This window comes from Pocillopora verrucosa, chromosome 6, assembly GCF_036669915.1.
Source record: "Pocillopora verrucosa isolate sample1 chromosome 6, ASM3666991v2, whole genome shotgun sequence".
NCBI lineage: Eukaryota > Metazoa > Cnidaria > Anthozoa > Scleractinia > Pocilloporidae > Pocillopora > Pocillopora verrucosa.
The window spans coordinates 14,622,044-14,682,991 of record NC_089317.1 but is presented as its reverse complement, the minus strand read 5'-3'; the positions used below and the strand labels follow the sequence as shown (position 1 = coordinate 14,682,991).

At 35.7% G+C, this 60,948-nt stretch overlaps 2 protein-coding genes, 2 long non-coding RNA genes and 1 pseudogene across 4 annotated transcripts; 2 read left to right on the top strand and 3 right to left on the bottom strand.

Annotated features, from left to right (window-relative positions):
- The first annotated feature begins 565 nt into the window (after positions 1-565).
- Positions 566-49,366, top strand: LOC131773568 (structural maintenance of chromosomes protein 4). The gene is made up of 37 exons (XM_059089516.2): positions 566-745; positions 892-1,083; positions 2,761-2,937; positions 6,915-7,079; positions 8,674-8,801; positions 9,618-9,715; positions 10,251-10,293; positions 11,080-11,164; positions 11,263-11,328; positions 14,287-14,364; positions 14,532-14,577; positions 15,010-15,050; positions 16,615-16,671; positions 17,095-17,216; positions 17,536-17,644; positions 19,095-19,156; positions 19,380-19,449; positions 20,309-20,470; positions 20,999-21,039; positions 21,710-21,842; positions 22,492-22,546; positions 23,023-23,150; positions 24,370-24,474; positions 24,741-24,867; positions 29,608-29,659; positions 29,987-30,038; positions 30,878-30,963; positions 31,330-31,411; positions 33,010-33,072; positions 38,312-38,485; positions 38,634-38,747; positions 38,954-39,031; positions 39,352-39,507; positions 44,510-44,586; positions 47,314-47,392; positions 48,217-48,321; positions 48,837-49,366. Exons 1-37 carry the CDS (start codon positions 569-571, stop codon positions 48,981-48,983), a joined length of 3,732 nt encoding a protein of 1,243 aa, XP_058945499.2. The 5' UTR covers positions 566-568; the 3' UTR covers positions 48,984-49,366.
- LOC131773572 (uncharacterized) lies at positions 6,053-14,513 on the bottom strand. Its single transcript, XR_009339353.2, has 3 exons — positions 11,571-14,513; positions 8,648-8,689; positions 6,053-7,065 (listed from the first exon to the last, which is right to left on the bottom strand). It is a non-coding gene; the product is annotated as an uncharacterized lncRNA (long non-coding RNA).
- On the top strand, positions 25,729-27,394 carry LOC136281604 (piggyBac transposable element-derived protein 1-like; annotated as a pseudogene).
- LOC136281720 (uncharacterized) lies at positions 34,201-38,713 on the bottom strand. The gene is made up of 3 exons (XR_010717929.1): positions 38,540-38,713; positions 36,826-37,029; positions 34,201-34,299 (listed from the first exon to the last, which is right to left on the bottom strand). It is a non-coding gene; the product is annotated as an uncharacterized lncRNA (long non-coding RNA).
- A 150-nt stretch (positions 49,367-49,516) lies between the features above and the next one.
- Positions 49,517-55,978, bottom strand: LOC131773570 (motile sperm domain-containing protein 1-like). Its single transcript, XM_059089517.2, has 7 exons — positions 55,906-55,978; positions 55,494-55,695; positions 55,265-55,340; positions 53,668-53,812; positions 50,986-51,073; positions 50,670-50,831; positions 49,517-50,330 (listed from the first exon to the last, which is right to left on the bottom strand). Exons 2-7 carry the CDS (start codon positions 55,642-55,644, stop codon positions 50,299-50,301), a joined length of 654 nt encoding a protein of 217 aa, XP_058945500.2. The 5' UTR covers positions 55,645-55,695; positions 55,906-55,978; the 3' UTR covers positions 49,517-50,298.
- Positions 55,979-60,948: the final 4,970 nt, after the last annotated feature.

Genomic DNA, 60,948 nt, shown 5'->3' with positions numbered 1-60,948 from the left:
GACGAACGCCTCCGCTATAACGTTACCCGAGCTTGTCAATAGTAGCCGATGATTTCCAGCGTCCATGGTTCGGCCGGATATGTTTTCTTGCCTGTTTGACCGTGAGACCTCTGAGTACAGCTTTACAGAATTGTTTCAACGCCGGGGGTTTTAAACATCGTGCGCAGCCATGGAGGACTTTCCTGGTAAGTAACTGTGTTTTCTTCCTTATTCTTTTTTAACAAGGATAAGGCACGGATGTTTCAAGACCCCCTGCGTTGAAACTATTCTGTACCCAGAGTTCTCACGGTCAAATAAGCAAGCAAAAATGTCCGGCCGAACCATAGACGCTGAAAACCATCGGCTACTACTGACAAGCTCTCCAGCTTAAAATAGCTTTCATGAGACCATCGAAAATTATACTCTACAAATTCAGCGCAAATGTTAGGTGTTGTTTGTCCCCGAGTCCCCGCGTGTCCCCGAGTCCCACGTCCCCGTCTCACTTTTGATCACAGCCGGCTGCTTCTGGTTTTTCTCAGCAATGGAACCAGTAAGGAATTATGGGAAACTGTTTTGGCGCCAAAATCGGATGAGCAAGATGGCGGACGTAGTTTATAACGATCAAGCTCCAGAGCGGGGAAATCAGGGAACTGAAAAGGCGACGGAAATATCCGGAAGCAGTACAGCTCGACTAATGATTACAAAAATAGTTAATGAAAACTTTAAGTCTTACGCGGGAACGCAAGAATTGGGGCCATTTCATAAGGTTTGTATAGCCAACCGTGTTTTCTTTGATTGACTAGTTGTCTTCATTTCTGAGGCTGATCATAGTATCCTAATAATAAAACTCTTTTGCCCGAGTAAGGTTAGTTTGTTACTCAGTCATTCTTTTGAAATTCTTTTTTTCCTCAGAATTTCTCTTCCATTGTTGGCCCCAATGGAAGCGGAAAATCGAACGTTATTGATGCGATGTTGTTCGTGTTTGGTTACCGCTCGAAAATGATTCGCACAAAGAAAGTTTCACAACTGATACACAACTCAGAAAACCATCAAAATGTCCAGAGCTGCACAGTTGCCGTTCATTTTCAAAAAATCATTGATATGGTAAGTTGTGTCACTTTGAACGTAAATAGCGTTACTCATTTTCTAACTCTTGTCATAAATATGCATGGTACATTGGTAAGTACTAAAACATGGAACGACCTAAAACCACCTACAACCATCTACAGCCACTCGCAAACTATCTAAAACCATCTAAAACAAGGCATAAATGTCTTAAATAAGGCGAAACGACAACATGTCACGTACATGAAATACAAGAATCGAATAAAAACCTCCACCTCCCCCTGAAATCTTACTATCCCTGGTCCCATGTATAATCAACCATCTCACGAAATGAAATGTGAGAGCATGCCAATTATATTTTTTATTACCTTAGTAGTAAAAGAGCTAAAGAACTTTACAAAATGAACTATAAAAAGACTATGAACTAGAAAAAGCCAAGTCAAGTCAGTCTTGACCACAAGTTTGTTATTTTATTTTTATTTTTTACTCTTCATAGTCAAGACTGACTTGACTTGGCTTTTTCTACCCTGGGTACCAGCTGATGTTTTGGCTCACGTCTAGAAAAAGTATGAGTAAGAATGATCATTAGAACTATTTCAAGCCAACTGTGCGTACCTTTGGAATCTACATACGAACGCCATCATGCTGGCATTCATACAGCATGCATTTGTATGAGTGGTGCCACTTACGCAATAGGGACTCACATTTTGCTCCAATTACATTTCCATTGCTGAGATTATAAATGGAGAAAAACACTACCTTGGACCATTACGTAGTCAAATGAAACGTGAGCCAAAACGTCTGCTAGTAAAGTTCTTTAGGTCTTACTACTGAGGTAATAAAAAATATGATTGGCATGCTCTCGCAGTTCATTTCGATTATACATGGGACCAGGGAGAGTAAGATTTCAGGGGGAGGTGGAGGTTTTGTTTGATTCTCTTATTTCATGCACATGACATGATGTCGTTTTGCCTTATTTAAGACATTTATGCCTTGTTTTAGTCGGTACATTGCAATTTCTGAAATCACAATTACACAAGCTCAAGCTAAAGAGTAATTTTTCGATTGTTGTTGGGCTAGTTATATTTTAAAGGGTCTTACTGGACTTTTAGGGCCAGTTATTTACACAGGGTTTAAGGGTTATATATGATGAAGCAGTCAAGTTTACTCCTGCATTTCTCCTAGATGGAAAATGGTCTATGAGGTTCCTTGGCTCTATATTGTGTTACTGGAGACAGGCTAAATAATTTTGCCCTATGAACCATTGGTTTAAAATCAGTGTCAGACTTATTTGTAGTAAAATCATGTTAATAGGGAGGAAGATTCATCACGATTTGCAAAGTTAAATAGATAAAAGAACTTAAAACTTTTGGTGGCTGGTAAAAACAAAACAGAGTCACATATAAACCCTTTGCTACCCTCTTTTCTACCCAAAGAGCTCAGGAGAAAAAAATTGTCTAGACCAAAGTAGAACCAAGTATAATTAAATGGTAACTTTGTGACATTTTGTGGTTGAGTGATGAAACTTTTGAATATATAAAATCTTGTAAAGTGTACATTTATGAGCATAACTGTCAAAATATGCAGCCCTTACAAAAATACTCTTGTGGATGTAAGATTAAGGAAACAGAAGATCCCAATGTCATGCACCCCCAAACTTTTGAAAAATGTTCAGTTTACAGCTTCAATCATAATTACCTTGTTTTTTATTTACAGCCTGGAGATGATTATGAAGTTATAGAAGGAAGTCAATTTGTTGTGTCTCGCACAGCCCGTAAAGACAATAGTTCGGACTATCATGTTAATGGTCGTAAAGTTCCTTTCAAGGAGGTGGCAAGACTTCTTAAAGATTGTGGAATTGATTTAGATCATAACAGGTTTCTCATTTTGCAGGTTGGTTTGACTTTTAAAACCAATGTTCGTTATGTAGATCCTTACCTACCATTTATCACCTAAAGGTCTTCAAGTGATGAAGAAGTTGTGGTGTGTCATGATTTGTTCTTCTGTCATAAAAGTGTCTTTGTAAATGAGAAAAGTATGATAGTCTGAGTTTAAACCTTCGTCTAAATCATCTCCATCTTGTTCCAGAAAATTCCCCCCTAGTTATTGTAAGTAATTTCTCTTGCACTAAAGTTGAGAGGCTTTTTCCCATTACACCAGAAAGAAGAATTTACCATAGCATCGCCATTACTATCCATATTCCACTGACAGCTGACAATTTTCCACTTTGCTTAGGGTTAGGGTTTACTTTTCATTTGAATCCTGGTGAAGGTTTAACATCAATAGAAAAAAATTTTAAATCTGGAGTGGCAAGATTGACAATCTTTTTATTGTTGATAATTTTACCAGTTTCTTGAATTGATTCATCAGGATTGCTTGGGCCTGTTGAGAAACTCATTTTTTATTCTCTTTTTTAATATCAACATATTTCTTCAAGAGGTAACTTGGTTCCAGGAGGAACAATCCAAAGCTCTCCTCTGACAAAACCACTCTTTGGTCCATCTTTCAGATAGTAGAGTACATGTGTATCTCTATTCACAAGTATTCTATTGATATTGAAGACCCTCAGAGACCAGATTTGACCTGTGACTTGCCTCTGACTACCTTCCAGCTCACCAGGGGTATAGAGGTATCTAACATTCTTTGAGGAGTCGTGCCTCTTCTCCTTCAGGCCAACTAGTCTTGAATAAGTCGTTGAACTCTTTGCATCAACTGACTTGTCTTTGATTGCATCAATAGGTTTCTTTCTTGTCAACCTGGTCACTTCAATATTCAAAGCTAAAACAACTTCTGGAAACCTCTGGTTGATCAGGTTGATCTCTTTCCCTCTTTGAAGTTCATCTCTTGACTTTATTGGAAAGTGAAGAGACACTCACCTAAAGTTTGATTAAGTCGCTTGATGATTCTCTGATCTCTGTGAATGTTTACATTCCTTCTTCTTATCATCATATCATGCTTTGTCATCTCTCTTGTGACATTACCCATGAATTCATGCCTAGGATCACCTTGAAGAACTTTTAAACACCTCAGTGGTCCACAGTTAAAGATTGTCTGAAAAGCCTTTGAGGTGAGAGGTTCAGCAGTCTTGAATCTGCTTGTAACATCAACAACTATCAATGCATACTTGTAGACTTTCTTACCTCTTGGGAGCCTGTTATGAGGAAGGAAAAGAAGATCAGCTTGATGAACCACATTTGGAGATTTGACTTCAAAAGTTGGTTGTGATATGCTTCAGGGCAGGCAACTAAATCTGCTAGATGGCTTGCCTTGTCAGCCAAAGTTATGCATCATCTTTAGAAACTCAGGTTTCTTTAGCCAACTTCTTTGCAGCTGGCAATCCCTTCCAAAAGCCTTTAGACCATAATAAACTCTTGAATAAACTCTTTTGACGAAGTTTTGCCTCTATGTCACTTATCTAGAATATTAAGGCTGTCTCAATGATTGCACAGACTGTTGCTAACTTAATTGCATTCATTGTAAGTAGGCTGAACTTTTATAAGATAGAAAAATCTTTTGTTCTTCAAGATATCTTCTTGTTGCAAATGATGCAGTGATCACGACAGTGAACTTAACAGGGTTCTTAAGATTTGAACTCAGATGTCATAGGTTCCTCAATGAATTTCTTTGCAAACCATACAATTCTAGCAGCCAATCTAGTCAGGGTAGCTGAATTGGTCAATGTATTACAAACAAGCTTATTATCAGACCTTTTATTTGGTTAAAAAAGAAAATAAATAAATCCATTGACTATACTCTTACAGGAAGCCCCAAAGGGGCAGGTGGAAGAGCGGTAAGCTCTTAACTGAAAACAATGATGATGGTTCTGGTTGTAATCCTGCCCCCTTACAGCTTGGATCCTGCAGATCTTTGGATTGCTTTGAACCTCCTTTCTTCTTCTTTTCCTCACTCACTCTTCTGTTGTGTTCAGCAAGTTTTTTGCCACCTGTGACATGCCCTGGGTCTTTACTTAATTTTGTTTTATTTTCATCAGTTGAAGTCAACTGTTGAGCCTTTACAAGGCCCTATCAAAGGTTAGCCCCTACGGGCCCTGACCAAAGGTTACCTGGTGCTTCTTCAGTCTTATAGGCAGATTCATAACTCGAGGCCTGGGCAGATTCATCAACTCAAGGCCTGACATATCTTGTTGGCATTAGAACTGGTGCATCAATATTTGGAACTGGATGGTCAAGAATATTAGATATCAACCCAATCAAATCCTGTTTTCTCAATATTAAATCTCTTTTGACCCCTGGTGGTTTAGCCCCAGCTCTTATAATTCTGGAACCTTTTTTGTTTTCCATTTTTATTTTCAAAAAATTATGTTGCTGGTGCAAGAGACAGTGAGAAGACATTTAATTCCAACATCACTGAAGTGGAGGTGATTGTCAATGGAATCCCAAATAAGGTTTACAGTCAAGGAATAGAGACAAGAGATATGTGGGTAGAGGTCTTCAGAAGATTTGGAAAGGAAAACAGCATAATTAATGCATACGACTTTTATGCAGGAGACAGTTCACTCTTTCCATCCATCTCAGGAGTATGAGGGACAATGATCTTCATGGAAGTGGATTGAGATTGGTGAATAGGGAAGAAGGAATTCAGTTAGCAATTGACAGGAAAGCGTCAGGCTCAGGGAATGTTAAGTGTTACATCTTCATCCTCTCAGATGCTCAGCTCAGCATCATCAACAGAGAGCTTGAAAGCATGACCTATTAATGAGATAACTTCTCATTTACAAAGACACAATTTTGACAGAAGAACAAATCAAGGCACACAAAGACTTCTTTGAAAGAAGATACAACATTGATATTTGCAAAGCCTCGCGCAAATGGTGCAACAAGAAAATCATTCAAGAGAATCGTTCAGGAGAACCATTCAAGATGATAATATTCACACCCCCCCTTCAGAATTCATGAATGAGACAATAGAATATTTGTCACCTGTGAAAAATTCATGTTGCCTTGAAGTCAAGGTTGTCTCCAAAATGGGCAAGAAATTTGTTTTGAAATCAAGGTTAGATTTAATGAGTTGCCTTAAAAATCATGGTGGTTTTCAAAATGTGCCAAAATTCCCCCTTTTCTACTATTATAAGTAAATTTGACCCTATGTCCCCTAAGTTTGACTTGCATCTAATTTGTCCCACCCATTAATCATACATTAAGGTCACAAGAATAAAGGAAATTATGGCCAACTACAAAAGCTCTGGATTGTTAATTAAGTTCTTCTCATTAGCACCTTAGGAAATGTGTTGAAAATAGTATAAAGAATATGCTTACTGATGTTTGGGTGTAAAGGGTTCCTCTTTAATAATTGTATCAGTTAATAATTGGGTGATAGGCAGTCTGCAGTGGGTAAAATGCTGGCCAACTTTGACTTTTGGTTGACTATTGGTTAATTTCTGATTGCCTACCAACCAACAAAGAGCGAATTAACATTACTGGTTATCACTCCTTGGTTGATATACTGACTGTCACCAGTTACCTTTAGTACACATAACTTGATTACTTAAGGACCTTTTGTATTTCAAGCGCTTGGTTTGACACATTGTTTGTTTGTTTCTTTCTTTTTTCCTTCATTCAAAAGTTTTCCTTGCAGAACCAAACTACCCAAAGGCTTCATTAGTTACACTACTGGCCCTAGTTCTTCAAAGGGTGGCTAACACTATCCACTAAGTAAATCTCTATTGGGTTGAAAGCACAGTATGTTATGTTAACACTCAGGCCTTTTTTCCATGGAAATACATGTATCTAAATACATGTTAACAAAGAAAAAAGGGGAGAGACATCAATATTTCAACTTCTGCTTTTAGTGGCTTAAAAACAGTTTTCCTTTATTTGTTTGTTAGTGTGATTATATAATTATTTCATCAGGGAGAAGTTGAACAAATTTCCATGATGAAGCCAAAAGCACAGTCAGAGCATGAAGAAGGAATGCTTGAGTACTTAGAAGACATCATAGGATCAAGTCGTTTCAAGGAGCCAATAGAACAACTAGCCAATGAGGTGGAAAGATTAAATGAAGCTAGAGGAGAAAAGGTAGAATAAACAAGGCAAAATAATTTTTGATGATAATGATAATCACAATAATAATAATTTGTATTATTACATGTACTATTATTACAAATCTTTTTCTTTAAAATCAGCTTGTACTATTTTGCAAAATGAAACAAAACTAAACCAGGCTTTTGGAATTTGATAGTGCGTTAAATTAAAACCTACCAAAAACCTATGGTACAGTATGACTCGAGAATGGTAACTTTGTTACCGCTGAGTGAAAATAGTCTATTCCGCAAAATAGTAATTTTTCTGACATTATTACTTTGCGAAATTAATTTTATATGGATAGTGAAAGAGGTGACCAAGATCTTCAAGAATATACTGTAATAAAATGTTTAAGCATATTTTTGTGACCCAAAAAGATCTTGGAGAATATACTATTGAAGAAATGGTTTCCATGTTTTCATAGCCTGATGTAAACACGTGGGAGGTTGGGAGAACACAAGATAAGCGTAGGAAACCATGATGCGAAGCGGAGTGGTTTCCAGCTTATCGAGTGTTCTCCCAACCTCCCAAGTGTTTACATCAGGCTATGTAAACATGGAAACCATTTTACATTTCTTTTACAAAATAACTAATGAAAGAGGAACGAAAACCGTGTTTAAACACCCTCATGTAAAATGGTTTTATAGCCAATCAGAGTGCACGTACTATTTGAATTATTTTATAAAATAAAATGTTTAAGCATATTTTTGTGACCCAAAAAGAAAGACATTGTTATTAAAGGGAGAAAATAGTAACTCTCCTAAAATTACCATTTTGCAAAATATGTTTAATATGGTTTAAGAAATAAGAAGAGGCCAAAACCTTTAGTGATATATAAATTTGTAATGTCCTAATGTATTTTTGTGACATGAAAGAGGTCAAGTTGTCACTACAGGGTGAAAATAGTCCATTTCACAAAATAGTAACTCTTCTTAAATTACTACTTTACGAAATATATAAAAATCCTTCTTGTTAATGAATGATTACTCCAAAATTCTTGAGAAAGTTATTTCTACCTTATTAGAAAATATATCTGAATTATTCCTTTAGTATTGTTCTATCTCACCTGGTTTCGTTTCGTTTTGCAAAATAGTATAAGCCTTTAAAATCATTATTATTTATTAGATACAATTCACACTCAGGGTTATACAGTATATATCTTTTAGTTACAATATGGTGAAAAACTGTCCAACATAGTGTCTGTTTAGATTTTGTTGGAAATAATTTGGAAAAAAATGATACTTTTAGTTTGATACTGTGCAATGACTTATTTCTTTGTGTGGGTGGGGGAGGGGGGGGTGTTGCTGCTTTAGACTCACTTTCCTATGAGACTCTGTTTTCATAAAAAGGTAGTTTGACTCAGGATCCTGAGGAATAGGTTACACATGTACATGTATAGGACATAAAGCTCTTTGGAAAATTATTTCTGCACTTATTTTTAACATGAGATGGTGTTGTGGTGGTAAGTGCATTATTGATATTTTTTATATTAGCCACAAATATTTGATAAGTGTAAACTTTGCTATTTCTAATTATTGTAATTGAGAGTAATATTAAATTACCTATTGTAACTGTACTATGTCTTTAGCTCAACAGAGTCAAAGCTGTAGAAAAAGAGAAAGATGAGTTAGAGGGATCCAAGAATGAAGCACTAGAATACCTTAATATGGAAAACTCCATTACAAAACAAAGGAACGTGTTATTCCAAAGATACATGTATGTGATTCATACAATGTTTGTATGAAGTTTAAATACGGTTGAAGTTCCAACATCAAAATCCCATATCAGCTCCTATGGTGACAAAATATTTATTCTGTATTACACATGCTGTACCAATAATGCCCATTCTAATTATAGTAGAGCCTTTAGCATGTTTGATTTTAAGTTTTGCTCTGTTTCATATTAACAGTCAACAAGAGGAAATGTGTAAGGCTTTTTGTATTTCAGTAAAGGTTATCTTCAAAATTTAAGAAATTCACTGTCAATCTGGTCTCAAACTGGATTTGGATGGCCTTGTAATCTTTTGACTTGACTTGAACATCACCAAAAAAATTATTGTTTGAACAGTGTAACAAAAATTTTCATGACAACACATCAGCTAGGTTGCTGTTCAAAACAACCATTGAGGATGATGAGTAATGAAAATTTTTCATTTAGTTTTTTGTAAGGTTTCTCTTTTCTGTAAGAACTACATGTACTTCTAACAACAATGTAGCAGTGTTTTGAAATGTTACAATATCATGTTGCAAAATTTATACTTATGAAATGATTTTATTGATTTATAAAGAATCATGAGACATCTTGATTGTCTTTTAATAAAACAATTCTTTAAGATATATTCTTGCACTATTTCATTTAAGAAACAATGGTATCTGAAAATGAGTAAAGAACTGAACAGATGTTTCAGAGCATGATGTTTCAATTTATTTATGGGTGCATATTTGTATTAATTGAGTGAAATCCAAGAAAATAACACTTTGTTACAGTTGATATAATACAATTAATTTTTTGTGTTTTTGTATTTATCCTTAGATACGAATGCATTTTAAATGAAGAGAAAGCTATAGAGAAGAGAGATGAAATCAAACAAGGATTTGATGAATTAAAGAAAGAACTTGATGCTTTTACAGGCAAGATGAACCCTTTGAATAAACATTTTCCAACTGACAAAAATCATGTATTGGTAGTAATTAAAATGCTGACTGCAGAATCAGCTGGATTATGCAAACTTCTAACAAGGTATAAAAGGACAAGAAATGACCAAATTATCAAACTCAAGCTATTGTCAAACCCTTATACCAAACCATTCATCTTCTGCAAGGAGACTGGGTAAAGAATGGGATTTTTCCAATTTTTTTTTTTTCTTGCCAGTGTTTGTTTGTTTTGTTTGTTTTTTCTTCTGTTTGCTTTGTTGCCACTGATTTCTTTTAAAGGAAAACAGGTATTGAAATTTGTTGTAGATTGTAATGAAGTGCTTCAGAATGCCTTATAGTGTAATGGAACATATTGTTACATACTGTTAGAAAACAATATCTTAATTCCAGAGGTAATGTTAGTATTTGTAATTGCTGTTAAAATGTTAATGGCATAAACAATGTAACATTGTAAACATGAAGAAATAAAAGAGACTGGGAAATTAATCTTGTAAAATGTTTAATGCTGTAGATAAGAAGAAAGCACAGATCAAGGAATACAAGAAGGCAACAAAGTAAGACAAGTTTATACATAATCCTTACCCTATATGAAAACATAATGTATAAATATACCTGTTTTCAAAAATGTTGCACTGATGAAAATATATATTAAATATGTCTTGTTTTTTGTCAGAAAGTGTCTATTTTTGATGAGAAAATAAAAGGTATATATTTAATACACATTTTCAAATTTGCAATGTTTTTTAACATTATACACCTGTGTATATAGACAACATAGCAAATTTTAAAACGTATATAAAATATTTATGCCTTTTTTTGTATCACAAAGAGACACATTTTCACAAGATAAGAAAATATGTATAACTTGCAAAATTTATGAAAACAGGTGTACATTTATCTATGTATATACTGGAATTTCCTGTCAATTTTGACGCTAATGCAAGGGTATAAATAATAAATTGTGATAAAAACAACAGAGTTTGTATGGGCCCTGGAAAACCTAGAAAGTCCTGGAAGTTTATTTTTTGGCTTAACTCAAGCAACAGAGTTTTCAGAATTTATATTATAAGAAATGTGTTTAGACTGTGAGGAGAATTGATTTTGAAATCTTGGGAATGAAAGACTTTAAGGTGAAGTTTTGAGTCCTGGAAAAATCAATCTGAGTTCTGGAAAGTCCTTGAAATTTTTTTCTGAGAAAGGGTATGAACCCTTCAATAAGCACTCTCTTTTTGGGAAAAAAAGGGTAAACTTTTTTTCACAGTGCTTTAAATTGTTGAGGAATCAGCAGAAGTTATTATAAATAGGGGGAAGTTATTTACTTGTTTCTACAACTTTTTTAGGAAATATGAAGAACTTTTTAAGGTGGCTGAGGATACCAAGAAGAACTTTTCAGCTTATGACAGAGATGACTTAAAACTGCGGGAAGTGAGTACTTTAGCATTTGATCATTTTGAAAATGTGATGTAGTCATCCATTTGCTTTGAGTCACATGTTAACACTTTTTTTGTGATTGCCATCTTCAGGAATACAAACATGCAAAACAAAATCAAAAGAAGATGCAGAAAAATCTTGAGAAAGAAAAAAAGAAGGTAAAGCTTGTGGTTATTAATACTTAGTATATACTCAATCAAAAATCTTGGTGTTTTCAGCAACCTGTCTTTTTCACCATGGTGTATAAATGAAAGTTATTCACTCCTTACCAAGAGGCAGGAGATGCAATGGCCAAACAGCTATTGTACTGGACTCTGGTAGATTTGTACACCACACAAGTATACCACAAAGGCTTAAAAGCAACATATTTAATGTAACACACACAAGATACATAACTTACCCTCTTGCTCTCAGAGTTCCCGCATGTTTCTGAGACCACTGTCCTGATTTACTACATCCCTTCCTTTCTGGCTTGAAAGCTTTGCACCTTTGGACAGTTGATAATCCTGCTAGATCTCCTTAATGGCTTCTCAGCTATTGGTACAGTAGTGGACACAACCTCTGGTGGAACTTCTGCTGCTGGGACAGGATTCTCTTCTTTAGGAGTTACCACAGTAGTTTTAGGTGCAGCCAGTGTCCTGTGGTGTTGTTTTCTGGTCTTCATGAACTGGTACATGAAATGGCTTCATGTGTTAATTAAAGGTTTTGCTTGTACTGGGTGCCCTGTGCTAAACTTAAAACCACTTGACCCCAAAGTGCAGCATTACCTCATACACTTCCTTCTTATAGAAAGCTGACAACTTGTTTTTTTTCTTCTTCTTCTTCTCTGGCAGAGCTGTCTCTCAAGTAACTGTGTCTGTTACGTTTCAGTCTCTAGCCAAAAATGTATCATCAACAAAGTCTGTTAGACTAATAACCAGAGAATTATTCTCTGGTTATTTTGACCATGGACTCTTTGATTACTCATTTTTATTTCCTTATTCTCTACATCAGAGAGCTCAAGCATTTTAGTGGTATTTTATTTCCTTTTGCTGTGAGCTGCCCTCAGTGATTTCAGCAAAGAACTGTTTTGCCTTTTATGTCACCATTTGCTCTTGGCCATAGAGGTGTTATGTTACAGCGCTCAATCCCCTTTTCAACAATCTTCTATCTCCTTGGAAACAAGGTTAGACTCATTGTTGGTCCACAGACCTCTGGGTAGTTCATATCTTTCAAACTGGACAACCAGGCAATGAATAATGGTTTGTTTGCAGGTTTTGATGACATTGATTTCCATCCACCAGCTCTTATAGTCAACAAGAACAAAGTGGTATTCTCAGGACTGTAATGGGCCCATTAGATAGACAGCTTCTTCTCATGGTTGGTGAGGCAACATTGTTGGTTTCACTTATGGTGGTGGAATATTCTTTGTGACCAGCTGGCATCCATAACACTGTCCAGGCCACCAGACTTTTGTTCTCAGTCTTTCTTTTGTCTTTATGACTCCTTGGTGTTCTTTGCATGCCAAGCTGACAACTCTCTTACAAAGAAGTTGGGGTACAATTCAATTTTCCTTGTAAAAATATTATGACCAATGAAAGTTAACTCATTGCACATAGGTAATTATGGCTGAGGAGCATAGTTACAGTTTCCTTTGATTGGGCATTTTTTGACTACTTGCAACTGTGGATCTTGAGCCAAAACCCATTCAATCTCTATGATCCTCAATGCAGTTGGAACAGTGTGCAAGACTACCACATGTACATATCCATCATTTTTCACTGAGGTATCTTTGTCAGGTGGGAGAAGGTATCCACTTTATTCTTTCTTGATAGTTTTAGGATTGAAGATAGAAAACCTGATGTGCTATTGTGGCTGAGGGTTTCCTTGAATATGTGACTTTGAGTGCTTCATGGTCTACTTCTACATCAAACTTTGGGATTCCATACAAGTAAAGGTGAAAGCATTCACATGCCAAGCCACTGCTTCCTTTTCAGTTTGGCTGTAATGGCCCTCTGCTTTTCTTTGACTGGCAATGCAAAGAGCACAACTCTCTCCATTGTTCCCTTCACCAGAACTGCTTATAGACCTACTGGACTGACATTAGCAATAACTAGGGTGAATGTGTCCTTGTCAAAGTGTGCTGATACTGGTGCACTTGCAACTTGACTTTTAAATTTTCAAATAACTTCTGCTTTTCACCACAAATAATGGCTCTCCTTTCCTTGCTAGTTTCCTTACAGGGTCAGCAGCCTTGTAAAAATCTGGGAATAACCGGGTGAAAAATCCCAGAATCCCATAAACTTGGGATAGTGTCTGTGGCTGATTTGCTTCCACAACAGCTTTGACTTTCTCCTCAGTTGGCCCAATTCCATTCTTACTGAGCAACAGTCCCATAAACACTCATCCTGAATGTGCACTTGTATGCATTGACAGTCAGCTACTCATCAGCAAGTCACTCCAGCACACTGTGTAAATGCTTGTCATGTTCATCCTTCTCAGTCATGAACAATGCAGTTGGCTATTTCATTGGTGTAACATTGGTTAATACCTGCATCACAAGTGGAGGTTGGGTGCCCATGGGCCAGGGGGCTGCAACCGCAATTACACCCCAAGGCAGAAGAACACCCACAGGCCTACAAACCCGCAACCCAGCCATGAGGCTCCCTGCGCTCATATGCTCAGCCCCCCACTATAGCACCCATCACACTGAGGCCAGAAGTCCAGTGGAAGTAAAATGCACAAACCCCTGAAACAAAGGAGAAAAAAAATCCCGGGAAAGAGGGGAAGACCTTAAAAGGAAAGTATGAACAATATGAAGTTTTGTCCGCCACATTGGATTTCGAGACCCAAAACTGTTTACCTTAAGTAGCTCCAGCTACTTAAAACCTTAAAGAAAACCCTGTATACATTAAGTAAACCATTCATCTGGAACAAAGCAATGACATAAACAGTTTTTTTCTTGAAGGAGAGAAGGCTAAGTTGGCAGAATTTTAGTTCAGCTTTTTTGTCAGAGACAAACAACAACCTTGTTTGGGCATTTGCTGCAAGTCTTCATTTCAGTAGACTATCTCTAAAATTTCTACAAGTATTTAATCAGTTGTTGTTAAACATAAGGCTGTGTGTTTTGTATACAGTTGGAAGAATTTAAGAGTATACCTGATGAGAATGCAAAAGAGTTGCAGCAATTGCAAAAGAAAAAAGACGATCTTGAGGTATGTACATACATGTACATTTACTACTCATTTGGTAATTTAACATTGGAGTAAAGTATCTATCAATTGCTACTGTACCATGTACATTGGACCTTTTTTTTTTAATGCTCTTTCTCAGTTTAACTTGTTGGTGTAAATTCAAATTTCTATTTTTTTCATTTTGGAAGTTGAAAAGAAAATTGGAAGAAGAGAAACTTGCAGAAGTGATGGCAGGTCAGTAACTTTTATCAAATGTGATGCAGTTTTATTTCTTAAGAAGTTTACTACAAATATATGTCTAGTCAACTTCAATTTGCTAGTTTTGTAGCAATTGATAATTGGCCGTGCAACTGAATACTTTTTTGTTGTATTACCTGGAATTGACACTGAACCTACAGCAATCGCATGAACATGGGTTTTCTTTGCTTTGCTATTGTTAATTAAAGGTTTGTTGAATCTATCACAAACTTGTTTTTAGTTCCTTACAGGTTTTCACTATATCAATAAAACTTATAATCATTATGGTTACTATACTGAATACCAGACCTTGATGTACAATTCAGAGCCATTCATTTTTAATGATGGTTCTCAGTAGCTTTTGAAAATTGTATAATTATGATTGCTATTTGGATGCTATTATTTCAGTGTATTCTTGTTTTCTTGCAGGCTTAAAGAGTGAAACAGAGGGCCTTCAAACAGAAAAGGAGGTGAGAAACTCAAGAAACTTTGTTTGAAAATTTATCATCTGCCTTTTACCAATAAGTTAATAAGGACCAATAAGTTCAAGCCTATGTGTGCAGTAAAGAAAAGATGTGAAATGCTGTTATAATAACCCGCATAACCATATAAGTGTCAATTGTGATGTTCATTGGTCTCCTATATCATCTTCCTCTGCATAGGCCTTTTTTGTGCATTCCTCGTCATGTGATAGTCCCATGAACATGAATGGTCCACATTTGTTTTAGTTGACTCTTTTATTTCTGATTATTTGAAATTTAACCACAAACCACTTGCTCTGAGTACCTGACGCACCTGTGCACCACAAAGAATACTTCCAATCCATTGTCATGCTTCACTTAGTACTTAACCAGAGGTAGATTACCAAGTGAAAATGGAATCTTCCACCAATTACATGCCCTTTTTAGCAGATATATAAAATAACGCCATTCTGACTGCTTTATGCGCAATCTGTTTTGAATTTCAGACCATCTCTTTAAATGAATTTGGTCAGTAAAATGGTATTCAGTAAAGTCACTGTCGGTTCAATTCACCAACGCCAACTCACAAGTTATCTCGTTCGCATCTGAAGCTTTTATATTCATTGGCAATGTTTACCTTGCTTTATTTGCCATGAGATCCTTAAAAACTTTGTTGGAAGAAAACAGAATTGTTTTTTCACTAAATATCTTTTACTTTTCTGTATGTGTTTAACTTCTAATAAGTTGTACTGGATTGAAGACCAACTTGCCCACATCTCTACTCGATTTTATGCGTCAGCAAGTAGGCGTTGGCAAGTTGAACCATCGGCAACTTGACCGTAATTCATTAAAATTACCAATTACCATTTGTTGTTATGGTTCTTTTGTTTTTGACACTTGAATATGCCTTTACTCTTTTGTAAGGTCTTCCAATGTTTTCTGAAAAAGTGTTCTTAACAACAAAATAACATTTTCTTCTGGCAGTTTATTACCAGTTTCAATCACCTCTAAAGGCTTGCCTGAACAAGTTTGAATCATGAGTTCCAGCTTTCCCAAAAATGATAGCGTTGTGATTCTTTAGAGAAGTTTCATGATTTACCTTAGAAAAATATCTCCATTGGTTTCCCATTTATTGCATGCACTCAACATTGTGTGTATAAACAATTTGGGCCAAAGCATATGTGATTTCTAGTCCATTTCCCAGTATTAGCTGTGTTGGTCCTTGGGTGTGGATTTTTTTAGTGAATGAGATGAGTGCGATTGCCAAGCCTCATGATGTGGTAATCTTAATGGTGGTGTCAGCTGGACAGTCTTTTGTTCTCTGTACTTTGTTGGACTTATGAAATAAAACTAGACCATTGTTGATTGATTGTGACCATTCTTACCTAGATAATTACTTAAAAACCATTCAGACAATAACCTGTCTCCTTTGTATTATGTTTCTTTTTTCCTATCCATAAACTTGGTGATAGCAATGGTTTTTTCAGCTTTTAAGAAGGACATTGCTGCACTGGGTATTTTGGTAGACAGCTCTGTGCCTTTTGAAATTAGGATTTTTTGTTTTATTTTGTAGGCAAAAGAAACAAAGTTGCTGGACTTAAACAAAATTGTTAATGAAGCTAAGTCAAAGGTTTGAAGAGAACTGTTTTATTTCCTTTGGATTGAAATGTGTCATTGATTTATAAAATAGAATATGGGCTCCCATCTCTCCCTTAAGGATTAGTTAAGACATTCTCAACTCAGCCCAATTTTATCCAACTGGAGACCAAGGAAGCAGCCATGTGCAGTGCTTTCAATAAGAATTTTTGAAGGTTTAACTTAAATTGACTCATAGCAATTCCACAATAAGACATTTTGGCCAGTGAGGAGTATTTTAAGTGGCTATAGTGTTTGAATGGTATTTTCTAGAAATATTATAATCATGTTTTCTTCATTATCATTTTTTCAAGGGAACAAACAAAAGTTGTTTTAGTATTGGTCAAAAAAAGAATTGGTGCATAAAACAAGGCTTCATTCTGTTTTCCATAGTTTTGATTTATTACTGTAACTATAGATGGATGTGGCCAGGGGTGAGCTAGAAATTTACAAGAATCAATATGAGACTGCCATGGACCAGGTCAAAGAAGCCACAGATAATTTAAACAATGCTGTAGAGACCAGATCACAACGAAAGGGGTAAAAGCTCTAAATATTTGTAATATATGCCATTTTTGGCCAGTAATTCTCCTTACTGTCTGCCATACAATTCTTATGAAGTCATCGCAAGTCTACTTGATATTTTATTCAAAACATGAGGAAAACATTGATGTCTTGATCACTTATGGAAGTAATAATTACCAATACATACAAGCCAAACCCACAATGTGGAGATCTGAATTTTATTTCACCTTGTGGGATGCATTACCTGTGGTGGAACTGTATATTGTTCTAGTACTCAAATGATGCACAAGATAGCAAAAACTGAAAACATATTTCATTTTGTCTGTGACCACAGAGAAATACAATCTCTGCAAGATGAAATTGCAGAATTGAGGGAAAGGCTAAAAATAGCAGAAGCAGATTTGGCAAAGGCTATTACAGGAGAAAAGAAAGCATCTGATGAGGTTAGTGGTCATGTAATTATAATGTGGATAATGAAAATGACAGTGATAAGTATAGGAAATCGTATGAACGCAAGTGCATTTCGTGATTTATGGGCACGTGCGATGTTTTGAAAGTTCTCAAAATTGCACGAGCCGTAGGCGAGTGCAATTTGAGAACTTTCAAAACATCACGAGTGACCATAAATCACAAAATGCACGAGCAGATTCATACAATTTTTTATTTATTATATTCTCGATTTTTTTATAATTTGGTGTTCAAATTTGGCGCTTCCCTGGTGTTTCCATGGCAACTTCTCCATATTGCACTCTATAACCTCTATTGCACTCTATAACCTATTTATGCATTCATCATTGACCAATCAGAAATGCGATATTTTGTTGAGTATATAATAATGATAAGTAATGGACCAAGTGGGGTCCATTCAGTCTGTAATCATAGGAGTAATAACAAATTCAAATGAGCCCAAGGGGGAGTCCAATTTGTCAATCACAAGTATGATTATGGACAGAATTGAACAACAAGAATTCCTGTTACCAATTAATCATAACCATAAATTTCTGAAAGAATAAATGCATTTGGGTCAAATATATCCGGTAGAGACATTATCTAAAGTTAAAAAAAGTATCTCCATTTGGAAGTTCCTCAGTTTTGTTTTAGGATAAATGGTTGTTGCTATGGTTATTGTGATTAATTCTGTGATTGACTGCTTCAACTGTCCAATTACAGTTTAATTACAGCCAACCATCTGATTACACTGTCTGATTTCAACTGTACAGAATAATTAGTGAAAAATAAAGCAGCTAATGCACTAATCACATTTGAGAGAATTGTAATGGTTACAATTAAACTATAATAGCAATAATTATAATATCATAGTAATGAGTACACTGGCAATAGGGTTAATTATAATATCACACCAGCTCTCATTTGCAATGGCCATTTAAGACAAGAGTTCCATTGAAATAGTTTCTTTTTGTTATCAAGTGGTTCAACAATCTTAGTCCACCTATATAATAGATCTTTCGTCTCTTAAACCAGCCTCATTATTCTCTTTACTCATAAACACAACGTCTTCTGTTTGTTTAAAGAGTCAACTGCACTACACTTTGGATTGTGCCTTTGCACATGTATGCTGCTCTTTTCTTATAGAACCCACTGTTAGAACCTGTAGCAGCCTTGCCATTAAAAAAAAAAAACAACAATTGTTTTAAAATAATTTTTTTTAGGAAAGCTTTTAGTTTGGTAATTCATTGTCTTTGATGTAAAGATCTTCTAGTTATGTTTATTCAAATTATTGGTGGTTTTTATTGTAGAGTATTTGCATTATTGGATTTCTGTTTGCCCTGTTTTCTACATAGAAGGAAAGCTAGAGTCATCTGATAGAGCTAAGGAATTTGAACGTAAAAAGCCTTTGTAAAATCAAAAAGCTAAAATTACCATATGTTTTAGCTTCGTAGCATAAGAACCAAAGTTGAGGAAGCAAGAAGTTCCTTGCAAGCTTCACATAGCAGGTGATTGTTTTATAATAAAATCCATGAATAAAAGAAATTACTTTTATAGAGAAAATGTTTTACTCACAGTCTAGCTCCCTCTCTGTGAACATGAAACATTGTTTTCTTGGATCTTTGCACTGATTCCATTAGATCTGACCCACTGGAGTTCTTGTTAAGGAAGGGGATTCATGGTTAAGGATGTTTACTGTATGATTGAGGTATTTCTTCTTCTCTGCAACAGAGGACAAGTGTTGGAGGCTCTCATGCAGCAAAAAGCATCCGGAAAGATTCCAGGAATTCTGGGTCGTCTGGTAAGTGATCCAACTAGGAAGTTTACGTTGATTGCTGTCTGCTGCGTTAATCAATATCAAATCTGAAATGAAAGGGATCTTTATTACATTTTGTCTGTCTGAATTATAATTATTCAATTCTTTGAATTTCAAATACAAGTTCTTATGGCTGCCTTGAGCAAATGAACAATTTAATTAGGACTTGGATTGTTTAATTCATAACTCCTGTAGGGAAAATTTAAATATTGGTGAACATAGTAGGGGTACTTAAGAGAGTACAAGTGATTACTTTTGTTCTTTATGATATATACTGTAGTTTCTCAGTTATAAGGCACACAGTTTTTCAAGAAAAATCAGTTGGTTGATCTTAATAGAATGAAATCGGATCATTGAATATTTATTATTTAATTTTAGTAAATAGAAGCATGTTTCCTAACTAGGAAGGCTAAAATAAACGAGTATGTGTTTTGTTTCTCATTACAGGTGTGAAATTTTAGCCTTGGTTTTTCTGTAGATCATTAAATGTGTGACTTTTTCACTTTTGTTTACGTTAACAAAAGAGTTTGCATGCTAGTTGTGTAAGGATAATTGTTCTCAGTTCCATCACTTCTTTTTGTTAACTCTCAGCCTTTTGGTGCATCTAATAGCCAAGTATTATCACATAATTTTCAGTTTGGGAACTTGGCTTGAATAAGTTGCTAAGTTTGAGGTGCGTCTTATAACCAAGTGTGCCTTATAACCGAGAAACTACAGTAATTACTATCCCTATTTTATATTCTATTTTATTGATTACCAGTACATGATTAATCAAATTTTAAAGAAATACTGTGATAGTTATAAGCATTTTCTTGACAACTGCAGTTACTGTTATTTTTTATAGGGAGATCTTGGTGCAATTGATGATAAATATGATGTAGCCATCAGTACAGCATGTGGAGCATTAGACAACATTGTTTGTGACAGTATTGATACTGCTCAGAAGTGTATTACCTTCCTCAAGCACAACAATATAGGTTCTGGTACTTTTATTGGTCTTGACAAGGTACAGCAGTTTCAATTTTTGAATTGTTTGTGTAACCTGATGCCTCTTATGTCAGGTCTGGAGACTTACTGTAAACTATGTTCATGCTAAGCCATACCATTTTGTAAAGTCATGCAATATTATATATTCTCTTTGAAATTCAAGAAGTCCTGCTTTGTAGATTCATAACATAACTGTGTTCAAAATATGTAATAAGAAGAGAACAATTCATGTTGTTTTGATGCTTACAAGGACTGTTTTACTCATCTCAACATAAATCACAAATTAAACTTAGGGCCAATCATATCCACAGTGACTTGTTGAAAAATAACCTCACTTTGAAGGTTTTAGATTGATTTAGAGATGGCCCCAATATTTATTCACAAACTCTGCCTTAACTTTAACATCGTTATGATTATGCTTAGGAGTCTGTACTTGAGATTCTGCTGACAAAAATAATTTTTCTCTGACAGTTATGACAGGTACCCTTTCAGTTTTTTTTCAGACACCAAGTTTAATTTAGCTGAATTTGACATTCTCACAATACAGGTAGAGAAATGGAGGAAAGATGCATCTAATAAAATCAAAACGTAAGTTATGGATGATTTAAAGGACAGTGCCTTAGGGAAACTTGAGAAAAAACCTTTTTTGGAATTTCAAAAAAATACATATAAATAAATGGATATATCTCTTATTAAATGTTTCAGTGTGTAGTATTGCTGATTATCACATGACCCAAACAAGTTGCAATAAGCCAGTCCAAAAAAATCAGTCTGCCCCCACTCACTGGTATGGCTTTCTCACAAAAGAATAAGTTGAGTTTCTTGTTCTGACTGGAAAAAAACATTAGAAGAGTCTTTTTGGTTGTCCTCCTTAGTGCAGTTTGATAATTAATTGATATATATGGAGCTCAAGCCATATCTGAGGGGTTTAACTCTTCCCCATGCATTTCTTCCACCCAAAACTGTAACAGGTTTAAACATGACATAGTCACCGATGAAGAAATCATTCTGTATATGTATCATTGACCCACAGGGAACTGAAAATGATCTTTTTTCCTTGAGTCATTTTGCATTTCACCCTCACAAACCTAAAAGAACAGAAATGCCCAAACCTATTATAATGTGGAAAATGTAGGCAGATGTGCAACTCTTCAGACATTTCTAACCTTAAATACAAATATTTTTTGTACCCCACAAGCCATAATTTCATGGGGGAAAAAACATTAAAACTGGTAAATATACTTTGGTTTGGTCACAGGCCACAGAATGTCCCACGTTTATATGACTTGGTTCAAGTGAAGAATGACCAAATACGCACTGCTTTCTTCTTTGCTCTGAGAAACACCCTTGTTGCTGATGATCTGAAGCAAGCTACAAACATAGCCTTTCAGGTAAAAATACAGGGCTGGTTATTAAACAAACTTTAACCATTGTTTAACAAAACCATGTTCTATATTATGTGTTGTATTTAGTGGAATCTTTTATCTGAACATTTATTTATGTGAATGGTGTCAGGAGAGCAGAAAGTTAGCAGTGGAACAAAATTCATTTAATAAAGACAACCCTCTTGTAGAGAATGTATAAGGCCCACTGCTTTTGCAAAACTGTGATCTGGGTTAGACCTGTTCTAAATAACCAGCCCACGGTATTTCCTGTAATTCTTTACAGACTATTTGTGATCATTTAATATGATTAATATGAAATAAATGTGTGGTCTAGATAGAAACAGTTTGAATACATTAAAAGTCTCAATGCTTTGCAAGGCAGAGTTTATGGAAACATCAATGCTCAAGGGAAAACAAAACCACACTTTCTCCTGTGAGAACTGACTTAATTTTTAGGTAATTTTGTATTTTACCCAGGGTAGAAATTAATCAAATAAATACAGTAGTGTACTATCATGTTTTGTGGTTCACCTTAAGTTCCAGCTTACACAAACAACATTTGACTAAGTGCATCCTGCTTGAGGCATTCGGTAAGACAGATAAACATGGTTCATCTATATAGGCATTGTTGACTAAAGAAATTTTATGCCATTAGGGATCCAACAGATGGCGTGTAGTGACATTACAAGGTGAAATTATCGACCAGTCAGGTATAAAGCATGTTACTTCTCAGTCATCATAATACAGAATAAGGGAGTCTCTATAACTCTGTTGTTTCTGTTTTGTTTTTTTGCTTTTTTTTGTGCTAAAAGATGTGGGTTTTTCCCTTTCTTTTCTGTTAAATGAGAAAGAAAAGAAACCTTTTTTTTTGTATTAACAATGATGTTGAAGACAAAAAAAAATTCAAGAAATGGAAGATGTTTAAGTTTTTTTTTCTCTTTAAAATTCTGAGATAATTATCATTCATTCCTTTGCATTGCTTTCACTTCATGCCCTACACAAATTAAAGCAAATTTATTTCAAAAAATAAAAAATTAATGAAAAAAATTAATTAAAAATTAGTATTTAATTAAAATACTGCTACAGTGTATTTTGGCAGTTGCAAGTCACAGACCTGTTGATATCTGAAGTGTTTAAGGTTACTGTTTCCAGTTGTTTTACAATAAGATTTTTGTGTCCACTTAAGGCACAATGAGTGGTGGTGGAAATAAAGTTGTCAAGGGAAGAATGGGGTCTTCTATTGTTTCTGATGTAAATCCTAATCAGCTTAAAGCCATGGAAAAGACTCTGGAGAAAGAGACCAAGGCAGCTGAGGTAAACAATTTTCCTTTCCTAAGTAGCAATTTTAAAAGTTTAACTCCTAATGAAATGTAACTCCATTCTTAGATTTGATCAGTCTCTTGGAGACTAATGATTGTCTATTACCCAAAGGGCAGTTCCATTCAAACCCAAATCTCCAGAAATTCTGTTGAAAGGAACAAAAAATTTTGGCAAACTCATTTGGAAAATTCTATTTAAGCTTTTGAGGTTGTCCAGTTTTCCAGAAATTAGGAAATTCTGGAAGTTTTCTGTTCCACTTGGATTTTCCATTTGGTACAACTTGATCCTAGTGTTCCTAGTGGTAAGTGTAAAAAAAACCTTGACAAAGCTAATTTACAAGATGGTGGCATGCAGAAAGTTCCGATCTGCATGTGAGGTCAAAACAATCTGCCACAGCCTGAACCAGTTCTTGACTAGCCATCCTCCACAAGAACAATATAATCTGCTTTTCTGGAACAATGACTGGTCACCAGACAAATTACCTATGGGTATTTGACCAGTTAGCATTATTGCTTGCAACAGAATTTCACAAATTTCTCTTATCATACCAAAATGTTGCTTGAATTGGTGGGCAAATATCTTGGAAGATTTTGCTCAAAATAATCATGAATGCCTTAATTTTTAAACCCATTGGACCATTTCAACTGGTTAGACCATTTTAGTAGGTTGGCCTATTTTATCTAATTAGACCATTTAAACTGGTTGGACCATTTTTTCTATTTAGAGCATTTTAACCAGTTGGACCATTTTATCTAGTTACCCCACTTTACTAAGTGGACTATTTTCACAAGTTGGACTATTGTTTTGATAATTTTCACTGACTGGATCATTTTTACCAGTTGGACTATTTTCTTTGGTTGGACCATTTGTACCTGTTTGACCATTTTATATAGTTAGATCATTTTCACCAGCGTGTCCATTTTATCAGGTTAGACCATTAAAAGGGATAGGCCATTTAAACCTGTTGGACCATTTCCTCTAGTTAGACCATTTACTACTGGCTACACCATTTTGTCTAGATGCTTTTTTTAATGCATTGGTAAACTCATATTCAAAATCAAGCTACTGTTATGCAGTTTTAGTTTCAGCAGTTGAATATGTGTAAATCGAGGTAGCCCTTAATAGAAAGATATGCATGTCTGAGTGCATAGATTATTGCAATGAGTTACTTTTATCACACAGTCTCTAACATAATTTTTGATGACAACTGTAGGAGTACAGAGAAGCAAAGAAGAGGCTAGAAGAAATAGTAGACGAGCTGAAGAAAGAGCTGTCCGCTGCAGAACACCAATTACAGAAAAATAATATGGAGATCAAGGTATACTGCAGGTTTTAATTTTTCCAGTTGTGATTGCTTACGACATGTGTTACAGATGATATAAATTGTAAAAAAGAAGGGTTTAAAATTGGTTTGCAGGCTGCAGACCCCAACAATATCCAAGCACCAAAAATGTCTAGAAGTGTAAACTGTGGTCTAAATACAAGCAATAGCATGGACAATCATTTAAAAAATACTGTATTTTTTATTGCTTTGGTGCGTATTTAGGTATGTTAACATCACTGACTGAATGTTTCTTTTCTTAGGCTTTGGATGACCAGGAGGAGAATTTGAGGCAGCAAATAGTTCATCTTAAAAACAAAGTGGTTGAAAATACTCCGGATGAAACAAGGCTTAAAGTGCTTGAAGACTCAGTTACAACTCACGAGAAAGGTCAGTTAAACACCTTCAGCAATTTGCTTATCACTGAGCAAACCTTTCAGGTCTCTTTCTTTGTCCCTTAACCCTTTCACTCCCAAGATCTAATTAGTAATTCTCCTTACTATCTGCCATACAATTCTTATGATGTTGGTTCAGAGAATTTGGTATTGGATCAACTTATCATCCCATGATTGACATTCCTCTCTATTCTCATCACTTGCCTGCTTGATATTGTAAGGAGAAATTCTGTCTTGATCACTTGTGGGAGTGAAAGGGTTAATTAGGCTCACATTGTTCTCCTTTTCAGGCGGTAACCGGTAACATTTACCGCCTGTAGTACCTCTTATTACCGGTTAAAATTTCTTGGAATTCTTGAAATTCAACAGGTAAAAGGATTGCTTTACCGGTTTGAAAATTCATTTTACCTGTCATGCTTACAATAAGGGAGAACACTGGGCTCAATACATGACAGTCTTAAAATCAACTGATGTTAACAAAGGATCAGTTTTAAAGCCGCTGCTCTCAAATTGAAAATAGCATTTTAACAGAACGTCACGCGGCTCTGAAATATCATATGCTGTGAAAAACAAAGTTACCCTCTGCCTTGGTTCTTTAATTATTCACAGGAAAAAATGAAAAAGAAGATCATACCTTAAGGTTTTCATACTTCAAACGCCCATGACAAACCCAACCCCACCCGTAGTCGCTCCTCACCCCACTCTCTGTTATATTTGTTGTCTCTTGCCATAGTGACCTAGAAGGAAAATAAATTAACCATTTGGCCTCCTTTGCGCAGATTTTGACTGGCATTAAGCTATGATTTCCAAAACAGCGGTCCATGCACAAGTCTAAAATAAATAGCTAAGGCAGACTTCTAAATGCGTGTCTATCGTTAGGAAGAAAAGGTTAAATTTTCAACTATTCCAATACGTAGGGCATATGAAAGAAGGATTTGGAGGAATACTGAATCTTGCTTTCATTTTCTCATGCAATATTTCAACTTTTTACCGCACACGCTTTGTTTCAGTGACGAAGGCAATCAAACAAATGACAGAACCTTAGAACTCCACTCCAAAAATTCCAGACACTTAAGTGCTGCCTGCGATAAACTTAGACCTGCCGTCATTACAGATATCTTGTGTAGCTCTGGAGAGTGTAAACTAGCACAAAGTGGGAAAAGGCTTGAAAAAGACAAGCTATAGAAGTCTAGGAAGAAATTTCGGTTCTCCTGAAAATAGCCTGTACGAGGCATTCAATTAATAGGGTGCGAAATAGCAAACGGTGCAATGGTACCGAGGAGGCATGGGTCGCGACTCGACCCAATCCCTCCTCCTTTTCATTACTCTACCACCACCATGGCGGTCTGCCACCGTGTTGGGCTTAGTTCTACAAACTGAACGCTTGAAACAGGCGATCCATATTAAAGCCGGGTTTACATGCGCCACCGTTTGATCGCTGTGTTGATTTCCGGGATTTGAAATTGAAAAGCATGCAACTGATAAATGGCCAATGAGACTGAAATTGATCCGGAAGTCGCGGCACTTTTTGAAGACTCAGGGGATGAAGGAAGCTTCGATGGGTTCAATGAATTAGATAGGGCAGGTTTGAATTTAGATAATGATTCAGACTTAGATTTAGATGACCTAGAAACTGAAGAAGATGACACAGATACCGAAGAAGAAGAGGCTTGCTGGACTGACCAGCTCGTCGATCTCCAAGTTCCTGAGTTCGTGGCAGCTACTGGCATTAATTTAGTCTTAAATAATCCTAATGAACTGGATATATTTTTAGCTTTTATCGCGGATGATTTGTGGGATAAAATGGTTGAGGAAAGTAATCGTTATGCGCACCAAAAGCTTGACAATCGATTGGAAAATTTTCGCGCCATAACGCGAGCAGAAATGAAGGCATTCATTGGAATTAACATAATTATGGGTATTGATAAGCTCCCAGCCTATGCTCTTTACTGGTCAACCGATGAATTTTTTGGAAATCCAGGAATTAAGAGGGTCATGGCTAAGAATAGATTTGAACAATTAAGTTGCTATTTACATTTTAATGATTCAAGCAAAGAGCCCGCTAGGGGTACTAGAGATTACGATCGCCTTTTCAAAGTTCGAACCATTTTAGATTATGTTCGTGCTAAATGTAGTGGGAATTTCCTGCCCACTAAGAACATATCTGTAGATGAGGGTATGATTGGTTTTCGAGGGAGGTTATCTTTCAAGCAGTACATGCCGGCAAAGCCAACTAAGTATGGTATTAAAGTTTGGATGGCTGCTGATTCTAGTAATGGCTATGTGCTGAATTTTGATGTGTACTTAGGTAAGGAACCAAACCAGTGGCCAAGAATTTATGGCTTAGGGTACGATGTGGTGACAAGTATGATAAGGCCTTTCATGAATAAGAACCATCATGTCTACTTTGACAATTTTTTCAGCTCAGTTAAGTTATTAGAACATTTAGCAAGTAATGATACTTATGCTTGCGCCACTGTAAGATCTAATCGTAAGGACTTACCTCCATGTGCAAAGGATAAATTGGGCCAAGGGCAGAAGCTAGTTCACCAAAAGGGAAATGTTGTTTTTACTAGGTGGCATGATAAGAGAGATGTTAGTATAATTTCCTCTAACTGTAGTCCTTTAGCCATAGATTTAGTAGTAAACAAACAAAATCAGCAGATTTCTAAGCCAGCAGTAGTTGATCATTACAATAAGCACATGGGAGGTGTTGATTTTGCAGATCAATTACGCAGCTATTACTCAATAGGCCGTTCCTCTTATACATGGTATAAGTATTTGTTTTGGTTTTTAATTGATATTTCAATATGCAATTCTTTCATTCTGTATAATCATCATAGGCGAGAGCATGGGCAAGGTAAAGTAAAACAGCTAAATTTTAGGATGAATCTTGCAAGGCAATTGATAGGGGGGGTTACTACAACAGGCTCTGTAGGTCATTCTGCTAAGCGCCGTAAGATTGAGAATCTGTCTCTCCAGTCAGGAAATGCAGGATTTCATTTTATAGTTAAAATTGACGGTAGGAAGAAAGTTTGTGTTCAATGCAAGAAGTTGGGTAGAAAGACAGTGTCAGGTCGATCGATAGAGACCTCATTTCAGTGCTTACAATGTAGCATAGCCCTTTGTAAAACTTGCTTTCAAGCTTTTCATTCAAACTGAAATTTCAAACCCTGAGTCAATCGCCATAATAAGTGTCCAAAAGAAGAGGAAACAAACAAACACAGAATGCAAACACAGTATACTGTCAATTGCATCTTCCCTTTCACATATGTGATGAAAGTATATCCTGTTGGCCTATCAGGTGTCAATGTTTTGACAGCAAAACTTCAAAGTTTTTTCTTCCAGTTGTAGCGCTATTCAGTTATTGCTGCTTCAAGGGTTTATCTTTTAAAGATGAAATAGAGGAAAAGAATTATGTCTGATCACAGAACTACTGATGAGTTTTTGGCCAAAGTAGAAAACACAAGGTCTTGAAAAGAAGATATAGAGACACTTAATATGTTGTTTGACAGATCCAGAGCTTCACTTTTCATCTCACTGTGTAGTGTGATGATGTGGTAAACCACCTTCACTGTGCTAACTGTGCTCACTTGATTTCTTAAGTGGTAGGCCACACTTGAAATTTCTACCTTGTGTACTGTAAATGCCATTGCCCACCATCATCAACAAGTGCAAAAACTATTTCAATAAGGCCAGCAATCCAAACCTTCACCCAAATGGGTGGGAAACTTTGGAGTTTTACATTCAAAACAAGTGTGAACATTAGGCTAGCAGAACATATTTTTATTACCTACCTGGAAAATTAGATATAATTAGCAGTAACTATAACTGAGCCTGGGGTTCTTGTTTTGACCTTTCTGTGTGTGATGCAAAGCTGAAAGAAAATTTTAAAAATTACTTCATGTAAGGCAAAAAATGACATTACTCACAATGTGTTTATCAGATTTAAATTATGTATTAGCTAACATGACTTGGAAATGATAATGTAAGCACAAAAATGTTAGGAATGGGTAACCATGTCCATAATTAGTCGTAATGTTCAGTCGTGGCATCAGCATGTTTGGGGTAATTGGAATGCAAAGGCGAAAGATTACAATCAAACCCTGTCCATTTGATCTTGAGCTTCGACTATGTGCTTTGGCAAGAGACAAACACTTGCTAAGTGGGAAGTGGGAATGTTTCGCAAGCAGTAAAGAGAATTTGGTGAGTGAAAATTCTCTTTTTTCAACCTGTATGGTGACTCTTTGAAAAAAGTTTCAGTATGCAACAGTTTTTTAAGTTGGAATTAATCTTGCCAAATATAAAGCTTTATAAGAAAAGCCTCTAGCTCATGATCATGCTTTTTCCTTTTTTTGTCTTTTTGCATTTTTCTATGACAACATTATGGTTATTTTAGCTCTCACATAACATGATCCTAAGTGGGACAAACTTCAGGAAAGATGGGAATGATGCATGCAAAATCTCAGGTGTCAAAGGGTTTATACACAGGCATTGTTTTCAAGGTTTGCTTTCAATGTCTAACAAACATTACAGAGGTACTTGTACTGCATGATTCAGTCAGTTTTCTTTTCTTTTTTGTCTTTGAATTTTACTGCTAATCATGCTTGAGACCAAAATTAAAGTAGCCTGTGTACGGGTAAGGTTATTACACAGAGAATATTTTAACAGGTAGTTCTGGAAAATGCTTGCCAGTTGAATACTTAGATTGCAGCTATTTCTTTATCTGTTGAAGAATGGCGAACAGCAGTGTCATCATCAACTAGAATAGAAACAGAAGTACAGAAGTGAGTATCTTGCCAGACTGTTCAGATAATGATTTATTCTCACAATCCTGGTGTTCCATATTTGTTAGAAATGTTTATCCTGGGTTTCTTAGCCTCTAGCAATTAGGATTATTGCTTGTCAATCTTGATGGGATACTATAGATACTGCATTACATTTGGTATCCATATTTGGCATATTGGCTTGTCTTTGGTGCTAGAGAGAGGCATTGTAAAAGTATCTGTAAAGAACACAAAGGAGTGCTTCCCCTTAGGAGACCAACAGGACCAACCATTTGTTAACACATTTTATACCTCCAATATCTATTGTTGTGATATTGTATTTTATAGACTTCACAAACAAATTATGGAGATTGGTGGTTCAAAGCTCAAGATGCAACAGGTCTGTGATATACTCTCTACAATAACAATAAGTAGATGTCTGACATTTTGATCACTGTGGATAGATCTATTTTACAGCAAATGGGATGTATAGTAATGGTTGTGTTAATCTCTCATTATACTGTCACTGTTAACTGAATTATAACAGTAAGAACCAAATAAGCTATATATGGGCTTATGTGATGTTCTATGAAAGTTTGGATAACTGCAGAAACCATGCGCAAGTGAAATTTGGAACCTTTTAATAAGAAAACGTACAAGTAGTTTATTGAATTATTTGTATTTTGTATTGTCATCAAAATCACTTACCGTTGCTACCTATGTTATTGTCACTGCCCATTGCCCAAAACACTTTTCAGTGGTTTTGAAAAGGCTTGTAGGTGCTCTTTCAATTTGTCATTTTGTATTGTAATCATGTCAGAGAAGCCAAGTTTAATGTTTTTAGAAAAATGTTTTGTTTGCCTTAAAAAGCTGGAGTCTTTATGGGGTGCAATGTGGAAATGCTGTAAAGCACCCTAAAGTATTATTGTGGAAACATCATTGTATAACTGCTGATGAAGGACTAACTCTTGAAACATCAACTTAGAAATTATTTACCATGGCATATCTACATTATCAATTTAGTTGATAAAACCAAAGAGACCCAGTGAAATGAATTCAGGTGATCATCCTGCATTTCCAGCTTAGTAGGAGTTTCAACCCTAGATTAGTTTCTGCCCAATAATAACAATTCCCAGTTATGAGAATGTTAACTCAACTCAATTAAATTTTAATTTAAACTTGTCTGTGAGTTATTCTTCAATTCAATAGTTGAAAAATATGAATACCAACATTTATTAGGATAGGGTGGATGTATTGACCAATGCTGTAGATGAAGTAGTCGGACAAATGACCAAAGCAAATGTTGCTATCAAGACTTGTCACAGGTATGTAAAGTAGGATAACAAACTGTTTATTAAATGGAATGCTGCATTTAATAATGTTTCCAAGTCTTAAATGGCACATGTAGATTTAAAATAATAAATCAGCATTCTTTTTTGTTTAATCATTTTAATCAACGTGATTGGCTTTTTGACTATAATACAATTGAAGTATTTCATTGCCTGGGCCCTACAAGACTCAAAATTTCTATTCTCCTGCTCAAATCTGTCTCAATGCTCAATGCACTTACTCATTAGAAATCAATTTGAAAACTGAAAGAGAAATTCATAAGTCATACTATATCTATGGGATGGAAACTGGTACAACAGTGGTCTTCTTTTAATCTCTTTTCTAATATTGAATGTAAATAGGAACACAAGAAAGGCTGAGGGTACAGTTGAGTCACTCGAGAGAGAAATTGGAGAAAACTCTGCCAACATCCAGAAGTTAGAGGTATATTTCTCACTTTGATAGGACCCAAAACAAGATTTCTTAAGTTTAGGCAGCTTCTGATGGATTAGATTTCCTTATTTTGGCTTTTGTTGCAGCTTTTTTAATATTAGTTCTAAAGAACAACTGTATTTACCTACATGCTTGCATAAATATTTAAACACAGTTCTCTTAGGTTTACTCCAGTGGCGTTAAAAAAACTTATTACAGGGTGCATACCCAACCAAGAAACGTCTGGAAATTTTTTAATGAAATTTTCCTCCTGGAAAGTTCTATAGAATCTTGAATCTGGTTTTAACTCAAACTTATTGAATTTTTTATCCTCACTAGTCATCTCGATATTTTAAGGGGAAGTCTAATGCCTCTCAGGAGTTAAAGGGTTAATGTAAGCCTTTGGAGTCATGGAAAAATCAATCTAAGTCCTGGAAAGGTCCAGGAAAATTGCCTCTGAAAAAGCTTTGAACCTTGTCATTTCTAATTGGAAAAATGGCTAAAACTCTATTTGGTAATCTTTGTTTTTGTAAACAGAAGTATACCTTAACCAGCTGATTGATTTTGTATTTAGATACTTCACTTGAGGTTTTAACTTATTTTGCTTTCTACTTCGTCTTTCTTCTGTCTTCATTTTACACTCTTTCTATCTTGTTTCATGTGCCATGGAAAATGAAACAGAATCAAATTCAAATCAAAAAAGGGTTTGATTAAGTAATACGAATTACGGTCAACTTGCCGACAGTCCAACTCGCCGACGTATAAAATCGAGTAGAGACGTTGGCGAGTTGGTCCTCAATCCAATACAACTTATTAGAAGTTAAACATACAGAAAAGTAAACGATATTTAGTAAAAAAACACTGGTGAACATTGGTGAACATCAAACAGAAGCTTAAACATTGGTGAACATGGGTGAACATTGTAATAACACAGCGATCCACACGTTCAAGCGGTTACTGAACAGACATTTTAATCTCTATCAAGTGCCTTGAAGGTACAAACGAAACTGAATATATAATGAGTCTAGCAGCACGTACAAATGAAATTCAACACAGGGCGTGAAAATTACAATATTATAACAAACATCACCAATGACTATAACAGCTTAAGACGCGAACGAAATATTATTGTGCGACAACAACACCGTAAAGACTCATCATGTCAATTGCTCAGATTTTTTAAAGAAAACTTGGCTTTCTAGACAAGATCTTTAGTAAAAAGCCATTCATTGGTGATGTTTACTTCGCTTTATTCGCCTTGAGATCCTTATAAACTTTGTTGCAAATAAAAAGAATGGCTTTTTACTAAAGATCTTGTCTAGAAAGCCAAGTTTTCTTTAAAAAATCTGAGCGATTGACATGATGGGTCTTTACGGTGTTGTTGCACACAATAACTCGTTCGCGTCTTAAGCTGTTATAGTCATTGGTGATGTTTGCCAGTGTTTTTTTTACTAAAGATAGTTTACTTTTCTGTATGTTTAACTTCTAACAAGTTGTATTGGATTGAGGACCAACTCGCCAACGTCTCTACTCGATTTTGTACGCTGGCGAGTTGACTGGATACTAGTAATACCTCTGATGTTATGTTCTCTGTCTGCCTTCATTTTTAGGAAGATTTCAAGACACTGGAGGAAAAAGCCACTAAAGTGTTAGAGGACTATGAAAAGGCTCAGGTCAGCACAAATTTAACTTACATTTGTTCTTTAGCCAAAAGTGATGAGGACCAAGTTGGAGTTGATGATTTAATTCACGTTTCATGGTCAAGAGAAGTTTAAACAAAATCAGTCTACAGTTTTTTTTTTAAATAAACCTTTTCATAAGTCATATTTTAAGCCTCTCAATTTGTTCAAAATCAACATGCATTAAGTCAGGTACTGCTATGTGACTCTCAAATGCAATGAATTAAGTTAACAGTGTCTCTCAGTCATCATCTTCAACATAAATTTTGAGTTAGATTGTTTTAACAACTTATGTATAGTTAGATTATTCCACTTATTTACAGAAAGGAAAACTTTTTTCAATGAAAATTTAAAGAAAACAGAACCAGATGTTACTGGACCAAATAAGTTTATGGTTTTAACAATAAGGCTTTGTTCCAGAACTTACATCATGCCTGAGTTAAAAGACATGGGCTAAATACTAAACATTTTCTCAACATTTTTGTGGAAACTAATAAGCATAAATGCAGCTTATAAGTTGGATTTATCAAAGGGTTAACAAGGTTATTTGGTACTATCAGCTGAATTGATAATGTAAAGAGTTTTAAAGCTGACTTTTCAAGTGTTAGACCTTTGTAGGAGCAAATGGAGGAATTGTGGGTTGCGTGTGTTTATATGAAGAAAATGGAGCTATGCTATTGGTGGGAATATTGTGGCAAGAAAACAAGAAAACAAGAATAAATAAGTTTAACTATAAGAGCTGGTTGATACCTTGGGGACAAAGGGTGCTGATTTGAAAGATAAATTTTTGTTCTAGAGGTCTGCTGCTTTCTGAACTGCCTAGATGTAGGGAAAGGCTGCAAACTGCAGTGCACTGCTTAGAATGATTGGGGAGATTTAAGTGTCTAGCCACTGGTTTAGATGTGTCCTTTACATTTCTTTCTATGTTGTGAAGTTATTCTTGGAATTGGTCACCTGGTCATCTTCCTGTTTCACCAATGTACAACTTTTTGCCATAAGTTATGCAATATATGGCATTGGTAGCAGTGCATGTGAAGTGATCAATGATCTTAATGGATCTCTTGGGTTCTGACATTTTCTCTATGTTATAAATGGAGGGACAAGTTTTGCATTGTGAGTGAGTGCATCTGAAAGTTCCACACTTTTTTTTAAATACTTACCCCCTTTACTCATGTATCAAAAGTTTGCAAAGATTGGCAGTGTAGTCAATGCAGTCTTGATCTGTGAATTTATTATTGAGATCAGTAAACCTTTGAGTTTTATTTTATTGTCTGTCCAAAAATCTTAAGTGTACCATAAATTAGGAAATAACACAAACCCCAATATTCAAGACAAATTTGTTAGTTTAAAGAAACAAGATTCAAAGAGTGTCAATGTGCAATTTAAGAATTTTCCTACAATTACTGTAGGTTGACTGATCCTTGATCTATCCCTGCAGTGGGATAGAGAAATGTCATTCTAGAAGTAAGAAATATGTCATGGTAAACATATTTAAGGATTATGCAGAATATTTATTTGCCACTTCTTTTGCATCAGTACCTTTGCTGGTGCCTTCAATAAGAGTGTGGACTGACCAACACTCTTGTAGCATAACTGCTGGAGTGCATGTTTAATCATTTACTTTCCCTTAATAAGCTATCCTACATCATTCTTCTAATTAATTTACTAATCTAAACTGGTGTTTTGTTTTTGTTCTAAGGCATCAACAGTCTAACTCTTTCAGTTCTTGGTTACAACTGAACAGTTCATCCAATGTTTGTCACTAAGTCTGATATTCTTAAGCTTAATTGGAATTCCCAAGTCTGGAATTTTGCCTCTACTAGGTTTCTATTAAGCCTTTTAGCTTTTTTAAAGTCTGGTAAACCTTTTTGCCTCTGCAGGGTTCTGGCCCAAAGGTCACAACCCAAGGAGGCACTATAGAGGCCACCACTTGTAGGGAGAAGTAAGAAATGACACATGAGTTGGCAGAAAAAATCTCAATTTGCTTTTAATGCGGCTTGCAATGTATCTGCAAAATACATGGGTGGTTTATGGTCAAGTCATGGAAGTCATCTTACCCAAAGTCGTGTTGCCCAGAATATGGGCCATGTCACCTGAGATAAAAATCAAGTTGCCAGATTTTTTTTTATCATTTGTAAAAACATCAAAATGGCATTATTTTAGAAGCTGCTGAGGGTACCAACTGAACAAAACACCCTCTTGGTGTATATACCTATGTGACCAATCCTTCAGTGGTGAAATGTCACTGTAAATGCAACCTGATTCAAATTTTCAGCGGATTTATATAACCAAAGTAAACAATGTTTATTTAATTCAACCTACAATCTGAAAGAGTACTACAAAAGCATCAGAACTGTCCTTGTAATCACAAATATCTTAATTTGTTTCATTAACTAAACGAATCAATACAATACATGTAGTGATGCAAAGAAAAGCAAGTGAAACAAATTAATCACATTCTTCTAAACAAAGAAAAACGTGAACTTTTCTTCAGCAAATGCAAAAGAAACAGAAAATAATTCACCAAGCCCAAAATATGCAGAATGCAAAAGGATACCAAACATATAAAACAAAGAAAGCACACAACATAAGAATAATTAACATAAACTACTAAACAAACAATGCAAGGCTACACTTTTTTGTCATAGAAACAATGCTCCACTTTAAAATTAAAAAAGGAAAAATTTAGAGTTGTCAGTCAAACATATTTCAATTCTGACTATATGCATGATCAATTTCTGTGTAGTCAAAGTCTTCATGGTGTTGTTAGAAACTGACACTACTTGAATGGAAAAGTTTCTTGAGTTTATGAAATGTACATATGAGGCAAGTACATACCAAACAAACAAGGCCTCATTCTGTCATTAAAAACGAACACTGCTTTTTGCTTTCTTTGGGTGACTTGACTTTTTATTTCTGGTGACATGAATCAGGTTTTGGACAACATGTCTTGAGGTGAGATGACTTCTGGTTGACTTGAACAGTTACTGGGTGTGTTGTAAATCCTTGAGTGCCACATTTGTTGACATCAAATCAATCACCTGATGACTTAAACTTCATGGCTTGTGTTTTGCATCACATTGTAAACAATCAAAACAATTAACAAGTACTCAATTTTTTCCAGCCAATGATGCTTTGTATAACTCAATTTAGTAACACACTCATCATGTCATAGAGGGAAACCCAAGTGAGGGCCACTGCAGTCTCTTGTTTTTTCCTTGGCCTTCTTTCATCAGATATAAGTCTCTATTTAGGAAACTTGCTTGTTTCCGACTTACACATTAGTTAGCAATTTTTTTGGCATCTTTCACAAGTAAGACTAAGTGAAGACTTTTTAGCAGCAATACGGTTCACTGCTGCCAAATACAGAGGTTACTGCTGGAAAGAAGGATTCTGAAGTTATTTACATTCTTTTCAAAGCACACGATTATTCTTGTCAGCTAAATTTTTAAAGTGTTTCAAGAACAGATGAACCCAGGCACCAGTGTTGACATAAGATAACTGAATAAAATCAATAAGCCCATGACTTTAACTGTTTCCACAGCTCATACTTCATATACTATAAAACATAGGTATGTGTAGCATGCAAAAGTTTTTTTTCTTGGCTGGGTGAGTTGAGATGGGATACTTTACATTCCTGATGTTTTCATTTTTGTAACAGAAAAAGAGCATGACCTTAAGAATTAAAATATCACATTACTTCACCTTAAGGAAAAGGAGAAAAAAACCAAATTTATTTGTACTCACATAGGTATTTTGTGGTCTGTTGTCTCCACTGTCTTAATACTTCTAAGTGAAAATAAAATGCACCAGTGCCACACTTGCTGTTTTCTCCATTGCAGCTGTTGTTTGGTCTTGTCACACAATGCCATCTATTCCCCATTGGAGAGAGAGCATGATGCATGACAAGGCCAAGTAAGGGTTGCAAAAAGGACTATGCTTATTGTTCCTCTAACAGAGAGAAAATCAAAATTAATCACCTCCAAATTATAATTTTAATTATAATATATAATTCCATGCACTTTTACAATTGAAAGTGAATTGAAACTGTTGTATCTCCAATATACCCTAACCAAATATATATTGCAATCTCGAATAGTTGTAGATACAATGCACAGGAAAAAAGGATAATATTTTAAAGAGGGTTCCTTGATTGGTTGTCACCTAACTGGAATTTGCCCTCTGTGTGTGAAATTTGTGATAAAATGCAGGTTGTTTACAAGGAATCAACATGCAATTGGGTTAAGTCCAAGGTAGCTAAAAGCAAATTTTATTTGTAGAAAAATTTCAAACACAGGAGAATTAAATGGAAAATTCACTATCAGTAGCTTTTAGTTTCATGTGAATCTTTTTCAGTGGGGTTGGACAATGTAGTTAGAATTCATGATAAAATGCAGGTTGTTTCCAATGAAATGACATGGAGGGAAGGCTAATGTGGCAAAATGAAATTTTATCAGTGGAATACAATTTAAGCAAGAGGAAAATTGGCAAATGTTCATGTAGCACATTGATTGGGTATATTCTGATTGGACTTTGGACGTTTCATGGTATGTGATGGAATGTAAGTCGTTAAGCATGTGTGTTGTGAGTAAAGGAGTGAAAAAGACACCTTTTAACATAGAAATGATACAAAAGTGAAATGTAAACCTAGCTTTCACATCCTGATAAATCTCAACCTTGGTTGATGAGGTTCTCATAAAGGCCACAAATGAGCCCAAAATTTCTTGTTAATATCATTCTTTGTGTACAGCCCCTATTGCAAGATATCCAAATGCTGTGATATGATTGGTGCGAGATACATACCCTTATGCAGCAATCTGATCAGTGTAAGATAAATACCCTAATGTGACTATCTGATTGGTGTAAGCAACATACCACTCTACACACTAACATAAAGTTTTTTTGGTTTTTTTTTTTTTTTTGGTAAAAAGAAAAATACAATAGTATTTGGTTTAACCTTAACCCAATTTTTTTTTTTTTTTTTTTTTTTTTTTTATCCAATGATTCTTCATATAAATTCTATAAAGAAGTTTTCGGATAAAACTTTAAATGATAAAAAAGGTCAGGGGCAGTTTTTGTGACAATTATAACTATTATTAATAATAATCAATGAAACAAAAGCCATCTGCAAATGAAAATCTTCTATGTCCAAAGACGAGTGATTTGGGCAACTGTAGAGAACAACCCCAGTTGGGCAATTATGCAGAGGGTTTGCTTTCTATTCATTCTCTAGGAAGAAATGTTGGCAATGGAAGAATCTTTAGAGTTTTTGAAGAAGGAAGTGGCAGTAGTTGAGCAGGAGGAGACCAAAATGAAGAGCAAGGAGGTTGATATTAAGCATGAAGTGGAAAAATATGAGTCAGTTTTAAAAGAGAACCAACAGAAAGTTAAACACTGGCAGAAGGAGGTATTGTTATCTTATCTAGGTTTCTAAATTTAATAGATGTTTGTACACACTCACATATACACAAAAGCAGGAATTCATAGACATCCTTGGATAAATTAGTCTCTTATTTTGATCTGCAGGTGATTTTGTTGCTGTTGTCTTTTTTCAGTTGAGTAGGTTGACACTTGTATCAGCGAGTGTCATTGCTGAAGCTGAGGCAGATGAGGGTCTTCCAACTCTATCACGTGGTGAACTTGAAGGGATTGATAAGGAAACTGTTATGGTAGAGTAAAACACATTTTGCAAACGTGTATTTTATGTATCTTTTCCTATCTTTTTCCCATCAGCTGTCTATCCCACATTCAACTTTTCGTCAATCTATTTGGGCCTTTTTGGAACATCTTTGAATAGTGTCTTGCCATTGATTTATTTTTTATGTATATATTTATTTACTTGTTTATCTAATTATCTATTGATTTATTCTTCCAGTATGAGATCACTGTTTTGGAGGAGAAATTGAAACAAATGAAGCCCAACATAGCAGCCATTGCAGAGTATCGCAAAAAGGTATTTTAAGGAAAGTTATTTGGTAAATTTTCATTTATTAATGCAAAGGTTTTAAAGTTTACATTCATTGTTCATTTAAAATCCTCTGGGTATGCTGGGCCCCACATTCATTTGTAATTGATGTGCAATTTTTCAAAGGGTGTTCGCAAGAAACTTGTAAGATACATGTGCAAACTCAGCCATGCTATTATTACAGAAGACTGCAACCTCTGAGATAATAACATACTAATGAGCCTGCGAAGCACAAACTTTTCATGAAAACTCTACAGTGAAGTGATCTTTTATTTTGGATTTGTGCATGTACAATATTTCTCCTACAGGAAGAAGCATACCTGGATCGAGTTAAGGATCTTGATGAGGTGACGGTACAACGTGACCATAAAAGGAAAGAACATGATACTATGCGTAAACAGCGCCTTGATGAGTTCATGGCTGGATTTTCTGTCATTACTACCAAGCTGAAAGAAATGTATCAGGTTAGATAATTATCTACATGTTTGACTTTCAGTGCTTTCAACAAGACTCAGTAGTGAATTGGTGGGTATAATTTGCCACGTTCAAGTCTAATTTTCAGAACAAAAAAATAGATTATATAACAAAGAAAATAATAGTTAATTGAGTATTGAAGTATTCATTTTATTTATTTTTTAAATTCCATGGTCTTTTATTATTAGATTCATTCTTTCACTGGCAGTTTTCTTTACCTGATTTTTTTTGCGTGTTCTACATAAATTCATTATGCGCAAAGTACACATCGTCAGATATTTAAAATAATATTCGAGCAACTCTATGCTGAACTAAGATCATCAGATATTTTTGGACAAACAAAACAATAGTTCCTTTAAGCTGCTGGTTAGAAAACAAGCTTGAAAATCAAAATTGTCAAAATAGCATACTTGTCAATAACACACATAAACCAAATTTGGAATGGTTTTGCAAAGATGTTTTAAAAGTTTGCATCAAAAATACTAACCCAAGGCTTAACTACAAAGAGAGGAACAAAAACAGCCAATGAACACCTAGCATCTAACCTTTGATTAACAATTAAAAGCTGCATTTGTGGTTACTGGTTAGCCAGAACATGAGTAAGTGATTTTACACTTTTTTCGTAGGGCAAGCAGCAGCAATTGTTTACAACTGATATGAAACATGAGCCTTGGGAAAAGTTAGAATTTATTGGCTAATTGATTTAACTCTATAATCTTATGTAAACATTCGCAGCTGAGTGTGTCAATACTTCTACAGACAAGAATAATCCTGGGGTTTTTCCAATGAATAAAACTTGCAGAATTCACCGCTGCATATCTTTTTATTTTACTCAGTAACTTGCAATCACAAGAAAGTGCACTCTGTCTTTTGAGGCAGGAGACTGAGAAGTTTGTTTCCAATTGCAAGCAGAAGGAAAATCTGTTAACAAAGATCATGGCTTTACAAAGTAAATCAAAAAGTGATGTACGAATGAAAAACAATAGGATCTGGCTTGGCCAGGCAACAAAAGGCTTGGATGGTCGCATCAAAATTTGATAACATATGGTAACCGGTCATTTCGCACAAGAGACTTATCGCACAAGTCTTTTAGCACAAGTTTTGGACCGTTCGCACAATTCTTAGTGGTCATTTCGCGCAATAATCATAAGTGAGAAACATCAATATAAAAGGTATACTGATTGATACTGATAAGTCATTTCACCTTCACATGATCCAACGGCGAGAACGTAGACATTTATTTACGTAATAACTTCAACTAGATCAAAATGCTCGTGAACACGATTACTATTCTTTCTTGAAGAAAGGAAAGGTACAAGTCTCTCTCTCTCCATGAAAATGGAAAGAACTCCCTATTTGAACGACTACTTCTATAACGTTTTCTTTGTCGAACGACAAACCTTTTAGTTTTGACAGTATTATCCAATATAAAGTTAACATGCAAACATGACGACCCACGCTAAGGACACCGTGTTGATTTCGAAAGTAATTGTCATCAGTATTCCCTCCTTGTTCGGTCGCCTTCAAATGGTATGTTTTATCGATCTGTAAGAGTTTCAAATAAAGCTATTGAAAACTTGCTTCTCATATCTTCGTTGTATAATGAAAATTAGGCATACTGGTAATACAGCAAAAAAAGTTCAACGTTGATAACTCGATATTCAGAGAGTGATTCACATCGAATGTCGGCACGTGCAAGTGTTGTGGTTTGACAACTTGAACGTGTAAGTGTAGGTAGTAAATAGTGATCTTGTAGAAAGACAAGTTCGATCTGCAATCATTTTAAAGATCGAGAAGTTTAATACATCTATCAAGTTGTAACCTTTCAAATTATTCTAATAACAATTACTTAAGCGATGGAGAGTTCAGTATCGATCGATAAGCGTCATAGCGACCGTGATGTAAACAAATGATTTCACGAAAGTTTCAAGAATTCAAAATAATTCAAAGATTGTACGCTAGCCGTTCGATAAGTAATCATACAAGCTTAAGATCAAAACAAATAAAGAAATTTAGAAGTACTATAGCTTAAATGAATGCAGGAAAGGGCTAAATTTCTACGAGTCTTGACCGAGTAGCGAGTTAAAATTTCTAACATGGCCGTGAACTTGAATTTTATATATTTACACAGAAATTTTGTAAATAGGTCTTTTCTCTTTTTAAATAAAAGTGAAACAGTTTGCAGGTTTTTACTTTGACTTCAGAGGAGGGAGGATTGGTGACAATTACTTTCGAAATCAACATGGCGTTCTTAGCGTTGGGTCGTCGTGTTCGTTTGTTTGTAGTGGATGATGTACTGTCAAAACTAAAAGGTTTTTCGTTTAACAAAGGAAAAGTAAAAGAAGTAATCGTTCGAATAGGGAGTTCTTTACATTTTCATAGAGAGAAAGTTTTGTTCCTTTCTTCAAGTAAGAATAGTGATCGTGTTCACAAGCGTTTCGATCTAGTTGAAGTTATTACGTAAATAAATGTCTACGTTCTCGCTGTTGGATCTTTGTGAAGGTGAGATGTCTTATCAGTATCAATTAGTATACCTTTTATATTGATGTTTCGGTTATAGCGGGTTTCGCCCATAACGAGTTTCGCACATATCGTTTCGCCCAGAACGAGAATGGTTTCGCCCAGAACAATAAAGGTTTCGCCCATAAGTAAAACTTCTACACTCTCACTCGGAAAACGTCAACCTTATAAACGTTTGTATGCACAGAATGAAGAAAAGTGACTTGACCTGAGATCATGAAATTTTGAAACGAACAAGTTACTGTCGAAACGAACAAGTCAATTATAGCTTTCACTGTGGAGCGGGGATTGTTAAGGTAATTCGCGCACGAAATACTGCAGAGACGTCCGTTTGTCGTAAAAGCATTGCTATAATTTTTTTGCATCACTTTTCTTCTCGAGAATTAAATTAAACGCTTTTGAAAACACTTGCGCGTGGAACATATCATCGTTGCAAATCTTTTGTACACGGAAGATAAGTTCCGCACGCCAGCTTATGAATACATGTGAATACGGTTTCGTGAATACTAAAACAAAGGAATCGAGAGTTAAAGATTGTATTTCTGACATAGGTAACGGTAACATATAATTGGAAAAGAGATAGAAACTAGTCAAGTTCATGAGTGCGCGCGCGTGGAATAGCTTTACTACTCCGACGAAGCGTGCGGTACGAAAGCTTTAACTTAAAGGAAATTACCGTCTTGCACAAAAAATCTCAATCAAACCTTATCAATAGAATTTGAAAAGCTTACTCTTGCAAAAATATCTCACCTGTTCGCTTATCAATAGATTTTCACTCTTGCAAAAAAAAATCTCACCTTTTCACTAGTCAATAGAATTTGAAAAGAACCGAAGTTCACTCCTGCCAAAAAAATCTCACCTTTTCACTAGTCAATAGAACTTGAAAAGAACCGTTGTTTACTCTGGCCAAAAAAATCTCACCTTTTCACTTGTCAATAGAATTTGAAAAGAAAACTGAAGTTTACTTGGCACGCTATTGTTTCCAAAGTGAAGTCAAATGTAATTTGAATACCAATAGTAATTGTGTTGTTTATGAATAGACGCGCGGTCCTAATTACAATTTGTTAACAAGTTTTATAAGATGTTGTTGTCCGCCTTTCTCAGTTGACATGCCGACTAACAATAAAAAAAATCCGCCCCTTATTCCAGTATAAAAGGGGTTAATACCGATCACGAGAGTCATTCGATCATAGATCGCCATACAAACCCGCCATACGAAATTTCTCGTGTCTCGTCCAAAAAAATGTGTTCAAACGACTGTTGTATAACTTGCAAACAACCTGTGCGACCCAGACAAGAAGGTCAGGCCCCGCGCTACGTCCACCATTACGAAAGTCGTGTATGAACATTGTATGAACAGAAAACAAAAGCCCGGTTACCGGGCTCATCTAAAGCATATGTCTAAAGAGGCCCTTAGCCTGGATAATCACTGACTGTCAGTCTGGGCGAAACCATTCTCGTTATGGGCGAAACGCTTCTTGGGCGAAACTCGTTATGGGCGAAACCCGCGGATACCGATGTTTCTCACTTATAATTGTTGTGCGAAATGACCACTAAGAATTGTGCGAACGTTCCAAAACTTGTGCTAAAAGACTTGTGCGAAAAGTCTTTTGTGCGAAATGTCCTGTATTCTAACATATACATATGGAAATTTGATACACACAGGATACTGTCTTGTATTGGTTTTATAGACCGCCTGTTGAAAGTGTTTATTACTATGCAATGTTGGTTAGTTAACATCATTCTGGATCTTTTTATGACTGTTTGGAAGCTTTCAAGCAAACTCAGAAAGTGAGACATGTAACATCTTGAGATCTTCAAGGGTTTTTATGTTATAAACAAGTTTTGATGAAGTGCTAACACTCAAAACATCAGCTTTAACACCCTTAATAGTTGTCAATTTAAATTATCAATTCAGTTGATAATACCAAATTACCATGTTGACTCTCTCACCAGTGCAGCACCACAGTTTGTCTAGAAAGTTACCCCCTTTATCCATTTGAAGCTAGTTAAATCTGAATGGAAATAATGGGTTACCAAGAGAGAAATTGTTTTCCATATTATTCTTTAGCAGTTGCTTTAACAAGGTAGCCATCTACCATCTTATTGAAACCACTGACTTTGTTTTACTACAATTGGCCTATCAGTGAAGTGAATGTTGAATGGAACAGCAGCAACTAAAATTTGTAATAATGTTTAGGTCTAAGAATTAACTTATCTCTGTTTCATGACAGTGCTAACTACAATTCCTACATGCTTACTGTTTGTTTGCTTTTTTCAGTTATTTTGTTTGTTTGTTTGTTATCTGATGGGGAAAAGGGAAACTGAAAATCTTTTAGGAGTGATAAAAGCTTTAGGAGTGATACAAACTAAATGCATTCAGTAAAATGGTTACATCAACTTTGAATGACTGTTATTGAGGGTTTTGTTTGGACTGAAGACCTTGCCTATAGCTGTTGATTTCTTTACTAGATGATTACTCTCGGTGGTGATGCTGAATTGGAGTTGGTTGACAGCCTTGATCCCTTCTCTGAAGGAATTGTATTCAGGTACATGGTCATGTAAATATAATACTGTATTACTTTATTTCATTTCTATAGTGTTATGTCCAATTGCATTGCCTGAGATAGTTATCTCATCAAAAAGGCTTCCTTATAAATTGAAGGAGTGTGGTGCAAATGGAGGTTATTTGCAAGTGTCTTAAATTCTGTCACAAAAAGGGAATAATTAACAGGTGTTATTAAACTGTGAATAAGCAGACCATGGAACTATTATTTTTTTGTTCAAAAAATAATGATAAAGTAAAACAAAAAGTAAAAATACCTGAACACTGTTTGTGAAATTTAGTTTCCAGGTATAAAGAAGATAACTTTCAAAGAGTAATGTGTTTTCTTTTTTTTTTTTTTTTTTTTTATCTGCCTTGACATCCCACCACAGTTAAAGTTGGACATCAAGGACAATTGCAACATGTGTCTCTTTAAAAGTAATCTCCTTTCTACCCACAAAGGAACTTTCAAATAGTATCAGGGTACTTTTTGTTTTTATGACTACTGCTTACTATTGGAGGCAAAGCCATTATGTTGTCCTGTTGAGTGAGTGAGTGAGTGTAACAAGAGAATACAAGCAACCTCTTCACCCACAACAAAGTCTGCAAAGTTTTGCCCAATATTCCTTGTTCTTGGCTTTTGCTTGTTTTAGAACATCTTTGGTTGTTCAACACTTGGTGGCAATCTCTTGGAATTGCTTTTAATTTTGCTCAGAATTAGCATGTGATCACAATGTTTCCTGGGACCACTCATTGTTTTGTTTCCAAGGACAACAGAAAATGTAAACATCTTACAATCATTTCAAAATGGCATGTAAAAAAAAACTTTACCTTGTAAAGGTGTGATTGGCACATCATGAAAACTTAGAGAAAAAATATTTTGTTTGAAGAGAAAGCATTTCACCATTTGAATCAGCAAATTATGCTCAGTGGATCCGAAGTTATAATTACAAAAGATGATAAAGATCTCAAAATAATTTCACTGTAGTGTCTCCTCCAAGTAATTGAACACAAGACTTTTGCTTGCAGAAATATCTAAAAGTTCTGATCGGCACATCATGAAAACTTTGAAGAAAAATGTTATTCACTCAAAGATGGAGAATTTTACCATTTCTATCAGCAACTAATAGCCAAAAGATCTAGTAAATTTGGAATGAGTAAGGTCCAAAATAAGATACCTTGAGGTTTTACAGGGTTACATTACTCAATGGAATTTTGGGAGGGTGGAATGGCAGAATATACTATTTTTGTCATTATTATCATTATTATCATTATTATTATTATTATTATTATTATTATTACTATTATTATTATCAATATGATTATTTGTTACTATATAATCATTGGTTGTGTGTCAATTATTTATTATATTTTTGAATAGTCTTTCTCTCTTGTGGAACAGGGTACTCATAAATATGTAGGATGCAGCAGGTTTTTTGTTTTGCATCTGAGACAAATCTTCTGCAACACTACCTTCCAGCTAATTGTGTAACCTTAAGTTCTTTTCAGTACCACAAAAATTGTGCTATATCAGTAGCCATATGCAGTCTTAAGCTGTCTAGTTTTATTTTATTTCATTACTTTTCTATCGCAAAAAATATGGGTTGCACGGGTTGTGCAATCTGCTGATCCACAGTTTAGTAACACCCATGACTGACCTAACGTAGTTGTTTGCTAGTTATGATTAATTTGGAAAAAATTGTGTCTGTGTATAACAATTCAAGATTTTGAGTAGAATTGAAGTGTTTTAATTTGTCTCATGAAATAGTCACTTCTCGTGTTGATTTGATATTTCAACTGCAACCTGCTGTTCTTCAAATAATGCCATCATTTGGCTATGTGTTATCCCCTGAAATATTATACTCAGTGGTGATTGGCTGGTTTTCAGCATCTTCAGTTGGTACAATTTGAAGATGTTTCCCATATTGCACTGTTGTTGTAGTGAGTCTTGATGGTGGGCATTTGTGCTTCTACAATTTATTTTCCACTCTCCCTTAATATTGTCTGGGGAAATCTTTTGTGTATCACCTCTTTACCCAGCATCAGTGATATTCACCTCACAGCAGGAAAAATATTTGCAGTGTGCAGACAGAACACCATAATCCACTTTGAAAGTGTCTACATCATGAGGCAATTGACAATACTTCATTTACTAGTGTTATCACTATGATGAATCACCATAAACTTTGTTATGAGTGTTTCAATGTCTGAAATGGAACCTGTACCTAAATAATAATACTAATGATCCTGAGGATAATAATAATAGTATTAATAACACAGAGGATAAAGGTAATTACCTTATTAAAAAAAATCAAAATAAGTGAATTTATGCAACTTTTCGGTAGTGTGTTTAGGACAGAAGTGAAAAGTGTTAGATAAGTAGTGTCAAGATGTTCTATTGAATAAGGTGATATAAAAAAGAATGCCCAATTAGTAACAGTAGCCACCCTTTGTTGGCCAGCAGTGCATAATTTACAGTTACAAGTATCATCTTTGTAGTAATGCTGAGGGATTCTGAACAAGGTTTCCCACTCCTTACCCAGGCAGTTACCAATTTTCAGTGGCTTGCTTGCTCCTCTGTGAATCTCCACTGACATAGGGCCTGGAAAAAGTTATCTTATTCACTGGAAACATTAATTTGCTTTGAGAGTTCTAACAGAGATTGCACAAAATGTCATTTGTCAAGGTTGTTTGAGGAACATGTTGTAGAAATAATGGTGTTATTTTCTAGTGTGAGGCCACCAAAGAAGAGCTGGAAGAATATCTCTAATCTGTCTGGTGGAGAGAAGACTCTGAGTTCACTGGCTCTGGTATGAGCACATATTTGGTTCTAGCAATTAGTATATTTTGTAACGATTCTTAAAATTGAAGCTGCAGTGGAACTGCCCTATCTGGCCCTTTTTGATGGACCATGTGCAAAGTTATTGCATTTTCAGTTGGAGAACAGCGGAGTTGGAATCCAAATTGAAATCTTTAAGCAACCACCTATCACAGATTACTGCAACCACATCTGTTGTTAACCACCCTTAAACACCCACTTTACTTTATGCTACTACTCATGTAGGCCGTGGGTTTGAAAGGAACTTTATTTAATATAGAATTATGTTTGCTTGTTACTAGTCACTCAGGACCTATTCATATTTCCTGACACTGAAGAGAATGTGCTTCCTTTGCTTTGACTTCTGCAAATGGTTAGACATTCTTTTCTGCTCAGATGAAGATGATAAACCATAAACCCCTCTCCTCTGTGTACTGGTCAGCAAGGGATGTCAAAGCACTCATGCACTTCTTGCAAGAGTAGGGAACATAGTTCCTGGTGTTCTACTCTGGCCTTGATTCCCAAATTGAGGGCACTTGAATGGTTTTCATTTAAAGCATTGTAAACTACTCAATGTAGTTTTGAATACTAGTAGGATAATGAAAACTAATGTACTGTGCTGTTCACTGCTGGGAAATTTTTAATTAGAACCTGAGATAACAGTCGTCTGAGGTTGAAAATTTGAGACCCCACCCAAGCTTGTTTTGTCATGATTGCTCACTCACCTACAGAAGTTTAAAGTGCTTGTATGGAAATATGGGACGAGACTGTAATTCAGGATAATTTGATATTTTCTTTTTCTTGTGGGCTTTTTAGGTATTTGCTCTTCATCATTACAAGCCAACACCCCTTTATGTGATGGATGAAATTGATGCAGCCCTTGACTTCAGAAATGTTTCAATTGTTGCAAATTATATCAAGGTCAGTAAAGTAAATTAATTCCAGTGCATTTAGTTTTAGCAGTATTTCAGGATTGCAATCTCTGAAACTTTTCTAAATTTACACCATCTTTGTTTGTGAATACTCTATATTGTATTAAGAAAATTTCAAACCTCTTACAGTTATATTAAATTCACCCTGATTTTTTTTCCACACAAGCATTTAACTACATATTTTAGACTTTCTAGTCATACCCTATATTCCCACTTCACCCAAACCATTACAAAATCTTTTCCCCCAAACCATATCACAAGGTTTTCTGCTATGTTTTGAAACAGTATCAGATGATCTTGTAGACTGTTTCAGAACTTCGCTAAATGGTAGGCTACAACAACTGCACTAAACTTCTTGTACTCAAGCAGTGTCACACATCATATCTGCATAATAGTGGTGCTGACCATTTTTAATACTCATGGTTAGAAATTATTGACCCCTGCACCACCCCTATCATGAATTATTGACTGATTTGTATTTATTGTCTTTGCTCTTTGTTTTAGGAGAGGACAAAAAATGCTCAGTTTATAATAATCAGCCTGCGAAACAATATGTTTGAGTTGGCTGATCGTTTAATTGGTATATTTAAAACTGATAATTGTACAAAGAGTGTCGCAATCAATCCACAACTAATAGCATCTGAAGCCTGATATTGCTACTGCATGATGGTATGTTCATACAGCTGCATCAATTCAGGACAAATGGGATGAAGCAAGTTAGAAAGTGGTTGATCCTAGGTATCTGGGAAGTATCAAGCTATGAATGTAGTGACTAGGGCAATAAGTGTAAAAGTTTCAGTAGCTAAGTTGTTTTTTTCACAGTTTTCTGAATTTGTATTAGTGAAAGGTTGGTGTGTGTATAGCTGTAATAGAAGTAGTTACAAACATATGTTAATAGAAATAAACTACACATAATAACCAAACATCCAAGGTTACAGAGAAGTACTTTAAATCACTAGAGATAAGAAATTCAAAACTACCATTTAGTAGTGCACTTTGGAAAGCCAAATGCAGGGGCACACATGCAGTTAATGTAAGCATGCCCATTCAATCTTTGTTTCTAGTATTGAGGGTTTACATACAACCTACCAATGCCTTTGTTTTAAGTTCTAAGTTAGTGTTGGTAATTGCTGTTATTAATGATCCACTAGTTTACTGAACAGTAACATTAAAAGAACACAGTCTACAAAGAGATTGCATCATTTATTAATAGGTAAGTCCATTTACATGATGGCTTCATTATGCACAGTCAACAGAGTTCAGCACACATCCCTCCACTTTGATAATGGGGAAAAAAACCGTTACACATTTCTTTATATGTATTAAAGTCCCTTATTTACACTCAACAACCATCAGGTCCACTGAAGTACAACTGCACTGTTAATTCAAATATTTGAATAAAGGAGCCTGTTTTGTAGCACCTGCCTCATAAATAAATTAATCTGATTGAAACTACCATCCAACCTGGAACAACAGCAATTATTCAAAGTATTGTCTACTGGAAAGTAATCTTTGCAAAAGTTAGTTTGAGCCAAACTAAAAGTTAATTGGAACCAAACCCCAGTATATGCATTAAGTCCTCTTCCACCCAAACCTGTCTAGTAAATGACTACAGTTAAGGTCATTTTTTTCTTTTCATCTTAGACTCAATGAGGATAAGAAATGATAATTAAAATGTCTTTAGAGAACCAATTGAAATAAATCTACAGGAAAACAAACTGTAAAACTATATTGCAACATAGATAAATGGTTTATTTCATGTGCAAGCTGTATTTTTTGTAATACCTATTAATTTTATCACAGCTTATAGTAATAATGAGATTCAAGGCTGTTATAAGATTCAACTTAAATTCAAGGCTGTTCTGGTATGCTCCTAAAAATTATATCACTGACAATAATAATAAAAGTAAACTCATCACCACTACTAATATTGTCAGCTAAATACTCCATTACAGTGTAAATACTGTCATGTCTTTAAAACTGCCATTGTTATAAGACCTGCAAATTATATAGAAATGCTATCATTTAACTGGTTTTGACTCATTTCAAGTAGAAAGTTGCACTTACCAGTGCATACTCTTCCTAAGAACATTGACAAAAATCCCTGCGGAAATTTGAACACCCCCAGTGCATGTCATTCTTCCCCCAACAAACAGTTCAACTTATCTTCAACAATCTTCAGTGACATTCTGGTAGACTCCCCACCAACTGACCAATGAAGCAACCCACCAAAATGTTTCCTTACTTTATTAAAATTTAATACTGTGTTAGGAAGAGGCACTCTAATCAAGGCATTCCTGCTAAAATTAATGAAAATAACAAAAAAGCCATGCCTACCTAGGATAAAAGAAGCCAATAACTTTTGATTGACTGACAGCAGAAGGTAGCGTGGTACTGATCCTGTATACTTGTCACTGTCCAGTGGTAATACCAGAGCAATAATACAGACCACAGCCATAACTACTACCCACAAACTGGGACCCTGCTGACCCACCAACCCTGTTATTAAAGCAAAGAAACTCAATTTTAAATTACCCTTGATGCTTTCACTTGATACACTTGTGGCTTTCACCAACTGCAATTCCTCTCACTTGAACAGTAGCATTCTGAGTTTCAATTTTATTAAAGGGGTAATGACTATTGTTAATATTACCTGAGTCTACAAAATGCTCCACAGTTACACCACTGCTCTCTGTTTTCTGTGACCTCGAGGATCTTGTGGTTGATTTCTCCCGAGGCATCTGAGGCCAACCAAGTATTAGACATAAGTAATAAATCATACAAGTGAATATAGATATGTAAGCATTCAGACTGCTGGGGAATGGCTTTGTACTGTGCTTCAGTCACCTCATGCAAGGTGATTACTAAACTGAAAGAGTAAATTCAAAATGGCTTGAAATATGACTAAAATACAGTTGCTCTTGCCTGATGAATGAGTATTGGGACTTTTCAGATGTTTCTTGAAGATCCTCTTATTTACTTCCCCAGTAATTTGCAGGAGGTTGTAACCTCCCATAAATTTGTCAGGAGATTGCAAGGAGAAGACTTTTCTGCTTAGTTAAAAGGCCATGACATCACAAAAGAAAAATTATATTACACATGGTTGATTGTGGTTTAAGCGAAAGATTGAAGCTTTTAGGAGGAGGAATACAAGGGCTCATGGGAGGAGTACAAAAAGACTTGGAGAAACAAAGCAAGCTGCACACTGGCTCTTGAGACGTACATGACTCTAGAATACTTATACCCACAAACCAGCTGATTTATTAAAAGTCACTGACAGTAGCTGACTGAACCTTGTTAGAAGAAATCACATATTTTTTTGCACCGGGACAAAATGCACATAATCAGTAACCAGACCAAAATTGAACCATTAAACCCTCTTCATTACTGCTAATTTTTCACTTAAGAGGATTTAAAGATGTACTGCTATCTCATTGGTGGCTAAAATGAATTAAATGCATCATGATGTTACCACAAGGCCTACTTGATGGGAAGATCTGATGAAGATATGGAGTCCCTCAAGGCTCGCTTCTTGGCCCCCGGCTCTACACCATATATGTTAATGATCTCCCTGACCACATCGACTCGGGAGATCTATACATGTATGCAGATGACACTACAGTTTACTGTATTGGACCAAATGTTGACCAGGTTATGTTGTCACTAAATAAATCATTGGAGCAAGTTCTCCTGTGGAGCATTAAGAATCAGCTAACCATCCACCCAATTAAAACTGAAGCAATGATACTAAGTAAAACCTCTTTTGTTGGGCCTATACCTCCCCTCCACTTTAACACTGGCCATATCGACCTGGTTAATTACACCACTTGTCTTGGAGTTAAAATTGACAATAAGCTGACATGGTCTGTGCACATTGACTCAGTGAAGAAATCTTTTACGCAGAAGGTTGGAGCGTTGAAGAGAATGAGAATCCTTCCGAAGAAGGTTCTCGAGGAAATATACTTTAAAACAATTATCCCCAGTGTAACGTATGGAATTTCGGTATGGGGAAATTGTTCTCCTTCCGCACTGAACTCTCTAAACCATATTCATGCAAGAGCAGCTCGTATTGTGAATAACCTCGACTCAACGATGGCAGATGACACATGTCTCATGAAATCCGACTGGCTGCCCATCTCTTACTTCTATAAAAAATCTGTACTGTTTCTCTTGCACAAAGTATATTTTGGAACAACGACCCAGTCGATATGTGAACTGTTTTCTAAAAGAGTTTCTTCTAGATCTTCTCGTGTTCCTAACCAATTTAATGTCATTAGATTTAGATCAGAGACCGGCAGGAACTCCCTACGATACAGAGGTCCTGTTATTTGGAATTTTGTAAATAGATTAGTTAAAGTACCTGAAAGTTTTTATTCTTTTAAACAAATTTTACGTAAACATGTTAAGACTATTGACAATTTTTCATTTGAGAAAGAGGCAACAGTAGTTGCCAACAGAAAGGACCATTTCATTTACTTTTAGATTTATATGTTAGTCTTAGTGAACACCATTTTATTTGTATATAGTAGTTCTAAGTTATTATTGCAATTTTTATATATATGTAATTCTTAATATTTAGTATAGTAGGTCCACATCAGCCCTTTGGCTGCCTTTCACACAACCTACTTATCAAATAAAGAATGTATGTATGTATGTATGTATTTTAAATGATTTCTACTGCGGCCTGAAGGTGTCATTATAAATGAAAGAAAAAAATTGGATATTGGCTTTGGGTTATGGATCCAAAGTAATAACTATAGTTTCAAAATTAAAGCTACAGATCTGACCTCATAACTACTGCTCAAAGTTATTAAAACAGCTCTCAAGTTACAGATTCTAATTATGGATCTTTTGTGACTTTGAATCCCTAGTATAACTTTGGATCTATAGTTATAGCTTTCTATCCCTACTTTTTACTTTTTCATTCTTCACTCCATAGTTATAAGTTTGGATCCAAAGTAACTGTTGTAACTTTGGACTCATAGTTAAAACTCCAAAACCAATATCAGCTATTTTCATAATTTAGAATGACTCCTGCAGGCTACTGTAGATTTCAGCCAAATTAGCTTAGCATATTTGCTGTTTTATTTGTAATAAGTATTACCAGTGGTACTCTAGACTTGAGGGTATGGTTGGCTAGAAATAATAATAGTAATAATAATAATAATAATGACTTTATTGGATAACACAATTACTGGTAGAACCAATAGTTCTCATTGTGGTCCTCATGAGATTTACAGTAGTTATCATGGTTTTGCATATAAGGACACTGACAGTCTAGAGGGATTAAGAAATTTATCCTTTAGGAGAACATTTGTTGGTGTGCCATCAATACCTGTTGATGTTCTGTCCTGCTTGGCTGAAGGACAGCCATGATTTCTTTTTGACCAATGACTTTCTGTAGCCCATACTCAAAGACCTGAAGTCGAAATTTGTCTTGCTGTGTTTTGGCAGGTTGAACATCACTGTGACGGATTACTCTAAAATTCAATAAAAATAAAAACCTTGAATCACTTAACTGAGAGTGAGCACAGTAATCAATAATAAAATCCTAAATATATAAATACAAAGGAAATTTAAAACAAACTTATATTACTATACTTAAATTATTTTAAGTTTTATTTTGCTAACATCAAAATTTCTGTATTCCCTGCAATTTTCTTTACTGGTAACTGGCTATCAGCAAAACAACAACTAGGAGAAGTCATGATATAAGTTCTATTTCTCATCTTTGACCTAATATATTTAACTTCATTTTTCAAAAGAGAATATTTGAGAAAGAGGAACTTCAGGCTTCAATTTATATCCTATTGCCCATATGCCATGCTTAATATCAACTGGTCGAAAATTAAACAATTAACAAGAATGAAGAAATGTGGACAGAAAAAAAGGCAAAACTACTGAAATCACTACAGGAAAACATAATATTTGGTACATGTACACTTGGTTAATGCAGTCATCATCACAAAAACCAAAAAAAAAAGCCAGAAGAAATACAAAAAAATTCATAGTCATGATAATTAGTATAAAACTACATAAATGATTGTAACAACAGAATTATAAAATTTTGTAAATTATTAGAAAAAAGACTAGGCTGAGTGAATGACAGAGCAACATATAGAGATGCACTGTGCAAGCTTTACAACCATCAACAACAGGAAGTTGCTTCTTGGATCATTACTAAAAGGATATATGATGTTGAAAGACCCTTAAACCCCTTCTTCCCAATGATAGCCATTATCCTCAACCAGCCAAATTTTCCCAGGTTTTTGAATTGATAGCTGTGGAGAGGTTAAATTGTAACACCACTACCACTTGTGTTGTTTTTCATTTGTTATTAATCCACTGTAATTTAGTATTATCAACTGAGCTGATGACATAAATTGGCCACTGTAGGAGTTAAAAAGCTGACATTTAGAAGGTTAGCCCTTCGTCAGAGTGATTGAGGAAGGGTTAACACTTGAAATGTCAGCCTTTAAACTCTTTACAATGGCCAATTTTCTTTATCAATTCAGTTGATAACACCAAATTACCCTGTTATAGTCTTCTACCAACACAGCACCACAGTTTATCTAGAAACTTACCCCCTTTATTAATTCACTGGTTTGCTTCAGTAAACAATTTATAGAACATTTACACAAATTCTGTTTCCAAATTTAGACAGAAATTTTTGTAGACAGAAAATGACTTTCATTTGACTACTGAGTTGCTCTTGACTCAAAGGAATGGATATAATCAGTAACAGAAAAGGTCTATATTATCGAGGAATTGCCAGAGTCCATGACAAACCAACATCATCGTCCAGCAAGGTTCATATATGAGGAAGTACTTTTTACTTTTTACTTTGACTTGAATTTTCAGTTGGGGGTCACCTATATCTTCAATAGGATTGTACTGGAGGACATAAAGGTTAATACAGGATTGTTACATACATATCAATGCAGCATCTAGGTTTGATCACGCCATCAGAATCAACCACCATATATCTCTTTGGAGCGGTGCAAAACACTTGGAACAAAACAAACACAACAGGTAAATGAAGATATAATTCAAACATAAGTTGACGGTGAGCTTTAACATTATTAAATGACCAGACCTCCCTTAAACAAACTGCAACTCAAAACTACTATTCAGTCTTCCGTTACATTCACTATTACATACCTTTAAACCGTAAAGTGAACTCGTAGGGATTGTAAACCGTGAGCACTTGCTTGTGTGTAGACTGCTCGTCAGCATAAAAAGTCAGCGATTGTGGAAAAACAAATACTGGCAAGCTTCCATCTGTGAAATGAGAGGGTTGTAATGACCTCATAAAAGTAAAGGCTATTCCCTTCGCTCTGGTCTGGTTTTCAGCATAAAAGATCTAGCACAGAAAAACACCTGAGTAAGTCTAAGCATTACAAAATATTTGTTCCTGATCATAAGCTGTAAGAAAATGACTGATAACGACTCTAATAATATCAAAATGTAGATGCAAGTTTCTCCTGAATCAAGATGTGTCTGTCGGTAGTGGTGCATTGCTGCGATTTCTAAAAATTTTCGCTCAAGATTTAGATACACAATTATCCCTTACTTGATGAGGTAGAGTACGCTCGATGCGATAAACTGAGTTTTCCTTTTTTCTGTTTACCTCGCAGATTACCAGCTCCCCCACAGCATTATGGGTAATTGTATTTTTTTGTTGTGTATTCGTCTCAAAATATCATTGTCAGTCGCTGCATCACGAGCACACGCCACCAGCAAACTCGCCACGGAGAACAATCGAAATTTCAAATGTCGTTCGTTATATCAACAGATGCCGAGTAGTGTCAGGGTGTTTTGTCAAGAGATTCATAAGAAGAAACGCGATTTAACCCTTATTGAATAAAAGAAATAATGTCTGCGTTTGTTCGATAGGGCTATATGTATGATGCTAAAGGGAGTAAGTAACATGACTAAAGCTTTAATAGTTTCGCTGAGCGAGTAAATATCACTTATATGCATGAGATCAGGTTCAAAACTGATATAATGCACCTCCACCGCCGGTAGAAAACCCTTTTAGGTTTGAGGCCGAGTGACATCATTTATTCGATTCATAACTAATACGATTAGTAACCTTTGATCTCCTTTATCGAACTTCATCCGCTCTTCTGATAGTCTGCTGAATAAAGTTTACTTACCTTTAGTTTTCTCGAATGATTTGGTGGGACCTAGGACGCTTGATTCCTCCCCTGCCTCTCACCCCCTTCCCCCCTTTACAAAACTATCTCCATGTAGAAACTAAGATAAACAAAAAAAGATTGTACAACTTCCAAGGTATACACGGGTATGTAGCCCACGAGGGATAGGGTCTTTCACTCCAAACATATTGCCTATTTTAAAAGATGAAAAAACCAACTTAATATCGATGTTGTTACAATAACTCTTAACAAATTGGCGAACCCTTTTTTGCGTGACAATAGAAAAAGTGCCAATGTGAGGTAATTTAAATAAAAGTTAGTGGCAGTGTCTGAAACGGAGACCGGGGGATTGCACTAATTACGGGTGAGCGTGAGGTACCGATTGACAACCTTTTCAACCAGATGCACTGGAAAAAGATTGTTTTTAGGGATTTCGGTGAGTTTTTTTATGTCTTCGTGGAGACCCAACCATGTGTTGTTGACCTTGTAGGCTCTATCAACAAGAGTGCGAATGAGACCCAGTTTGTAGGGTTAAGGTATAAAGCTAAAACAATCAGTCAACAGGCCCGTGAATGTTTTCTTACGGTTAACACTTGTGACAGTAAAATGGGTGTCGTTGTTGATTAAAACATTCAGAACTGAAGATGTCAGAGGAACTGTTGAAACATGTTTTTAAAAAGTGTCGTTCATTTTCTTAAATATATCTGTATATTAAATGTGTACGTAATCCCTACTATTTCGGCGAAACCTCTCGCCATATACCCAAACGCTCACGTGAGCTCTTGGTAGGTGATAGGACCTGTCACATTTTCAGACATCTACATAATTCTCCACAATGTCGCCCTCTTTGTTATGATGAGTGTCTAACATCTTAGATTACGCTTCCGCAACTTTTAAACTAAAAATCAAAGAAGCTATCCACATTCAATGGGAGAAACCTACACTTAATCATCAACTTTATCATGTTAATTTAAGACTTTCCTTGTAAATGCATACATTGTTCTGTTACTATTGTTTGTTTTGTCCAATCAGCATTTTGTTACACACTTTAAATTCAACTTTGTATTTTATGTTATTCAGAACTGAAGATGACAGAAAAACTGTCGAAACATGTTTTTAAAAAGTTTCGTTCATTTTCTTAACTTCATTACATATCTGCTTCTATCCAGACCTTTTGCCGAGATATATCTACATTCAAACATTTTGCGTTCACAAGCGAAATGTTCTGTTGTTTCTACGACGTGGAACATACCATGTAGTAGAGAGGGGAGGGGGGGCACTTTTGTCAGTTACCTAAAGGTGTGGGTCAGGAGTTTTTTTTTTTATTATTAAAATGCAAGGGAGGGCCAACACTTTTTTTGGAAAAAAATACCAAAATTCCCCAGCTCCCCCACTATAAAATTTGCATAATAAATGTGGCGGTAAATTTAGATGCTTTGTTTAGCTTCTACGCAGCAACACTTTGTTTCGGTGAGGGTATGAAGACACGAGTTCATTACTTTTGTTAAGTGATGACTTGGAATTTTTCTTCAAGGCAGAGATTGCATCTTTTACTTGTGCTATTGCAGGGTGAGCTTGATGAAAGGATACGCCATTAAATAAGGTGGTAAATGTTATTGTTTTTAAGAGTCCAGATGTGTTTGCTGAGTTCGGTAGACTTTCTGTGTTTTGCGTGTTGGAATGATGCAGCGTGGTTTCTGCATCTTGCCTTGAAATCGTCTTCTGTAAGTCCGATGTACGTTTCAGTGGTGCTATTGTCCTTACTTGTGACAGTGGCTTGGCACTCGCCTCGGTTGAAATTTCCTGTCTTTTTCTTTTTTTTCTTTTCTTTTTTTTTTCCGCCTATGTGTTCAATAGATTTAGAAGCAAGCAGCCACAACAGCAACAACAAAATGGTAACTGAATCTAGTAAAATGCATTCCATGTTTTGAATTACTACAATATTAGAGGCTGCATAATATACTATGCAAGCTCAATTCTCAGTTGCACCTGGCAGTCGCTCCGATTCGCCTCTGTTCGGTTCGCTTCGAAAATGCTGCGTCAACTCAACAGTTTTTTTACTCGAAAACGGTAAGAGGACCTTCACTGAGATGCTTTTTAGGTCAATTTTAACATAAAGAGATAAATTGAATCCCTTTCGTTTTGAAATTCGGGGATTTAGCAGTTCAGCAACTGCCGGTTCCACCAGTGAAGTCGAACAACATGGAGCAAGCACTTGACATGAAGAAAACGCCAGTGATGAGAGCTGCCCCGCTAAAGAAGCGTTGGGACCCAAGGTACGTTAGAAATCACCTCTGTTGTGATCTTTCCCCGTGAAAGAAGTTGTCAACTTTTTAAGATTGTGCTACCTTTAAAAGGCCTGCTTTAGATCCTTGCTTACTTTCATTGAAATTCATACGGCCTTCTTTCTTCAATCTAACTCAGATCTCCGGAGCCACCGGTCCTTAAACGAACTTCCGACAGAAAGATCCTCAGCCATTTGACCATACAAGAAAATCTATCAGGCATTGGCACGGTGCCACGCCGTTTCCATACAACTGTTTATTCGAACAAGGAGCTCTGGAGGAAATTAGAATTAAACGCAGAATTTCTATTCAGTCTTTTGAATTCATTATGAAGCGTGCAAGTGATTTCGAAGAGCCAGGTTCAAGACATTCCTAAAAAGAAGTCCGTTATCATAGTGCGGATGGCTTCATAAAGAAGTGCCTTTCTTTATGCTTAAATGTACGACGCCTTGATCTTTCACACAATACATCTAATATCAGCCAAGCCTTTCTCGAGCACATACCTTTCTTAGAGAGCATTATCATTAAAGGATGTACCAGTATAAATGCACGGAACATGTTAAGTTATCTCGGAAAGTGCAAGATACCATTATGTCTTGGATCTAGTTCATGTGGGTAAGCAATTACCTAAACTTAAGATATTCAAAGCCGAATGGAGCTGCCCTTTTTCGGTAGAGCCAGTCCAAAATTTTCTTAGCGATTGCAACCTTTCTGAGTTAGCTGTAACGCCATCATGCTAGGGTGCCTTTTCGCCTCTCTGGGAAGCAATTGCGGGCCAGCACAGTAATGTAGTATGTGGAGAGTGCATATGTCCCAGATTGAAGCCTAAAATTTAATTATAGTAGCCTATAATAATACTCAACCAACTTCTGACTACTATAGGTATGAGTTGCCTGCCAAAAGAGAGCATGCATATTTTGGTGTATGTGTGTGTGTGTTTTAATATTCATTTTTCTATGATTCTCTAATTCTAAGCGGATGTGAAAGACAGTTTTTTGTTCTAAAGGTTGAATTGTTACTACCCCTTCCTGGATCATGTAATCAAGCGTATGAACGACCGATTCCCCCAGGGCATGAAAGGTGCACTACAAGGCACACTGCTTATTCCTGCAAACGTTGGGAAACTAACGCCTAAGATAGAAGATGGTCTGAAGAAAGAGTTCGCAGTGGAGTTCCCCAAGCCCCAGACGTTCGAGCAAGAGGTGAGCCTTTGGTATCTGATAGGAGTCAACAATGTGATCATTTTTTTCCGTTGCCAACCAAAATGTAGTTTGAAAACCTGCATGGTTATGGCATGGTTATGGTTATGGCTATAGCATGCCACGTTGGGTATTACATCAATTTTCTTTCTTACTACTAGAATTACGAAATGCTTTCTTTTTGTCAGTAGAATCATTTGGGTTACAGGTCACCCGTTGGAAGGACGTCGTGTTAAGGCTATGCTACGTGATCATGGCAGAGTAACGACTCTTATATAATCTGTGGCTTGCTGCGATAAACAGTTCTATACGAACATGTCCAGCATTCTCCATCTAATTCTTACTTTGCCAGTGGGAGGCTGCTCGTGCGAGAGGAGTTTTAGCGCCCTCCGACGTCTCAAGATCTGGTGCTCTTCCACTATGAGTTCTGACAGCCCACGTAAATAACAGCATTCCCCTTGACACCTTCCGCGCGACACCTTAGGTAAAATAAGTAGTCACACAACGAGTATGAAATAACGACCGTGAAATTAATCGCTGCCTCCATCACAATCCGATTAAGAAAGATAATTTACATGACCAATATTTGATTGACAGCGCAGTGTTGGCTATCGTCAGAACCACAAATTCAATTTAAAATTTGATTCTGGCACATCTTTAAAATAGTGCCTCGGTTGAAAACTTTTTCCGGCTAAGAGCCTACCAAGTCAACCAGTGTGACCATTTTGTCACAACCATTCAACCATTTTAATTGTAGTTGATCATTGTAAACATTTGGTCCATTTTAGACAGATCTACCATTTTCAGCGGTTTGACCTTTTATCTTGCACGACCGTTTTGACTTATTGGACCAAAATGAAATGAAATTTCACAAGTACGATCATTTTATCTTGTTAGACCATTGCAAATGGTTCGACCATTTCATCTAGCTACCCTACTCTAGTGAGTTGGACCATTTTCAAAGTGGGACCAT

What these genes read in the sequence shown, in the direction of transcription:
- LOC131773568 (XM_059089516.2), top strand. Translation starts at nt 569, where the DNA reads ATGAGCAAGATGGCGGACGTAGTTTATAACGATCAAGCTCCAGAGCGG. An exon ending in CTACAAACATAGCCTTTCAG is followed by an intron (nt 21,843 to 22,491) that starts GTAAAAATACAG and finishes TTATGCCATTAG; the next exon opens with GGATCCAACAGATGGCGTGT. An exon ending in CCAACATCCAGAAGTTAGAG is followed by an intron (nt 31,412 to 33,009) that starts GTATATTTCTCA and finishes CTTCATTTTTAG; the next exon opens with GAAGATTTCAAGACACTGGA.
- LOC131773570 (XM_059089517.2), bottom strand. Translation starts at nt 55,644, where the DNA reads ATGAGGTCATTACAACCCTCTCATTTCACAGATGGAAGCTTGCCAGTA. An exon ending in GGAGCATTTTGTAGACTCAG is followed by an intron (nt 50,832 to 50,985) that starts GTAATATTAACA and finishes CTTTAATAACAG; the next exon opens with GGTTGGTGGGTCAGCAGGGT. An exon ending in ATTGGCTTCTTTTATCCTAG is followed by an intron (nt 50,331 to 50,669) that starts GTAGGCATGGCT and finishes TATAATTTGCAG; the next exon opens with GTCTTATAACAATGGCAGTT.